Source organism: Pseudophryne corroboree, chromosome 3 (assembly GCF_028390025.1).
Source record: "Pseudophryne corroboree isolate aPseCor3 chromosome 3, aPseCor3.hap2, whole genome shotgun sequence".
Taxonomy (NCBI): Eukaryota; Metazoa; Chordata; class Amphibia; order Anura; family Myobatrachidae; genus Pseudophryne; species Pseudophryne corroboree.
The window spans coordinates 188,077,823-188,149,911 of NC_086446.1; the positions used below are offsets into that span (position 1 = coordinate 188,077,823).

The 72,089-nt window shown below is 46.1% G+C and overlaps 1 long non-coding RNA gene across 1 annotated transcript; it reads left to right on the plus strand.

Annotated features, from left to right (window-relative positions):
• The first annotated feature begins 17,751 nt into the window (after positions 1-17,751).
• Positions 17,752-32,683, plus strand: LOC135057575 (uncharacterized). The gene is made up of 3 exons (XR_010244212.1): positions 17,752-17,989; positions 30,016-30,193; positions 32,296-32,683. It is a non-coding gene; the product is annotated as an uncharacterized LOC135057575 (long non-coding RNA).
• The last annotated feature ends 39,406 nt before the right edge of the window (positions 32,684-72,089 follow it).

Genomic DNA, 72,089 nt, shown 5'->3' on the forward strand with positions numbered 1-72,089 from the left:
CGTTTGTCTCGTCACCGTCGACACTAGACTCAGTATCCGTGTCAGGGTCTGTGTCGACCCACTGAGGTAACGGGCGTTTTAGCGCCCCTGACGGTGTCTGAGACGCCTGGACAGGCACTAATTGATTTGCCGGCTGTCTCATGTCGTCAACAGTTTTTTGCAAATTGCTGACATTATCACTCAATTGTTTAAATACAATCATCCAGTCAGGTGTCGACTCCCTAGGGGGTGACATCACCAACACAGGCAACTGCTCCGCCTCCACATCATTTTCCTCCTCATACATGTCGACACACGTGTACCGACACACAGCACACACACCGGGAATGCTCTGATAGAGGACAGGACCCCACTTAGCCCTTTGGAGAGACAGAGGGAGAGTCTGCCAGCACACACCCAGCGCTATATATATATACAGGGATAACCTTATATAAGTGTTATTCCCTTATAGCTGCTGTTATTATCGTTATTTGCTGCCAAAAATGCCCCCCCCTTCTCTTTTTTACCCTGATTCTGAAGCAGGACTGCAGGGGAGAGTCAGGGAGCCGTCCTTCCAGCGGAGCTGTGAGGGAAAATGGCGCTTGTGTGCTGAGGAGATAGGCTCCGCCCCTTCACGACGTCCTTATCTCCCGCTTTTTGTGTAAAAATGGCAGGGGATTAAAATACATCCATATAGCCCAGGAGCTATATGTGATGTATTCTTTTTGCCACCTAAGGTATATACTTGTTATATTGCGTCTCAGGGCGCTCCCCCCCAGCGCCCTGCACCCTCAGTGACTGGAGTGTGAAGTGTGCTGAGAGCAATGGCGCACAGCTGCGGTGCTGTGCGCTACCTTAGACTGAAGACAGGATGTCTTCTGCCGCCGATTTCACCGGACCTCTTCGTCTCTTCTGGCTCTGTAAGGGGGACGGCGGCGCGGCTCCGGTGACCCATCCAGGCTGAACCTGTGATCGTCCCTCTGGAGCTAATGTCCAGTAGCCTAAGAAACCCGATCCACTCTGCACTCAGGTGAGTCCGTTTCTTCTCCCCTTAGTCCCACGATGCAGTGAGCCTGTTGCCAGCAGGACTCACTGAAAATAAAAAAAAAACCTAAACTAAACTTTTATTCTAAGCAGCTCAGGAGAGCCACCTAGATTGCACCCTTCTCGGCCGGGCACAAAAATCTAACTGAGGCTTGGAGGAGGGTCATAGGGGGAGGAGCCAGTGCACACCACCTGATCCTTAAGCTTTTATTTTGTGCCCTGTCTCCTGCGGAGCCGCTATTCCCCATGGTCCTTACGGAGTCCCAGCATCCACTAGGACGTCAGAGAAAAACAGTTTTAAAAGACACTAGCGTATTGTTCTTACCTCCGGTTCCGGATTCCTTCAGCACCCTTTACTAAGCGAAGCAGACGCTTATCCGGTCAGCACGACGAGGATTATGACCTCCCGCCCTTTGCTGATGGATAATGTCTGCTGAAATTACCTAGTGCAGATATGTGAAGGACGGACGAGCCGCCAATTGATAAAGCCTAATATTTATCTTACTTAAAACCCTCTAAAAGGTGGAAGAACACAGTACGCTATTGGCGTATGGTATACCGTAAGGGTACGCACGTTGCGTAACAATCGCTTAGCCGTAGTCGAGACGCTCGAGCGTCACGTTCGCTCACGGCCAAGAGATCACAGGCAGGCACGCTATAGGCTGCCGACTAACGTAATGATATGCTACTAGCTTAGCGGACGCTTGGGACCACGAGGAGATCACAAGCGGCGCTGATGCTCACAATGTTAAACCTTTATAACTATACCATAAACAATGTATTTATGCAATAAATCTTGGTGCAGTGATAGGGTGTAAATGTAACACAGTGTAACCTTATTAACTTGGAAACTGTACGAGCGTCTCCGACGCTCTGAGAATACTTATAAATATAATAAATACACAGATACCGGTATTAGGTTCTAACACCTTATATGAACGTTCTATTTGCAAAAGAATAATACAATACAAGTCATACACTACCAAAATAACATTGACCACCTAACCAGAAAACTACACATAAAATACAATAGTAGTAAAATAATACTTAAGAGAAAGAGAGAGAGAGAGGAGAAGAGAGAGAGAGAGATATATGGCTCACAATAACAATAAAGGCAATATGGTTGCGGAGAAACTTACGCTCAAGGGAAACAATCGCATGCGCCTCTGGATATCCAGCTCCCGATTATCAGCAATGAGAACCGTTGAAGAGAATAGAGAGCTGGCTCAGAGTGGCTTGTCCTTTTATACCCTACACATAATACAGTACAATGGTCCCTATATTCTTATTGTTCATTGGACACAGGAATTCGTCTTCGCATTATAACAAAAGGTCATAGGTTGATTCATACAGGTGGGCTGTGACTATTTCCAACTGCTCAGGTGGGTGGGAAACTAGGTTTCCCGCCGCATGGATAATAAAGTGCAAATAATAGCAAATGTCCATAAACTTCTGTCCATAACTATTCGCACGAGCGATTAATCTGCTTCAAACCAACACCGGAATATTGCTAATTAAATACTCTTCCGATGGATACTAAACACCACTGTATAACCCCTGTCTGACCCTTCGTATCAAACAAAGAGGGATCTCTTTGTCTATGAACATGCTACATTAACTAAACTTTCAGATTCTATCAAAGGGACCATAATCTACAAAATACATTATATAGTTAAAATATGTTACGAACGAGTCGCCCGCTAGACGCACATAAACTTTACCGTAAATGCGCACACCGTGCGCCTGCGGGTGCACGCAACAGCGAGTATGCGCACGCACGGGAGAGCCCATGCACTCGCAGCGGGGACACGCATGAGGTGCAAATATGGCAATGTGTAGCGTGATATTTTTCTGACTTTGACACTGTACATCAAGATAATTGACATGTTGGGTACTTGTACAGTAGGTGAATCTGATCGTGTTGTCCATTGAATTAACCCTTGTCATCAGGTCAGTAAACTCGGATTCTGTTCCTAGCCAACTCAGGAACAGGTCGTCGATGTAGCGGACAAAGAACAGTATTTTGTCTGCAACCTCTGTGTCGTCAAAGAAAGCCTGTTGCTCCACTTCAAACATATAACTGTTTGCGAATGCCGGGGCCACACAGGACCCCATCGCACAACCTTGTTGCTGGACATACCAGTGTGAGTCAAAAAGAAAATAATTTCTTTTCAGGGTGAGTTCCAGTAGTTTGATGAAAAATGACAGTTCTGGTCCGGTATATAGTGGACTGGATGACAGCAGTGTTGCAACAGCTGATAAACCCCCTGAGTGCGGTATGTTTGTATATAAACTCACTATATCTAAAGTACAGAGAAGCGCGTTAGGAGGAAGAGCAGGTAGACTCTGTAACCGTATTATCAGTGAGGTAGTATCCTTCAAATAGGTTTTTTGAGATTGGACCACGGGTTGGAGGAAGAAATCTAAATATTGAGAAATTTTATAATATATAGATTCCCTGGCTGCTATGATCGGGCGGCCCGGAGGGGCAGTTGGATGTTTGTGAATTTTTGGCAACGTATACAGCACAGGTGCCACTGGGTGCTGCTGAATCAAGGTCTTCATTGTTGCCCCTGTAATGATGCCATTGACTGTAGCCTCCTCCAGTACTGATTTTAGTTCGGTTTCAAACCTAGAGGTAGGGTCGGTCGGTAATTCCAGATAGACTTGTGGGTCTTCTAATTGTCGGTAAATCTCTTGCTTGTATTGAGATAGGTCCTGTATGACAATACCGCCCCCCTTATCAGCGGGGCGTATGACAATACTCCTATCCTGACTGAGGGTTTTTAAAGTGTCCCATTCTGATTTGGACATATTGGGACTACTCGACTTCAAGGACTGAATTGAACCCCTAACCTGTTTATCCAGTGACCGATTAAAACATCTTAGGGAAGTGTTCATACTAACTGGTTCAAAGCTCGATGTCCCTTTGATCTTTTTTAATGGGTTGACAGTGTCAGAGTCAGATGATTCAGATTCCCCAAAATGTTCACGCAATCTCAATTTTCTGTTAAACCTATATGCATCAAGCTTCCACTGGAAGTTATTAAACTGACAGGACGGTACAAAGGAAAGTCCTTTATTCAATAGTTTTCTCTCCTCAAGAGATAGAATTCTGCTGGAGAGATTAAAAACTATTTCTTCTTTGCAGCCTTGTTCTTGCGCTTTGAGGATCCTTTGCCACTGTCCTCCTCTTCGGGTAAAAGGTCTCCTCTTGTTTCTCGCTGAGCGCGAGTACTGACCCCTAAAGGGGGTTTACCAATGGTGGATCTGCTATTTGTCTCAGTTTCACTTTGAGAAGACTGGCCGCCACTGGATGTTTCAGTGTCTCCCGCAAATCTCCTAAACTTCCTTTGTCGTGGATTGTACGCCCTTTTGTAGCTAGGGTTTAATGCCCAGGGGTAGACTCTCCCTTCAGCGTAATCCTTCTGTACCAGACTCAGCTTGTTACGTTTGAACTTCACCAGGTCTCTGTGGTAATTCTCCACTTTTGTAGCTAGTTTACCCAGCCAATCCGTACTCTGATCTAATTGAATGGTAGGAAGATGTTTGGTCTCAAATTCTTCCTTTTTCTTCTTAATTTCTTTGAGTTCTCTTGCTGACTCTGCTATTACTAATAAGATCAGGTCTAAACTGCATTTATTTAAAATTGCAGCCCACTTACGGCAGAACTCCGCATTATATTTCCCTATAGTGGGGGAATTTCTTACTCGAAATCCCCTGGGAATCTGACCACTACGGTGATAGTCCGAGAGTGTTACCCCATGTAAGAAAAAATCGACCTCCTTTTTCGACAACCTCAGTAATTGCACGTAGAGTTGTTCCGCAGATTCACCCCCTTCTGATTGCTCAAAATGCTCCTTAAAGCGAATGGTGTCTGCATCCACATCTGAAAAGCTCCAGGTTTTCCCCACGGGCAAAGCAATATTCCTGATGCCTGAGTTCTCTTGCATGCTCCAAACATAAAAGTTAAAAACAAAACAGGAATCAGGTCCTCAGGTAAAAGTGTTTCCATTCATGCTGTCACTGTTATTGTTGTTTGGTTCCCTAGCAACCGCCAGACGCGGCCGGGCACACAGGAAGTGCGCAGCGCCGGAGGGTGTTGTCATAGGACCCGGCGCCGACGGCGATGGCAGGGACACACGAGGTGGGGTAAGTGGCTATAAATTGTTTGTCTTTTGTTATGTTTGTATCCTGATGACGTTATTAAATTAACGAAACGTTGACTTTTGATTCTTGACCGCTGTGTCATTTATTATTGGAACAAGTCCTGTGAGTGCCATCATTTCCCACTCTCTCTCTCTCTCTATATATATATATATATATATATATATATTGTGTGACCAAAAGTGATACAGCGCCACTTGTGGGGTGGGTTCTCAGTAAAGAAAGTGAATTAAAAATTAGTAAAATACTAAAAAACACACGTAACATAGTTAAAGGTGTCTGCCAACCCTTAAGAGTGCAATGCTGGTACAGTACTGCTAAAAAGAGTATAGAATGGGGGGATAAGGGTACCGGCGACTAGTGTTGTTTAGAATAAAGTCACTATACCTTAAAATTTACGAGCCAAAAAATATATAATAATACAAACAAGTTTTTAATAACACATAAAAGTGGAATAAAACATAAAAAGTTTTTTAAAACATTCTTTGTAAAAGGTGAGGAGTTCTGACTTATCTTGAAATAGGCAGGGGGGTCAGTGCAGGGAACCCAACGCGTTTCGTCACATCAGACTTCTGCAAGGGGTCCCCTTGAAGAAATCTGATGTGACGAAACGCGTTGGGTTCCCTGCACTGACCCCCCTGCCTATTTCAAGCTAAGTCAGAACTCCTCACCTTTTACAAAGAATGTCTTTTTTAAAAAATTATGTTTTATTCCACTTTTATGTGTTATTAAAAACTAGTTTGTATTATATATTTTTGGCTCGTAAATTTTAAGGTATAGTGACTTTATTCTAAACAACACTAGTCGCCAGTACCCTTATCCCCCCATTCTATATATATATATATATATATATATATACACACAGTTTCTCAGAAATGCAATATAAACAGTGATAACCAGTATATATGCACAATAATATATGATTTCCTTCTTTCAAATCAAGGGGTAACGTCGGCGTATCTAAATATATTTTGGGGTACAAGGTAAAAAAGTTCCCTGAACCCTGCACTAGATAGTCAAGATTGACTTGTCTGCACAGTCTATCTAGCCTTACGATACTGACCCCACGGGAGTGCGCATCAAGATCGAATTGGTATCGCAAGCTGCCTAACACCTTGAGAGCTGCACTACCTTTCCTTAAGATTCTGACTATATAGTCAAAATCTTACAGATTTATCTCACCGTGTTTTAGAAGCTTTTTTATTAAGCCCTTATTTTACTCAACATTATGTGGAAATAGTAGTATTATTGGAGCTGCTATCCCAGCAAGACCTCTTTGATAAAAAGGCACAAAAAGTATTATTACAGGTTGAGTATTCCATATACAAATATTCCGAAATACGGAATATTCCGAAATACAGACTTTTTTGAGTGAGAGTGATATAGTGAAATCTTTGTTTTCTCTGGCTCAATGTACTCAAACTTAATACACAAAGTTATTAAAAATATTGTATTAAATGACCTTCAGGCTGTGTGTATAAGGTGGATATGAAACATAAATGAATTGTGTGAATGTACACACACTTTGTTTAATGCACAAAGTTATTAAAATATTGGCTAAAATTACCTTCAGGCTGTGTGTATAAGGTGTATATGAAACATAAATGCATCCTGTGCTTAGACTTGGGTCCCATCGCCATGATATCTCATTATGGTATGCAATTATTCCAAAATACGGAAAAATACGATATCCAAAATACTTCTGATCCCAAGCATTTTGGATAAGGGATACTCAACCTGTAGTATTATTATTATTATTATTATTATTATTATTATTATTATTTAGAGATGAGCGGGTTCGGTTCCTCGAGATCCGAACCCCCCCGAACTTCACCCATTTTACACGGTTCCGAGGCAGCCTCGGATCTTCCCGCCTTGCTCGGTTAACACAAACGCGCCCGAACGTCATCATCCCGCTGTCGTATTCTCACGAGATTCGTATTGCATATAAAGAGCCACGCGTCGCCGCCATTTTCACTCGTGCATTGGAGATGATAGCGAGAGGACGTGGCTGCGTTCTCTCAGTTTCTGTGTTCAGTGTGCTGCAAATATCTGTGCTCAGTGTGCTGCAAATATCTGTGCTCAGTTGCTCAGTGTGCTGCAAACATCTGTGCTCAGTGTGCTGCAAATATCTACGTTCTCTGCCTGAAAACGCTCCATATCTGTGCTGCATTGTAGTATATAGTAGGAGGACAGTGCAGAATTTTGCTGACCACCAGTATATATATAGCAGTACGGTACAGTAGTCCATTGCTCTACCTCTGTGTTGTCAAGTATACTATCCATCCATATCTGTGCTGCATTGTAGTTGTGCGCAGTATATAGTAGGAGGACAGTGCAGAATTTTGCTGACCACCAGTATATATATAGCAGTACGGTACTGTAGTCCATTGCTCTACGTCTGTGTCGTCAAGTATACTATCCATCCATATCTGTGCTGCATTGTAGTTGTGCGCAGTATATAGTAGGAGGACAGTGCAGAATTTTGCTGACCACCAGTATATATATATAGCAGTACGGTACAGTAGTCCATTGCTCTACCTCTGTGTCGTCAAGTATACTATACATCCATATCCGTGCTGCATTGTAGTTGTGCGGATTATATAGTAGGAGGATAGTGCAGAATTTTGCTGACCACCAGTATATATATAGCAGTACGGTACAGTAGTCCATTGCTCTACCTCTGTGTCGTCAAGTATACTATCCATCCATATCTGTGCTGCATTGTAGTTGTGCGCAGTATATAGAAGGAGGACATTGCAGAATTTTGCTGACCACCAGTATATATATATATATATATAGCAGTACGGTACAGTAGGCCATTGCTATTGATATATTACTGGCATATAATTCCACACATTAAAAAATGGAGAACAAAAATGTGGAGGGTAAAATAGGGAAAGATCAATATCCACTTCCCACTCGTGCTGAAGCTGCTGCCACTAGTCATGGCTGAGACGATGAAATGACATCAACGTCGTCTGCCAAGGCCGATGCCCAATGTCATAGTAGAGAGCATTTAAAATCCAAAAAACAAAAGTTCAGTAAAATGACCCAAAAATCAAAATTAAAAGCGTCTGATGAGAAGCGTAAACTTGGCAATATGCCATTTACGACACGGAGTGGCAAGGAACGGCTGAGGCCCTGTCCTATGTTCATGGCTAGTGGTTCAGCTTCACATGAGGATGGAAGCACTCATCCTCCCGCTAGAAAAATGAAAAGACTTAAGCTGACAAAAGCACAGCAAAGAACTGTACGTTCTTCTAAATCACAAATCCCCAAGGAGAGTCCAATTGTGTCGGTTGCGATGCCTGACCTTCCCAACACTGGACGGGAAGAGATGGAGCCTTCCATCATTTGCACGCTCCCTGCAAGTGCTGGAAGGAGCACCCGCAGTCCAGTTCCTGATAGTCAAATTGAAGATGTCACTGTTGAAATACACCAGGATGAGGATATGGGTGTTGCTGGCGCTGAGGAGGAAATTAACAAGGAGGATTCTGATGGTGAGGTGGTTTGTTTAAGTCAGGCACCCGGGGAGACACCTGTTGTCCGTGGGACGAATATGGCCATTGACATGCCTGGTCATATTACAAAAAAAAAATCACCTCTTCGGTGTGGAATTATTTTAACAGAAATGCGGACAACAGGTGTCAAGCCGTGTGTTGCCTTTGTCAAGCTGTAATAAGTAGGGGTAAGGACGTTAACCACCTAGGAACATCCTCCCTTATACGTCACCTGGAGCGCATTCATCAGAAGTCATTGACAAGTTCAAAAAGTTTGGGTGACAGCGAAAGCAGTCCACTGACAACTAAATCCCTTCCTCTTGTAACCAAGCTCCTGCAAACCACATCACCAACTCCCTCAGTGTCAATTTCCTCCTTAGACAGGAAAGCCAATAGTCCTGCAGGCCATGTCACTGGCAAGTCTGACGAGTCCTGTCCTGCCTGGGATTCCTCCAATGCATCCTTGAGTGTAACGCCTACTGCTGCTGGCACTGCTGTTGTTGCTGCTGGGAGTCGTACGTCATCCCAGAGGGGAAGTCGGAAGACCACTTGTACTACTTCCAGTAAGCAATTGACTGTCCAACAGTCCTTTGTGAGGTAGATGAAATATCACAGGAGTCATCCTGCTGCAAAGCGGATAAGTCAGTGTGTCCGGTATCCACCGTTAATTCACAGGGAATTAGAGAATTGATTGAGGTACTGTGTCCCCGGTACCAAATACCATCTAGGTTCCATTTCTCTAGGCAGGCAATACTGAGAATGTACACAGACCTCAGAAAAAGAGTCACCAGTGTCCTAAAAAATGCAGTTGTACCCAATGTCCACTTAACCACGGACATGTGGACAAGTGGAGCAGTGCAGACTCAGGACTATATGACTATGACAGCCCACTGGGTAGATGTATTGCCTCCCGCAGCAAGAACAGCAGCGGCGGCACCAGTAGCAGCATCTCGCAAACGCCAACTCGTTCCTAGGCAGGCTACGCTTTGAATCACCGCTTTCCATAAGAGGCACAACCTCTTACGGAAACTGAGGAACATCATCGCAGAATGGCTTACCCCAATTGGACTCTCCTGGGGATTTGTGACATCGGACAACGCCACCAATATTGTGCGTGCATTACATGTGGGCAAATTCCAGCATGTCCCATGTTTTGCACATACATTGACTTTGGTGGTGCAGAATTTTTTAAAAAACGACAGGGGCGTGCAAGAGATGCTGTTGGTGGCCCGAAGAATTGCGGGCCACTTTCAGCATTCAGCCACCGCGTGCCGCAGACTGGATCACCAGCAAACACTCCTGAATCTGCCCCGCCATCATCTGAAGCAAGAGGTGGTAACGAGGTGGAATTCAAGCCTCTATATGCTTCAGAGGATGGAAGAGCAGCAAAAGGCCATTCAAGCCTATACATCTGCCTACGATATAGGCAAAGGAGGGGGAATGCACCTGACTCAAGCGCAGTGGAGAATGATTTCAACGTTGTGCAAGGTTCTGCAACCTTTTGAACTTGCCACACGTGAAGTCAGTTCAGACACTGCCAGCCTGAGTCAGGTCATTCCCCTCATCAGGCTTTTGCAAAAGAAGCTGGAGAGATTGAAGGAGGAGCTAAAACGGAGCGATTCCGCTAGGCATGTGGGACTTGTGGATGGAGCCCTTCATTCGCTTAACCAGGATTCACGGGTGGTCAATCTGTTGAAATCAGAGCACTACATTTTGGCCACCGTGCTCGATCCTAGGTTTAAAGCCTACGTTGTATCTCTCTTTCTGGCAGACACAAGTCTGCAGAGGTGCAAAGACCTGTTGGTGAGACACTTGTCCAGTCAAGCGGAACGTGACCCGTCAACAGCTCCTCCTTCACATTCTCCCGCAACTGGGGCTGCGAGGAAAAGGCTAAGAATTCCGAGCCCACCCGCTGGCGGTGATGCAGGGCAGTCTGGAGCGAGTGCTGACATCTGGTCCGGACTGAAGGACCTGCCAACAATTACTGACATGTCGTCTACTGTTACTGCATATGATTCTGTCACCATTGAACGAATGGTGGAGGATTATATGAGTGACCGCATCCAAGTAGGCACGTCAGACAGTCCGTACGTATACTGACAGGAAAGAGGCAATTTGGAGGCCCTTGCACAAACTGGCTTTATTTTACCTAAGTTGCCCCCCCTCCAGTGTGTACTCCGAAGGAGTGTTTAGTGCAGCCGCTCACCTTGTCAGCAATCGGCGTACGAGGTTACTTCCAGAAAATGTGGAGAAGATGATGTTCATCAAAATGAATTATAATCAATTCCTCCGTGGAGACATTCACCAGCAATTGCCTCCAGAAAGTACACAGGGACCTGAGATGGTGGATTCCAGTGGGGACAAATTAATAATCTGTGAGGAGGGGGATGTACACAGTGAAAGGGGTGAGGAATCGGACGATGAGGAGGAGGTGGACATCTTGCCTCTGTAGAGCCAGTTTGTGCAAGGAGAGATTGATTGCTTCTTTTTTGGTGGGGGCCCAAACCAACCAGTCATTTCAGTCACAGTCGTGTGGCAGACCCTGTCGCTGAAATTATGGGTTTGTTAAAGTGTGCATGTCCTGTTTATACAACATTAAGGCGGGTGGGAGGGCCCAAGGACAATTCCATCTTGCACCTCTTTTTTCTTTAATTTATCTTTGCATCATGTAATGTTTGGTTCCAATTTTTTTTAAGTGCCATCCTGTCTGACACTGCAGTGCCACTCCTAGATGGGTCAGGTGTTTGTGCCGGCCACTTTGGTCGCTTAGCTTAGTCATCCAGCGACCTCTGTGCAAATTGTAGGACTAAAAATAATATTGTGAGGTGTGAGGTGTTCAGAATAGACTGGAAATGAGTGGAAATTATGGTTATTGAGGTTAATGACACTATATATCAAAATGACCCCCACATTCTATGATTTAAGCTGTATTTGAGGGGTTTTTGAAAAAAACACCCGAATCCAAAACACACCCGAATCCAACAAAAAATTTTCAGGGAGGTTTTGCCAAAATGCGTCTGAATCCAAAAGACGGCCGAGGAACCGAATCCAAAACCAAAACACAAAACCCGAAAAATGTCCGGTGCACATCACCAGTGGTTAAAGTGGGCCGGAACGGGGCGGAACTGCGTTCCGTCACCTCTAATTGCAGGCGGAACCAGTTCCGCCTCCGCCCGGCCACAGCATCAGGTCCCTGCTGCTTTGTGAAGTTGGGTGCAGCCGCCAGCCAATCCCGGCTCGCGGACCGGCTGCAGCACCAATCTAAAGAAGAGGCAGCTTTTTCAAAGTCTGGTGTGAGCCAATCACGGCTCGCGGACCGCCAGCCAATGAGAAGCTGCCAAGTGGCAGCTTCTCATTAGCTGGTGGTCCGGGTGCCGTGAATGGCGCACAATCGGCGCCAGATTCAAAGTGCGGCGGCTTCTCGCTTCTGGTCACTGTATCAGCTCTTCCCTGGGTGAGGCATGCTAGGGAGATCAGAGCAGCTCACCCAGGGCCGGCCCGACCATTATGCGGCGTACGCAGCGGCGTAGAGGACTGCACTGTGCAGAGCGCCTCCGCTGCCATTTGTTAGGCATGGATGTCCGGATCCTTTACAGGAGGAGCAGTGGCGTTAAGTCCGTCGCGTCCCTGCTCTCCTGGCTGGGGGCAGCAGCAGCCTCTTTACACGGCAGCAGTTACAAGCGGCTGGGACACCCCTTTACCAGCCCACAGCCAGGAAAACGCCACACGCAGCCCACCCAGCGACAGCTCCCCGCACACACAGCCCAGCAAAGTCACCACCCCCATGTGCCAGCATGTTGAACCTGGGGACCGAGGAGCAGTGCGCCAGCTGCATGAGCCTGGTCTCAAGAAAAGGATCATCCTGGCAACGGCTAAGGTAAGAGTGGCAGTGCCCACACAGCACCCCTCTTCACTCTGACTGGCACACTCCCTTCTCTCTCTGCCTGCCATTCTGTTTCCTATATTCTAGCCTCTTCTTTTTCCTCCACAATTCCAATGTGTGTCTGTGTGTATATTGTATGTGTTCTTCTCTCCCTCCTTTTTCACAGCACACCTCCACTTTTCTCTTCTTTATTGCGTCACATGAACTGGATAGTGAAGCAGGCTTGCAGATTTTGAATGAATTCAAGTAAATGCTAGTAGCTCCAAAAGCAATATTCATAGGGAGGGCAGTATACTGGAACTAGTTAGCTGCCTGTGGGACATCTGTTGCAGCCACTGTGCAGGGTCATAGTAGTAGAGTTAGGCTTGCTTGCTTGTATAATCCTACTGTGTGGTGTAATATTAATTACAAGCAATGTACTCAGGGCCGTTCCGACCATTACGCCAGGTGCACAGCCATGTAGAGCACCACACTGTGAAGGTAACCGCTACTGTCTTCTCCATCCCCAGGCTGCTAGCTGACCATAGTGCCCAGCCCCCAGAAGATTGTGTTACTGTAAGACAGTATTTTGAATTGGGGGTACTTTTGTGTGGCCACGCCCCTTCCTTATGAGACCACACCCCCTTTTGGGGGGCGCGCCTTCGGCGCGCGCTAAGCGGGAGGGGTCATGCGGGAGATGAGTTCCCCCACCTCTCCAGGACCACTTTAAGCCCTGCACATCACTATTATTATTATTATTATTTCTTATGTGACAATAACGTATGATAATTAATAGCACAAGATCGCATTTTTTAATAAATAGTCCCCACATTTTGGTTAAAATTTGTTTGTTTTTTCAAAGTTTATTTCACCAAACTTCTTTCTCTCCTTGTTTACCCTTCTATTTCCTCAGTAAACTTACCCTCTTTTCCTCTTCACTGTAGAAAGTCATCAGCCAAGAGAAGATTATTAATTAATTTTGAAGGTATAACCTGTATCATAGAAAACTATCATCAATAAATGGAGAAATATGGCAGAACTCATGCATTGCTTAGAGTAATAATTTATCCTTATGACATTGATGACAGGACCAGGAGGAAACTCTTCAGAAAGGCTTTCAAGAAGCTGACAGCAACTTAAAAGAAGCTGCAGAATTTCAGGTAGGAATTCCCTGCATCTTCCGTATTCTGCATACCTATGAGGTATCTTAGCAAGAGAGAAGCCTATCTCAGAATAAAAAAAGAACATCCAAGTCAATCACTCTCCGACTACCATCGTCTCTATTATGTGGGAATATGGCCTATTGATGAGATCAATGTTGAACTATTTGGCCTTAATTTTAAAAGATGTATTTGGCGCAAAGATAATACAGCTCATCCCTCAAAGAGCACAAAAGTTTCTACTGTGAAGCATAGTATTGGCAGCATCCTGCTTTGGAGATTCAGGCTTTGAGAAAGTTAGTGGTATAATTAAATGCAACATGACAGTAAGGGGTAAATTTACTAAGGTGAACTGGTGATGTTGCCCATAGCAACCAATCAGATTCAATCTATTATCTTCTAGAAGCAGCTAGATAAATGTTTAGTAGAATCTGATTGGTTGCTATGGGCATCATCACCAGTTCTAAAAAAAACTCCCACCTTAGTAAATTTACCCGTAAGAGTCCAACTACCTGTTCAAAATACTTTTATTGTGCAAGTTATAGGAAAGCGACCACAGGTAATTGTTGTCACATGTAATTGGGGGGCATGGCTAAGTGTGGAAGGCATGCCCACAGCTCCTTCATGAATAAAAAGAAAAAATACTATGCGCTGCACCGCATAGAAAACAACCCAGGCCCCTCCAACAAATCCCTGCAAGGGTCATCAATGCCCAATCCCTCCGTGGCACCTTTGAACTGAGCAGCTCCACATTAGCAGTGCAGTGTGGACATACATACATCTACACAAGTGCTGTTTGACTATATTCACTGGTCAATATTTTGGACTATGCTTGATCTGCTTTTGACGTGATCTAGCCACATTCTTGTGGGTGAAATATTTTTTTATAACAGGCTCTGATACTGTATATTAGGTGGATACATTTCAAGAACTGTGGTATATCTGTATTGGATGTAGCATGTGAGATGCACATGGGCTCATTAGCTTCCACCGACCGCTTCATTTTTCAAGTGATGTCTTCACAAAGATGGCAACATCTCAAGAGATAGCAAAGTCACTGGTACTGGTCCAGAGCCTTTGTCATCTTTTGCGATGTCTTTGGGAAGATGGCGCTGCTGGCAAGAGATATGGAAGAAGGGAGCAGAATACAAATAGGCACAAGTGAAGCTGCTATCTGCAGAGTATAATTCACAGGAAACTCTGGATCGGGTCAAAGCACAGAAAAGCCAGAACACAATGGAGCTGTATATTGCCTGACACAGTAGCAGGATCCAATAAGCCAGCAGCTGTCGCTACCTAGTGGGACTGCAGGCACAGTTTAAGTGACAGCCAAAGCAGGTCAAATATGCAGGCAGCAGTCAATACACAGTGACATTGAAGTAACAGGACACAGTTCAAGGAAAATCCAAAGACAAGTCACATATGCAGGCAGTGGTCAGTACATGGCAAACTGGACAAAAGATATCTGATACAAGACAAATAAAATGAGGCACTGTAGCAGGAGCTTGTAGCAATATTATTATTATTATTATTTTCTCTGACGTCCTAGTGGATGCTGGGAACTCCGAAAGGACCATGGAGAATAGCGGCTCCGCAGGAGACTGGGCACAACTAAAGAAAGCTTTTAGGTCACCTGGTGTGCACTGGCTCCTCCCACTATGACCCTCCTCCAAGCCTCTGTTTGATTTTGTGCCCGGCCGAGGTTGGATGCACACTAGGGGCTCTCCTGAGCTTCTAGAAAGAAAGTATATAATTAGGTTTTTTATTTTACAGTGAGACCTGCTGGCAGTGCCAGATTAAGGTCCACATTGGCCTGGAGCTGAAATCTATGAAGGGCCTATTGTTTCCATGCAGTGATTGTGAATTTTTCCCTGTGTGGGTAGGGGTGTGTGGTGGCATACTACATTACTGCACTTCCTCCCCACACTACATCTCTTCACTATATCACTACTATACTATATCTCCGTAATATGGGGCATATTTATCACAATCCGTATCCCAGATGCGGATGTGATACATTTGACCTAAATCACGTTGCGATAATTGAATACACTACAAGGATGTATCCATTATCGCATACAGAGACAGAGCTTGTGAGAAAGCTCTGCCCCTGTGAATCCAGTTGCCACGATTCTCAGGGTATTTTTTGTGAAAAATACCCTGAGATTATACAGTGCATGCGCTGCCACTGGCAATTAAGACTCTATGTGGATAAAACACGTGTGTCTGTGTAAATGTGAATATAAAAATATGAATATTACAGTATATATTAAATAAAGCCAGAGCGCATGCCTCTCGGCAAACGCAGCCAGCTGCAAAAGTGCAGGGACACAGATACATGCTTATATCTCCTTCAAGTACAAGTGAGACCATACACCGCTGCCAGTATAGTATCCACTTTCCCTACCTCTACCTGCTGACTATGCTGCACAGTCACTCCAGCAGCATAAAACGGTGGCAATACTTCCTTCACTGAAGCCGGCGATCTCCTTAAGCAGCTAATTGATGCTCCATATAACCCTGTGTCAGTTGGTATGGGTGGATGGTTTGGTGGCTTTCCTGCTGATAAAGTTGCACACTCCCTCCTGCATCTTGAGGTGGGAGCACTTCTTTCATTATAACCGGCAATGTCCTTAAGCCGCTACTTCATTTTCTGGATGCTCCGTATAGCGCTGTGTCATTCTTTGTGGGTGGGCAGGTCGGCCTCACGTGCCTAGTGGGAAATCCGCCACTGGGGGGGTGCAGAGACACAGGTGGAAAGGCTGGAAGAAGCACACATGGTGAAGGGGATCAGAGATACAGGTGGGAGGAGGTATAGATACAGATGGGAGAGGGCATATATAAAGGTGGAAAGGCTGGAAGAAGAAAACGTGGTAAAGGGGGCATAGATACAGGTGGGGAGGGAGTAGAGATACAGTTGGGGAGGAGGCAGAGATACAGGAGGAAAGGCTGGCAAAAGCACACATGGTGAAGGGGACAGAGATATAGGTGGGGAGGAGGCACAGATATGGGTGTGGTGGGGGCAGAGACACGGGTGGGAAGGGGGCACAGATATGGGTAGGGAGGAGGCACAGATATTGGTGGGGAGGGGGCAGAGATAGAGGTGGGAAGGGGGCAGAGATACAGGTGAAAAGGCTGGAAGATGCACGCATTTTGAAGGGGGCATAGATACAGGAGGAAAGGCTGACAGAAGTACACATGGTGAAGGGGACAGAGATATAGGTGGGGAGGAGGCACAGATACAGGTGTGGAGGGGTCAGAGACACAGGTGGGGAGGGGGCACAGATATGGGTAGGGAGGAGGCACAGATATGGGTGGGGAGAGGGCACAGATATGGGTAAGCAGGAGGCACAGATATGGGTAGGGAGGAGGCACAGATATGGGTGGGGAGAGGGCACAGATATGGGTAAGCAGGAGGCACAGATATGGGTAGGGAGGAGGCTCAGATATGGGTGGGGAGGGGGCACAGATAGAGGTAGGGAGGGGGCAAAGGCACGGTGGCACCAATGGTAAAAGAAGCAGTGGCACAGGTGTGAAGGGGAAGAAACACAGGTGGGGAGGGGTAAAAGACACAGGTAATAAAAATGTGAAGTAGGACATATTCTAAGAGGCAGTAGCATGAACGATGCAGTCTGACAGAGGCAGCTGCAGCCATATCTGCTGTGCCTGGCCATTTAGGGGAAAACTTAACACATACTGCATAATCCTCACCAACTGGTCCAGTCACAGTGCTTCTATGATTGGTACCCAGACAGGGAGCATCGGGCAGGGAGAAGAGCAGCAGAGAATAGGAGAGGAGCAGAAAAGGAGTCAGGGAGTGCATGGCTAAAGATGTGACCCCCCCCCCCCCCCCCCAGCGGCATCCCAACTGGCCACCAGATCTTAAGCTCCTGCTGCCCATACAGCTCCTAGAGAAACAGTGCACTGTAAAAGTACTAATAGAAAGTGGGCGGAGCTTCAGATGGGTCCAGGAGACGGGGATTCAACTGGAAGGCTGGGCTTCTGACAGCTCTGGGAGGCGGAGCTTCGGACAGCTCTGGAAGGCGGAGCTACGGTTCTGGGAGGCGGAGCTACGGACGGCTCTGGGTGGCGGAGCTGCGGACAGCTCTGGGAGGCTGAGCTACGGTTCTGGGAGGCGGCGCTACGGACGGCTGTGGGCGATGGAGCTTCGGATCGCTCTGGGAGGCTGAGCTATGGACGACTCTGGGAGGCGGAGCTATGGACGGCTCTGGGAGGCGGAGCTTCTGACATCACGGGGATGGAGCGTCTGGAAGGTGATTGAGGTGGTTCTTTGGTCGGGACAAGGGGCGGTGCTTCTGGCATAGAAGGGGCTTCTGTGGGCCGGGACAGTGTTTGTTATTTTGGATGGCCGGGAGGGAGTGAGCTGCTGGTGGTGACAGGAATTTTTTTTCCTGTCAACATTGGCTGGACTGCAAGTGATCTGTGGGCCTATTTTCAATGGGGGGCCTGGAGCTGCAGCTCCATCCGCCCCATTGTTAATCCGGCCCTGCCTGCTGGCAACAGGCTCACTGCAGCGAGGGACTAAGGGGAGAAGAAGCGAACCTACCTGCTTGCAGCTAGCTTGGGCTTCTTAGGCTACTGGACACCATTAGCTCCAGAGGGATCGACCGCATGGAACTGGCCTTGGTGTTCGGTCCCGGAGCCGCGCCGCCGTCCCCCTTACAGAGCCAGAAGCAAGAAGAGGTCCGGAAAATCGGCGGCAGAAGACATCAGTCTTCACCAAGGTAGCGCACAGCACTGCAGCTGTGCGCCATTGCTCCTCATGCACACTTCACACTCCGGTCACTGAGGGTGCAGGGCGCTGGGGGGGGGGGGGCGCCCTGAGCAGCAATAAAAACACCTTGGCTGGCATATATATCACAATATATAGCCCCAGAGGCTATATATGTGATAAATACCCCTGCCAGAATCCATAAAAAAGCGGGAGAAAAGTCAGTGAAAAAGGGGCGGAGCTATCTCTCTCAGCACACTGGCGCCATTTTCTCTTCACAGTGCAACTGGAAGACAGCTCCCCAGGCTCTCCCCTGTAGTTTTCAGGCTCAAAGGGTTAAAAAGAGAGGGGGGGCACTAAATTTAGGCGCAATATTGTATATACAAGCAGCTATTGGGAAAAATTCACTGAATATAGTGTTAATCCCTAAATTATATAGCGCTCTGGTGTGTGCTGGCATACTCTCTGTCTCCCCAAAGGGCTGTGTGGGGTCCTGTCCTCAGTCAGAGCATTCCCTGTGTGTGTGCGGTGTGTCGGTACGGCTGTGTCGACATGTTTGATGAGGAGGCTTATGTGATGGCAGAGCAGATGCCGATAAATGTGATGTCGCCCCCTGTGGGGCCGACACCAGAGTGGATGGATAGGTGGAAGGTAAAAACCGACAGTGTCAACTCCTTACATAAAAGGCTGGATGACGTAACAGCTATGGGACAGCCGGCTTCTCAGCCCGCGCCTGCCCAGGCGTCTCAAAGGCCATCAGGGGCTCAAAAACGCCCACTCCCTCAGATGGCAGACACAGATGTCGACACGGAGTCTGACTCCAGTGTCGACGAGGTTGAGACATATACACAATCCACTAGGAACATCCGTTACATGATCCCGCCAATAAAAAATGTGTTACACATTTCTGACATTAACCCAAGTACCACTAAAAATGGGTTTTATGTTTGGGGAGAAAAAGCAGGCAGTGTTTTGTTCCCCCATCAAATGAGTGAATGAAGTGTGAAAAAGCGTGGGTAATTTCTAAAAAGTTACTGATGGCGTACCCTTTCCCGCAGAGGATAAGTTACGCTGGGAGATATCCCCTAGGGTGGATAAGGCGCTCACACGTTTGTCAAAAAAGGTGGCACTGCCGTCTTAGGATACGGACACTTTGAAGGTACCTGCTGATAAAAAGCAGGAGGCTATCCTGAAGTCTGTATTTACACACTCAGGTACTAGACTGAGACCTGCAGATAGTGCTGCTGCAGCGTGGTCTGTAACCCTGTCAAACAGGGATACTATTTTGCAAACATAAGACGTCATCTTTTCTCTGACGTCCTAGTGGATGCTGGGGACTCCGTCAGGACCATGGGGATTAGCGGCTCCGCAGGAGACAGGGCACAAAAATAAAGCTTTAGGATCAGGTGGTGTGCACTGGCTCCTCCCCCTATGACCCTCCTCCAAGCCTCAGTTAGGTTTTTGTGCCCGTCCGAGCAGGGTGCAATCTAGGTGGCTCTCCTAAAGAGCTGCTTAGAAAAAGTTTTTAGGTTTTTTATTTTACAATGAGTCCTGCTGGCAACAGGCTCACTGCAACGAGGGACTTAGGGGAGAAGAAGTGAACTCACCTGCGTGCAGGATGGATTGGCTTCTTAGGCTACTGGACACCATTAGCTCCAGAGGGATCGAACACAGGCCCAGCCATGGAGTCCGGTCCCGGAGCCGCGCCGCCGACCCCCTTGCAGATGCCGAAAAGTGAAGAGGTCCAGAAACCGGCGGCAGAAGACTTTTCAGTCTTCATGAGGTAGCGCACAGCACTGCAGCTGTGCGCCATTGTTGTCACACACTTCACACCAACGGTCACGGAGGGTGCAGGGCGCTGCAGGGGGCGCCCTGGGCAGCAATGAGAATACCTTGTTCTGGCTAAAAAATACATCACATATAGCCCCTGGGGCTATATGGATGTATTTAACCCCTGCCAGGTCTCACAAACTCCGGAGAAGAGTCCGCCGAAATAGGGGGCGGGGCCTATCTCCTCAGCACACAGCGCCATTTTCCTGCTCAGCTCCGCTGCGAGGAAGGCTCCCAGGACTCTCCCCTGCACTGCACTACAGAAACAGGGTAAAACAGAGAGGGGGGGGCACTTTTGGGGCGTTTTTTGATATATATTAAGCTGCTATAAGGGAGACAACACTTCTATAGGGTTGTTCCTATATATTTATAGCGCTTGGGTGTGTGCTGGCAAACTCTCCCTCTGTCTCCCCAAAGGGCTAGTGGGGTCCTATCTTCGATAAGAGCATTCCCTGTGTGTCTGCTGTGTGTCGGTACGTGTGTGTCGACATGTATGAGGACGATGTTGGTGTGGAGGCGGAGCAATTGCCGGTAATGGTGATGTCACCCCCTAGGGAGTCGACACCGGAATGGATGGCTTTGTTTATGGAATTACGTGATAATGTCAGCACATTACAAAAATCAGTTGACGACATGAGACGGCCGGCAAACCAGTTAGTACCTGTACAGGCGTCTCAGACACCGTCAGGGGCTGTAAAACGCCCTTTACCTCAGTCGGTCGACACAGACCCAGACACGGACACCGAATCTAGTGTCGACGGTGAAGAAACAAACGTATTTTCCAGTAGGGCCACACGTTATATGATCACGGCAATGAAGGAGGCTTTGCATATCTCTGATACTGCATGTACCACAAAAAGGGGTATTATGTGGGGTCTGAAAAAACTACCTGTAGTTTTTCCTGAATCAGACGAATTGAATGAAGTGTGTGATGAAGCGTGGGTTAACCCCGATAGAAAACTGCTAATTTCAAAGAAGTTATTGGCATTATATCCTTTCTTGCCAGAGGTTAGGGCGCGCTGGGAAACACCCCCTAGGGTGGATAAGGCGCTCAAAACAAGTGGCGTTACCGTCTCCTGAAACGGCCGCCCTCAAGGATCCAGCGGATAGGAGGCTGGAAACTACCCTGAAAAGTATATACACTCATACTGGTGTTATACTGCGACCAGCCATCGCCTCTGCATGGATGTGCAGTGCTGGGGTGGTTTGGTCGGATTCCCTGACTGAAAATATTGATACCCTAGATAGGGACAGTATTTTATTGACTTTAGAGCAATTAAAGGATGCTTTTCTTTATATGCGAGATGCTCAGAGGGATATTTGCACTCTGGCATCGAGAGTAAGTGCGATGTCCATATCTGCCAGAAGAAGTTTATGGACGCGACAATGGTCAGGTGATGCGGATTCCAAACGGCATATGGAAGTATTGCCGTATAAGGGGGAGGAATTATTTGGGGTCGGTCTATCGGATTTGGTGGCCACGGCAACAGCCGGGAAATCCACCTTTTTACCTCAGGTCCCCTCCCAACAGAAAAAGACACCGTCTTTTCAGCCGCAGTCCTTTCGTTCCTATAGGAACAAGCGGGCGAAAGGACAGTCATATTTGCCCCGAGGCAAAGGAAAGGGTAAGAGAGTGCACCAAGCAGCTTCTTCCCAGGAGCAGAAGCCCCCCCCCGGCTTCTGCAAAGCCCTCAGCATGACGTTGGGGCTTTACAAGCGGACTCAGGGGCAGTGGGGGGTCGACTCAAGAATTTCAGCGCACAGTGGGCTCACTCACAGGTGGACCCCTGGATCCTGCAGATAGTATCTCAGGGTTACAGGTTGGAATTCGAGAAGTCTCCCCCTCGCCGGTTCCTAAAGTCTGCTCTGCCAACGTCTCCCTCAGACAGGGCGACGGTATTGGAAGCCATTCACAAGCTGTATTCTCAGCAGGTGATAGTCAAGGTACCCCTCCTACAACAGGGAAAGGGGTATTATTCCACACTATTTGTGGTACCGAAGCCGGACGGCTCGGTAAGACCTATTCTAAATCTGAAATCTTTGAACCTGTACATACAAAAATTCAAGTTCAAGATGGAGTCACTCAGAGCAGTGATAGCGAATCTGGAAGAAGGGGACTTTATGGTGTCCCTGGACATCAAGGATGCTTACCTGCATGTCCCAATTTGCCCTTCACATCAAGGGTACCTCAGGTTCGTGGTGCAAAACTGTCATTATCAGTTTCAGACGCTGCCGTTTGGATTGTCCACGGCACCTCGGGTCTTTACCAAGGTAATGGCCGAAATGATGTTTCTTCTGCGAAGAAAAGGCGTATTAATTATCCCTTACTTGGACGATCTCCTGATAAGGGCAAGATCCAGGGAACAGCTGGGGGACGTAGTAGCACTAACCCAAGTAGTGCTGCAACAGCACGGGTGGATTCTGAATTTTCCAAAATCTCAATTGACCCCGACGACACGTCTGCTGTTCCTGGGAATGATTCTGGACACGGTTCAGAAAAAGGTGTTTCTTCCGGAGGAGAAAGCCAGGGAGTTATCCGAACTTGTCAGGAACCTCCTAAAACCAGGGAAAGTGTCTGTGCATCAATGCACAAGAGTCCTGGGAAAGATGGTGGCTTCTTACGAAGCGATTACATTCGGCAGATTCCACGCAAGAACTTTTCAGTGGGATCTGCTGGACAAATGGTCCGGATCGCATCTGCAGATGCATCAGCGGATAACCTTATCGCCACGGACAAGGGTGTCTCTTCTGTGGTGGTTGCAGAGTGCTCATCTGTTAGAGGGCCGCAGATTCGGCATACAGGACTGGGTCCTGGTGACCACGGATGCCAGTCTGAGAGGCTGGGGAGCGGTCACACAGGGAAGAAACTTCCAGGGAGTATGGTCAAGCCTGGAGATGTCTCTTCACATAAATATACTGGAGCTAAGAGCGATTTACAATGCTCTAAGCCTGGCAAAACCCCTGCTTCAGGGTCAGCCGGTGTTGATCCAGTCGGACAACATCACGGCAGTCGCCCACGTAAACAGACAGGGCGGCACAAGAAGCAGGAGAGCAATGGCAGAAGCTGCAAGGATTCTTCGCTGGGCGGAAGATCATGTGATAGCACTGTCAGCAGTGTTCATTCCGGGAGTGGACAACTGGGAAGCAGACTTCCTCAGCAGACACGATCTACACCCGGGAGAGTGGGGACTTCATCCAGAAGTTTTCCACATGATTGTGAACCGTTGGGAAAAACCAAAGGTGGACATGATGGCGTCTCGCCTCAACAAAAAACTGGACAGGTATTGCGCCAGGTCAAGAGACCCTCAGGCAATAGCTGTGGACGCTCTGGTAACACCGTGGGTGTTCCAGTCAGTGTATGTGTTTCCTCCTCTGCCTCTCATACCAAAAGTACTGAGAATTATACGGCAAAGGGGAGTAAGAACGATACTCGTGGCTCCGGATTGGCTAAGAAGAACTTGGTACCCGGAACTTCAGGAGATGCTCACGGAAGATCCGTGGCCTCTACCTCTAAGACGGGACCTGCTTCAGCAGGGACCGTGTCTATTCCAAGACTTACCGCGGCTGCGTTTGACGGCATGGCGGTTGAATGCCGAATTCTAAGGGAAAAAGGCATTCCGGAAGAGGTCATTCCTACACTGGTAAAAGCCAGGAAGGAGGTGACTGCACAACATTATCACCGCATTTGGAGAAAATATGTTGCGTGGTGTGAGGCCAGGAAGGCCCCCACGGAGGAATTTCAATTGGGTCGATTCCTACATTTCCTGCAAACAGGATTGTCTTTGGGCCTCAAATTGGGGTCCATTAAGGTTCAAATTTCGGCCCTGTCGATTTTCTTCCAGAAAGAATTGGCTTCAGTTCCTGAAGTCCAGACTTTTGTAAAAGGAGTACTACATATACAGCCCCCGGTTGTGCCCCCAGTGGCTCCCTGGGACCTTAATGTAGTTTTGGATTTTCTCAAATCCCATTGGTTTGAGCCACTCAAATCGGTGGATTTGAAATATCTTACATGGAAAGTAACCATGCTACTGGCCCTGGCTTCAGCCAGGAGAGTGTCAGAATTGGCGGCTTTATCGTGTAAAAGCCCATATCTGATTTTCCATTCGGACAGGGCAGAACTGCGGACGCGTCCTCATTTTCTGCCTAAGTTGGTGTCAGCGTTTCACCTGAACCAGCCTATTGTGGTGCCTGCGGCTACTAGCGATTTGGAGGATTCCAAGTTGCTGGACGTTGTCAGGGCATTGAAAATATATATTTCAAGGACGGCTGGAGTCAGAAAATCTGACTCGCTGTTTATACTGTATGCACCCAACAAGCTGGGTGCTCCTGCTTCTAAGCAGACGATTGCTCGTTGGATTTGTAGTACAATTCAGCTTGCACATTCTGTGGCAGGCCTGCCACAGCCTAAATCTGTCAAGGCCCATTCCACAAGGAAGGTGGGCTCATCCTGGGCGGCTGCCCGAGGGGTCTCGGCATTACAACTCTGTCGAGCAGCTATGTGGTCGAGGGAGAACACGTTTGTAAAATTCTACAAATTTGATACCCTGGCTAAAGAGGACCTGGAGTTCTCTCATTCGGTGCTGCAGAGTCATCCGCACTCTCCCGCCCGTTTGGGAGCTTTGGTATAATCCCCATGGTCCTGACGGAGTCCCCAGCATCCACTAGGACGTCAGAGAAAATAAGATTTTACTTACCGATAAATCTATTTCTCGTAGTCCGTAGTGGATGCTGGGCGCCCATCCCAAGTGCGGATTGTCTGCAATACTTGTACATAGTTATTGTTACAAAAAAATCGGGTTGTTATTGTTGTGAGCCGTCTGTTCAGAGGCTCCTACGTTTGTCATACTGTTAACTGGGTTCATATATCACAAGTTGTACGGTGTGATTGGTGTGGCTGGTTTGAGTCTTACCCGGGATTCAAAATCCTTCCTTATTGTGTACGCTCGTCCGGGCACAGTATCCTAACTGAGGCTTGGAGGAGGGTCATAGGGGGAGGAGCCAGTGCACACCACCTGATCCTAAAGCTTTATTTTTGTGCCCTGTCTCCTGCGGAGCCGCTAATCCCCATGGTCCTGACGGAGTCCCCAGCATCCACTACGGACTACGAGAAATAGATTTATCGGTAAGTAAAATCTTATTATATATGAGGGATGCACAGAGGGATATTTTGCCGGCTGGCATCCAGAATTAATGCAATGTCCATTTGGTCAGGAGGTTATTAGAGACCCGACACTGGACAGGTGATGCTGACTTTAAAAGGCACATAGAGCATTATAAGGGTGAGGAATTGTTTGGGGATGGTCTCTGGGACCTCGTATCCACAGCAACAGCTGGGAAGAAAAAATTTTTACCTCAGGTTTCCTCACAGCCTCAGAAAGCACTGTATTATCAGGTACAGTCCTTTCGGCTTCAGAAATGCAAGCGTGTAAAACGAGGGAAGAGGAAAAAAGCTGCACCAGTCAGCCAGTTCCCAGAATCAAAATTCTTCCCCCGCTTCCTCTGAGTCCACCGCATGACGGGGGGGCTCCACAGGCGTAGCCAGGTACGGTGGGGGGCCGCCTCAAAAATTTCAGCGATCAGTGGGCTCGCTCACAGGTGGATCCCTAGATCCTTCAAGTAGTATTTCAGGGGTACAAGCTGGAATTCGAGGCGTCTCCCCCCGCCGTTTCCTCAAATCTGCCTTGCCGACAACTCCCTCAGGCAGGGAGACTGTGCTAGAGGCAATTCACAAGCTGTTTTCCCAGCAGGTGATAGTCAAGGTGCCCCTACTTCAACAAGGACGGGGTTACTATTCCACACTGTTTGTGGTACCGAAACCGGACGGTTCGGTGAGACCCATTTTATATTTGAAATCCTTGAACACATACATAAAAAAATTCAAGTTCAAGATGGAATCGATCAGGGCGATTATTGCAAGCCTGGAGGAAGGGGATTACACGGTATCCCTGGACATCAAGGAGGCTTACCTACATGTCCCCATTTACCATCCTCACCAGGAGTACCTCAGATTTGTGGTACAGGATTGCCATTACCAATTCCAAACACTGCCGTTTGGACTGTCCACGGCACCTAGGGTCTTTACCAAGGTAATGGCAGAAATGATTATACTCCTTCGAGAAAGGAAGTTTTAATTATCCCGTACTTGGACGATCTCCTTATAAAGGCGAGGTCCAAGGAGCAGTTGTTGGTCGGAGTAGCACTATCTCGGGAAGTGCTAAAACAGCACGGATGGATTCTATACATTCCAAAGTCACAGCTGGTTCCTACCACACGCCTACTGTTCCTGGGGATGGTTCTGGACACAGAACAGAAAAAAGTGTTTCTCCCGCAGGAGAAAGCCAAGGAGCTGTCATCTCTAGTCAGAGACCTCCTGAAACCAAAACAGGTATCGGTGCATCACTGCACACGAGTCCTGGGAAAAATGGTAGCTTCTTACGAAGCAAAATTCCATTCGGCAGGTTCCATGCAAGAACCTTGCAGTGGGACCTCTTGGACAAGTGGTCGGGATCGCATCTTCAGATGCATCGGCTGATAACCCTGTCTCCAAGGACCAGGGTATCTCTACTGTGATGGCTGCAGAGTGCTCATCTTCAAGAGGGCCGCAGATTCGGCATACAGGACTGGGTCCTGGTAACCACGGATGCCAGCCTTCGAGGCTGGGGGGCAGTCACACAGGGAAGAAATTTCCAAGGACTTTGGTCAAGTCAGGAGTCGTCCCTACACATAAATATTCTGGAACTGAGGGCCATTTACAATGCCCTAAGTCTGGCAAGGCCTCTGCTTCAAAACCAGCCGGTACTGATCCAATCAGACAACATCACGGCAGTCGCCCATGTAAACCGACAGGGCGGCACAAGAAGCAGGATGGCGATGGCAGAAGCCACAAGGATTCTCCGATGGGCGGAAAATCACGTCTTAGCACTGTCAGCAGTGTTCATTCCGGGAGTGGACAACTGGGAAGCAGACTTCCTCAGCGGACACGACCTACACCCGGGAGAGTGGGGACTTCATCCAGAAGTCTTCCAACTGTTGGTAAACCGTTGGGAAAGGCCACAGGTGGACATGATGGCGTCCCGCCTAAACAAAAAACTAGAGATATTGCGCCAGGTCAAGGGACCCTCAGGCGATAGCTGTGGACGCTCTAGTGACACCGTGGGTGTACCAGTCAGTTTATGTGTTCCCTCCTCTGCCTCTCATACCAAGGGTACTGAGAATAATAAGAAAACGAGGAGTAAGAACAATACTCGTGGTTCCGGATTGGTCAAGACGAGCGTGGTACCCGGAACTTCAAGAGATGATCTCAGAGGACCCATGGCCTCTGCCGCTCAGACAGGACCTGCTGCAGCAGGGGCCCTGTCTGTTCCAAGACTTACCGAGGCTGCGTTTGACGGCATGGCGGTTGAACGCCGGATCCTGAAGGAAAAGGGCATTCCGGAGGAAGTCATTCCTACGCTGATTAAAGCCAGGAAAGATGTAACTGCAAAGCATTATCACCGCATATGGCGGATGTATGTTGCTTGGTGTGAGGCCAAAAAGGCCCCAGCAGAGGAATTTCAACTGGGTCGATTTCTGCATTTCCTACAAGCAGGAGTGACTATGGGCCTGAAATTAGGCTCCATTAAGGTACAGATCTCGGCTCTGTCGATTTTCTTCCAGAAAGAACTAGCTTCACTACCTGAAGTTCAGACGTTTGTTAAGGGAGTGCTGCATATTCAGCCCCCTTTTGTGCCTCCAGTGGCACCTTGGGATCTCAATGTGGTGTTGAGTTTCTTAAAATCACATTGGTTTGAGCCACTTAAAACCGTGGATCTAAAATATCTCACGTGGAAAGTGGTCATGTTATTGGCCTTGGCTTCAGCCAGGCGTGTGTCAGAATTGGCGGCTTTGTCATGTAAAAGCCCTTATCTGATTTTCCATATGGATAGGGCAGAATTGAGGACTCGTCCCCAGTTTCTCCCTAAGGTGGTATCAGCTTTTCACTTGAACCAACCTGTTGTGGTGCCTGCGGCTACTAGGGACTTGGAGGATTCCAAGTTGCTGGACGTAGTCAGGGCCTTGAAAATTTATGTTTCCAGGACGGCTAGAGTCAGGAAAACTGACTCGCTATTTATCCTGTATGCACCCAACAAGCTGGGTGCTCCTGCTTCTAAGCAGACTATTGCTCGCTGGATTTGTAGCACAATTCAGCTGGCGCATTCTGCGGCTGGACTGCCGCATCCTAAATCAGTAAAAGCCCATTCCACAAGGAAGGTGGGCTCATCTTGGGCGGCTGCCCGAGGGGTCTCGGCTTTACAACTTTGCCGAGCTGCTACTTGGTCAGGGGCAAACACGTTTGCAAAATTCTACAAATTTGATACCCTGGCTGAGGAGGACCTGGAGTTCTCTCATTCGGTGCTGCAGAGTCATCCGCACTCTCCCGCCCGTTTGGGAGCTTTGGTATAATCCCCATGGTCCTTTCGGAGTTCCCAGCATCCACTAGGACGTCAGAGAAAATAAGATTTTACTCACCGGTAAATCTATTTCTCGTAGTCCGTACTGGATGCTGGGCGCCCGTCCCAAGTGCGGATTGTCTGCAATACTTGTACATAGTTATTGTTAACTAAAGGGTTATTGTTGAGCCATCTGTTGAGAGGCTCAGTTGTTTTCATACTGTTAAACTGGGTATGGTATCACGAGTTATACGGTGTGATTGGTGTGGCTGGTAAGAGTCTTACCCGGGATTCAAAATCCTTCCTTATTATGTCAGCTCGTCCGGGCACAGTGTCCTAACTGAGGCTTGGAGGAGGGTCATAGTGGGAGGAGCCAGTGCACACCAGGTGACCTAAAAGCTTTCTTTAGTTGTGCCCAGTCTCCTGCGGAGCCGCTATTCCCCATGGTCCTTTCGGAGTTCCCAGCATCCACTACGGACTACGAGAAATAGATTTACCGGTGAGTAAAATCTTATTATTATTATTATTATCCTTTATTTATATGGCGCCACAAGGGTTCCGCAGCGCCCAATTACAGAGTACATAAACAAATAATCAAACAGGAAAACAGCAACTTACAGTTGATGACAGTATAGGACAAGTACAGGGTAAATAAACATAGTTACATCAGCAGATGACACTGGAATAAGAATCAGGTGGCAGAAGACTGATGGATTTGGTGCAGTTGAAGATTATTAAAGTAAGAAAGGATAAGCACATGAGGGAAGAGGGCCCTGCTCGTGAGAGCTTACATTCTAAAGCAAGCAATGTGTCCTAGGGCTAAGTACTCTAAGCAGGGAGCTGGCAGGTGACATCATCAGTGGAGGTAGCTGGAGGCCGGTGCAACGCTAACATGTTACACTGCGGGACAAAGATACCCCAGGGCACACACCGGATGCCATAGTACTACCGCGACCCATACCTGCGGGCCACACATCAATAACATGCAAACCTCAGCCACCAAGAGACCGCCATCACCTGGACAGCAGCCTTTGTCATCTTTATCCTCTTATTCACGTACACCAACCTGCGATGCTCCAGTGGCAGTCTATAGATAATTATATTGTTGCATACGAGGCATCAGCAGTGGTGTTGAGGTGAACATTGTTTCTATATTAATGTTTGTTTAATAGTAAACTTATTTTTTATATTGATACATATCTAAGGTTAGTTTGTGTTTTACATTAATCATATATTGACAGAATTTATATTGGTTGTTTTATCTAATTACATGGCCCAGTACAATCTCTCATTAATTATGTTAATGTAGCGCAAGTCTCATATGCTGTCTGTATGAACACTGAATGGAGGCATTTCTAACCAGCAATCAGCCAACTACAATGCAGCAAGAGACCATGGGCCGAGTTTGGCGGCCGTGCGGCTGCTGAACTCCGTCGTCATTACATCCGGTACCTAGGCAAAATAAAAAGCCATAAAGAAAGCTGTTGGTAAGTAGCCTGATACTGGGCATTACTGTTACTGCTATTACTATTTATAGTAACATAACTATATGCCATTAATTATCATTGCAAAACATTACTGTACTGCATGAATATTGTTAAAGGATGTACCAATGTAAGTGGTTATCACATTACCACATGAGAGCAACCATATGTACATTGAGTCTAGTTCAGACCCTACTAGACTTTTACACATCTGTGCATGCGCGTACGCCGGTATGCCCACGTGCAAGGTCCTAAACTGCCTTCTCTTCAGAACATAGTTTAAGACCTCGAGGTGGGAGGGAATGGGTGTCAACGTCTGCATTTTGTGGGCATCTACGCTCCGTATAAGGGGCACGGTCCGGACAATGGAGGCGTGTCCGGACCTTTGCTGGGGCCGGTAACGGAGACTGCGTGATGTCACACGTAGCCACTGCGACCCTTAACATGGCGGGTAGCCATCTGCCTTCGCAGATAGAAGGCCACTCGAAACATGTGGAAGCATTGTCGCCGTGCAATGCTCTCGCATGTCTGCAGGGGAGCTGGATCTGGCATGCTTAGCGTACTTTCCCTCTGCTGGGCCCCCCCCCCCCCCCCCCCCGCATGTCAAATAATTTGATCGTAGCCATCTGACATGCGCTGGCGCACTGCGGCGCCGGTACATGCGCAGTTCTGACCCGATCGCAGCGCTGCGATAAACTGCAGCATGCGATCAGGTCAGAATGACCCCCATGATGCCTCCGTTAGTGTAATTGTGGTGGACATTCACTCTGACGTTTTTTAAAGGGGCAATCATTTACAAGGCCGAGGGAGAGATTTACTAAGCAGTGATAAGAGCAGAGAAGTGAGCTAGTGGAGAAGCTGTCCATGGCAACCAATCAGCACTGAAGTAACATCTATAATTTGCATACTATAAAATGATGCAGAGCTGCTGATTGGTTGATGGGGCCACTTCTCCACTGGCTCATTTCTCCGCTCTTATCAGTGCTTAGTAAATGTCCCCCTAAATCATGCCTTGTAAATTATTGCTTGTTAAAAAAAAAAGTCTGAGGTCGGCTGGCATCCTACATGGCTGCAGGTCTCTGACTTCATTACATCCCAGCCAGTATGTCTGGTGGTTCAAGTGATGTTCCCGATGTACTGTAGATCTGATGCTGCATCTTTAGACGTGGGCGGTAGATCCGAGAAGCCAGCAGTGTGGGCTTTTTTTATAAAACGCGGCTCCTGCAGCATTAGCATTTGTTCTCAGATCCCCTGCAACTGAACATATAGCAACGACCCCTCCTGGGTCCATCTCTGAATCAGGCTGTGTGTTCTAAGCAAGTCAGAGAATGTGGGTACACTCGGGTACGATGTACCCTTAAGAATTTTGCAGCCAAACTTTCCTGCACATATTTGTTTACTGTACCCACAAACTTTGCACCTTTCATTAAGCTCTGAGAGATGGGATTGGTCACACTATAAGAAGTAATTCTGTGATACAGCTTCAGCATGTTAAGCAGTGGACTTTAGAGGCATACTTATCACAATTTCACCCCAATCTGCAATGTGATAATTACGTCATCGTAGCCCCATTCTCCCCACTGCAGTGCCTGTTACAACAGGGGGGGTGGCAGATATAACATGTGCAGAAAGAATTAGATTTGGGTGGGTTATTTTATTTCTGTGCTGGGTAAATACTGGCTGCTATATTTTTACACTGCAAATTAGATTGCAGATTGAACACACCCCACCCAAATCTAACTCTCTCTGCACATGTTATATCTGCCTCCCCTGCAGTGCACATGGTTTTGCCCAATTGCTAACAGAATTCCTGCTGCGTTCAACTTGGAATTACCCCCCATAAACTTTCATATGAGCTAGTGCTTGGAAACAAGTTATCAGGTATTGCACTGTGCTCAGCCAATGTTTGTACAGCGTATATCCTGTTCCCTGTACTGCAAGGTGACAGCAGCAAGGCAGAAGTGACCTTTGGACAATCCCGGCTATTTTCCCATTGTAAATAAAGTGTATCTTGTTCGTGACGTCATATGTAGGATACAGCTCTCTTTTATCTTATTGGATGCAATTAACATTTTCCATTCTGATAACATTTGGTGTTTTGTTAGGCTGTCTCTGAACTATTGGCAATAATCTGAATACGGATCAATAAGAGAAGCAGTAGACCGGTTAACGCAATACGGCAACCCACATCTGCCCTAGAGATAATGGATAGCTGATTGTGTCATCCTTGATGGTTTTAAAGCTATTTTCATTTAGGATGTAGGGGATCAAGATTTACAGAAGCAAATGACTACTAAAGACAAGAGGTGCCTTCCATAGTGTGTTACAATAATAAAAATTAAATGGATTCATACCATTGGTGGCTGTGTCTACCAGATCACAGAAATAAATGTTCTATGTTCTTTCTGTGTTACGTGTGATGCTGTTATCACTCAGAGGACTCCTCTCAGCCATTGGGCAAGATACAACCTCCAAATAAAAAGAATAAAATAAGATGGCTTTGCTTGGTTAACTCATATGAAACCATAAGCAACAGGTGATTTGTGTAATGTTGTCTCATGTGATCCACAGCAAAGGACCATTTAATGATGTGCATTTCAGTTCCATTTACCTCAAATTTAAATCGAACTTCTGATAGTATAATAATGATTTTAGAAGTATTTATTATAAAATGGTAAAAAAATGCCCATACAAGGAATAAATAATTAAAGTGCTTATCAGAAGACACATCCACAAGTCATATTTCCTTTGCAAAACATACTCCACAATGGAAAATTCTCCTTTGAATAGTATCCAGTGGTAGGTTCTAGCAAGGAATGCATTTAATTTGATTCAGCAGCCTCACAGAGCATAACATTCACAACTTTTATTAAAAGACATTTGAAATATTTTGCTGTATTTCAAATAAATGGATTTTGGATGGCTCCTATTTGCTTCCAGAGCTTCTTTAGACAATGGGGGTAATTCAGAGTTGATCACAGCAGCAAATTTGTTAGCAGTTGGGCAAAACCATGTGCACTGCAGGGGGGGCAGATAAAACATTTGCAGAGAGAGTTAAGGCCAGTACTGACGAGGGAGATGTGTGCTGAGCGACCTTAACACAGACCGCTCAGCACACATCTCTTCCCCCGTCCAGCACAGCGCAATGTGCTGAGCAAGGGGGGGCAATGCCGGGGGGCCGCTCACTTCACACAGCGCTGAAGTGAGCGACCCGCTAGATTGTGCCTGCATGCAGCCTCAATCTAGCACCGGCGATAGCGATGTGCTTAGATTTTAAACACGGATCTCTCCGTGTGTACCCCCTTCAGATTTCGGTGGGTTATTTTGTTTCTGTACAGGGTAAATACTGTCTGCTTTATTTTTACACTGCAATTTAAATTTCAGTTTTAACACACACCACCCAAATCTAACTCTCTCTACACGCTATATCTGCCCCCCCCCCCTCTCTCCCCCACAGTGCACATGGTTTTGCCCAACTGCTAACAAATTTACTGTATATTTTTAAAGACTTTGTTTTGTTTTTACTTTTTTATTTAAGCAAAAACCACCAGTGACAAATTTAAAAAACATAGGCATATAAGTGAATCATAATTATCATCACACACACTAATAAGCAATATATAATAATAATAATAATAATAATGATGATAAAATTAAAAATTATTTTATTTATTTAGCACTTTTTCTCCAACAGGACTCAAGGCCTATACTAGTGCACTTCCATAGGTGCCCGTTACATAAATAAGGCATCATATTTTTTTTTTTAAGTGTACATAAACAGAAGGTACAATTCAAAGGGTAAGCCCAGAAGATTTCACTGTAGAAACTGAAAAGTATAGCCAGTTGCCCAAACGATCAACCCAGGACCCACCAAACATTTGTTATAAACCTAAAATAACACAATATAGGGTGTAAAATACAATACTAATGAATACCACAAAAAAATGAAAGTAAAAAACTGGAGGGGAAGGGGGGGTGGTATAATAAAAGGGGGAGACTTTGAAAGTTAGCAGAGACCAAGGAGAGGTGGCGACTGAAAAATATACCACGGTGACGATCTTCTGATAAGTGGCCATGGAGTTGTTTTGCAAGCATGTAATATATTCCACTGAGGTCACAAAATGAACCTGGGCCTGTGGGGCCACTAATGACGCTGCTGTTGGAGACGTCTTAGCTATCAAAGATTTGGTAGCATTACAAATATGGAACACTAGTTTGGACAGATATTTATCAATATGTGGGATACCTGTGAATTCATATTCCAAACTTCATACCAAAATGAGCTACTGGTAGGACAAATCACCAAGTGTGGAGAAATGTACCCACCTCTCCACATTGTCTTCGGGAGAAATTTGATGTTGCAGGGTACATCTTGTGCAGTTTAGACCTTGTAGCATGTTTTCTAAATAGCTACGCTGATGGAGGCCATAGCATTCCTGGACCTAATAGTTGTCCATCCCTCGTCATTATTGGGGGTTCATATGTCCAAATCCCATGCCATTTCATGAGGTTTACAATCGGGGAAAGGTGGACCTAGAATAGAGTGATATATAATGGATATATTGCCTTTGACACCTATAGAATAGACACAAAGGAGTTCGAATGAGGTTACATAGTTGCTGAATGGAACGGGAAGGAGAGTGTGATTGTACAAAACCAACAATTTGGAAATATTGAAAATGATAGGAGGAAGGATCAAAGTGGCAAGTTTGAAGGACTATAAATGAGGATGGTGTGAATTTACACTGCATGTGGCAGAATTTATCGGTTGGAATCCCCTGCCAAAGAGAGGCCATAGTGACATCAGACTATACATGTTTTACAACTAGGCACTCCTGTTCAAACTGCTATTCTATTTCTGTTTGAACATTTCAACTAAGGTCTTAAAGGCAAGGTTAAATCACATAATGGGGGGTTTACACTGGCTCAGTTAGGTCTATTCCCAACGGACAATGACAACCAGTGCTATTTTTCAGCAGGAACCAGCAGGAACTCAGTTCCTGAACCTTTCATTAAATATGACCTAAACAGGAACTGGGTTCCTGAACCTCTCCTGGGACAAAATGTATTTTCCATAAGATACATTTTATTGTAATGTCCATTTTGAGTCCCTTCTCTCTCTAAAAGCTATCATCTAGCTATAATTTTATTTACTAGCTCCACCCCCAGACATATCGTTACTGAACCTGTTTTCACAGAAAAATAGTACTGCTTACAACACACTTAAAGCCCAAGTTCTAATACCCTCTTTAATGTGCTTTATTTATCAATATCCAAAATGCTTTGGATCCCTCCACCACTGCCCAGCTCCTTCTGTCAGAGGTTGTGCATGCATGAAGCCACAGTCACGCATGCACAGTAGCACGGCTGAGTCATGCTCGGCTGTGCTAAGTTTCACTGCTACTAAATAAGTGATGAAAATGTATGATTTATGGGGACAGCTAATTATCAGATCAGCTGTTTGTGCACGACGGCACCATCCTGCAAATTAAAAACTTTATTATTGGGGGGCACCCAGACCCCAATAATTAGCATAATGAATAGGTCCCTAAAACTAAACTTGTTTCTACTCTTTGCAGGACTTCACAGGACTTCCATCTCTGTACAGTTGTTTGACTAATCAAATGCAGCTGTCATTGCTGATTTCATCTCTATTTTAGGTGCAGATGTACAGTACTAAGCCTTGAATAAAGATAAAGGGGCAGATGTATTAAACCTGGTGAATTGATAAAGAAGTGATACGTGGAAGGTGATGACGCACCAGCCAATCATTACAGGTTTGAAAAATGATAGTTAGGAGCTGATTCCACTTATCACTTCTTTAGCACTGCTTTATCACTTCTCCAGGCTTAAAACATCTGCCCCAAAGTTCCAGCCAATCAGCTCCTAACTGCCATGTTACAGTGTGTATTTGAACAATGACAGAAGCTGATAAGCTGGTACTTTTCTCTTTCCACTTTATCACTCTCCAGGGCTTAGCACATCTGTCCCATAGTGCTTAACCCACACAGTTCAACTGTTACTATACCAGACAGTTGTTCAAACTTAGGGAATTTGCTTACGCCATTAACCCAACAAGGAGGTGTGAGGAAAGTCTTCACCTGCACCACTGCTGTGCACTACCAAGGTCAACTGCTGGTTCCCACTCTTTCAATACTTACTTTAACTCATCCACATTCGCCTACATATCTCATCATTCTTCCAGTCACCTATTCATTTTACTTGCACTATTTCTTTTACTCACTTTAACCATACATCAAGAAGTTTAAGTGGGTCGGAACAGGCGGGACTGGGTTCTGTCACTTCTAACCGAAGACCATCCAGCCACTACAGAGCATCGTGTCCTGGGGCTGTGCATTTTAAAGCTGGCAGCGGCTGTCAGCCAAGCCCAGCTCACGGGCGGACTGGCTGCCAATTACAAAAAGGGGATGTTTTGGGGTTTTTAAACTGATGTGAGCCAATCACAGCTCGCAGACCACCAGCCAATGAGAAGCTGCCATTGGCTGGAGGTCCACGTTTGGTGACTGGCACCCAATCGGTGCCAGATTCAAAGAGCGGCCTCTTCTTTTAATTGTCAGCCGGTCCACAGGAATGGCTGGCGGCCACTGACAACTTTAAACTGCACTGCAGCCAGGAACCAGTCGATGCTTCCTGCTTCTCCTCCACCCCAATCCCAGTACAGACAGAGGTGTGTCTCAGGGGAATGACAGGAGCAGGGATTGAGATGTGGGAGTGAGGAGCAGGGTGTGAGATGGGGGAATGACACAAGTAGGGAATGAGATAGGGGAATGAGTGGTGCAGAGGTTGTGATGGGGGAGTGAGAGGAGCATGGGATGAGATGTGGGGTGAGACGCGCAGGGGGTGAGATAAGGTAGTTAGTGTCGCAGGTGTTGAGATGAGGGGTTGAGATGGGGGAGTGAGAGGAGCAGGGGTGAGATGGGGGAGTGAGAGAGACAAGGGGTGAGATGGGGAGGAAGACGAGCAGGGGGTGAGGCGGCGGAGTGAGAGAAGCAGGGGGTGAGATGTGGGAGTGAGAGAAGCAGGGTGTGAGATGGGGGAATGACACAAGCAGGGAATGAGATGGGGAATGAGGGGTGCAGGGGTTGTGATGAGGGAGTGAGAGGAGCAGGGGTTGAGATGAGGAGGTGAGATGGGGGAGTGAGAGGAGCAGAAGGTGAGATGGGGGAGTGAGAGGCTCAGGGGGTGAGATGGGGGGAGTGAGAGGTACAGGGGGTGAGATGTGGGAGTGAGGAGCAGGGTGTGAGATGGGGGGATGGCATGAGCAGGCAATGAGAGGTGCAGGGGTTGTGATGAGGAGTGAGAGGAGCATGGGGTGAGATGGGGGGTGAGACGCGCAGGGGGTGAGATGGGGTAGTTAGAGTCACGGGGGTTGAGATGAGGGGGTGAGATGGGGGAGTGAGAGGAGCAGGGGTGAGATGGGGGAGTGAGAGACACAGGGGGTGAGATGGGGGAAGGGAGAGGAGCAGGGGGTGAGACGGCGGAGTGAGAGGAGCAGGGGGTGAGACGGCGGAGTGAGAGGAGCAGGGGGTGAGATGTGGGAGTGAGAGAAGCAGGGTGTGAGATGGGGGAATGACACGAGCAAGGAATGAGATAGGGGAATAAGAGGCGCAGGGGTTGTGATGGAGGAGTGAGAGGAGATGGGGTTGAGATGAGGGGGTGAGATGTGGGAGTGAGAGGAGCAGAAGGTGAGATGGGGGTGTAAGAGGCACAGGGGGTGAGATGGGGGAGTGAGAGGCACAGGGGGTGAGATGGGGGAGTGAGAGGAGCAGGGGGTGAGATGTGGGAGTGAGAGGAGCAGAAGGTGAGATGGGGGTGTAAGAGGCACAGGGGGTAAGATGGGGGGAGTGAGAGGCACAGGGGGTGAGATGGGGGAGTGAGAGGAGCAGGTGGTGAGATGGCGGAATGAGAGGAGCAGGGGGTGAGACGGCGGTGTGAGAAGAGCAGGGGGTGAAACGGCGGAGTGAGAGGAGCAGGGGGTGAGATGGCGGAGTGAGAGGAGCAGGGGGTGAGACGGCTGTGTAAGAAGAGCAGGGGGTGAGAAGGCGGAGTGAGAGGAGCAGGGGGTGAGAAGGCGGAGTGAGAGGAGCAAGGGGTGAGAAGGCGGAGTAAGAGGAGCAGGTGGTGAGATGGGAGAGTGAGAGGAGCAGGTGGTGAGATGGGAGAGTGAGATGAGCAGGGGGTGAGATGGGGGAGTGAGAGGAGCAGGGGGTGAGATGGGAGAGTGAGATGAGCAGGGGGTGAGATGGGGGAGTGAGAGGAGCAGGGGGTGAGACGGGGGGTGAGACAGGGGAGTGAGAGGAGCAGGGGTGAGATGGGGGAGTGAGAGGAGCAGCGGGAGAGACAGGGGAGTGGGAGGAGCAGCGGGTGAGATGGCGAAGTGAGAGGAGCAGGGGGTGAGACGGGGGAGTGAGAGGCGCAGGGGGTGAGACAGGGGAGTGAGAGGAGCAGGGGGTGAGATGGGGGAGTGAGAGGAGCAGCGGGAGAGACGGGAGTGAGAGGAGCAGCGGGTGAGATGGCGGAGTGAGAGGAGCAGGGGGTGAGATGATGGAGTGAGAGGAGCAGGGGGTGATATGGCGTACTGAGAGGAGCAGAAGGTGAGATGGGGGTGTGAGAAGCACAGGGGGTGAGATGGGGGAGTGAGAGGCACAGGGGGTGAGATGTGGGAGTGAGAGGAGCAGGGTGTGAGATGGGGGAATGTCACGAGCAGGGAATGAGATATGGGAATGAGAGGTGCAGGGGTTGTGATGTGGGAGTGAGAGTAGCATGGGATGAGATGGGGGGTGAGACGCGCAGGGGGTGAGATGGGGTAGTTAGAGTCACGGGGGTTGAAATGAGGGGTGAGATGGGGGAGTGAGAGGAGCAAGGGTGAGATGTGGGAGTGAGAGAAGCAGGGTGTGAGATGGGGGAATGACACGAGAAGGGAATGAGATAGGGGAATAAGAGGTGCAGGGGTTGTGATGGAGGAGTGAGAGGAGCAGGGGTTGAGATGAGGGGGTGAGATGTGGGAGTGAGAGGAGCAGGGGGTGAGATGGGGGAGTGAGAGGAGCAGAAGGTGAGATGGGGGTATGAGAGAGGCACAGGGGGTGAGATCGGGGGAGTGAGAGGTACAGGGGGTGAGATGTGGGAGTGAGAGAAGCAGGGTGTGAGATGGGGGAATGACACGAGCAGGGAATGAGATATGGGAATGAGAGGTGCAGGGGTTGTGATGGGGGAGTGAGAGGAGCATGGGGTGAGATGGGGGGGTGAGATGGGGTAGTTAGAGTCATGGGGGTTGAGATGAGGGGGTGAGATGGGGGAGTGAGAGGAGCAGGGGTGAGATGGGGGAGTGAGAGACACAGCGATGCCTTTGCACTTCAAGAGTAGCTCCCGACCAGCGCAGCTTTAGCGTGCTGGCCAGGAGCTACTCCTCGCTCCCCGGCCCGCAGCGGCTGCGTGTGACGTCACGCAGCCGCTGCGGCCCACCCCCCCCCGATCGGTCCGGCCACACCTGCGTTGGCCGGACCGCGCCTAAGAAACAGCGGCCAAACGCCACCATTCCGCCCCCTCCCACCCAGCGACCGCCTCTGCCTGTCAATCAGGCAGAGGCGATCGCAGCCCTGCATCGGCCTTCGGCCGTCTGGCATGCGCCGGTGCACTACGGCGCCGGCGCATGCGCAGTAGAGACCCGTTCGCTCGGCTGCGAAAAACAGCAGCGAGCGAACGGGTCAGAATGACCCCCCAATGTGAATAAGATTGTGCTACTGTGAGGTGTTATTTTGAATTGGCGGTACTATTGTGTAGCCACACCCCTCATAGTGAGGCCACACATACTTTTTGTGATGCATGGCTTTGATGCATGGGTGGCGGGGCAGGTGAGTTCCCCCACCTCTCCAGGACCACTTTAAGCCCTGCATACATCTTTAATAACTCTTCTTGGGTTGGGCATATTAGTTAGACATTAAAAATATAGACACCATAATGTTGACAGACACATAATGCAGATATGGACATTATGAAGACAATACATAGGTTGGCTGAATTCTTGACAGTCAAAATGTTAACAACCGTAATAAAAATATCGACAGCCATAAGCTCGACAACCAAAATGCAGACAGGGTCAAAATTTCGACAGTCATAATAATATCACACAGATGCTGATAAAAGCCAGCTGCAGATCAGACACTGATAAAAGCCTTCTTGGGTTCCAAGGTGGTAGTTTATTGTCTACACTTTTGCTTCCGTTTGAAACCAGTCTAAACCCTGGCCTCTACTTTAACTCTACCTGATCTCTTACATTATGCTTTTGACCTTGGCCTTCTTTCTTTTCTATCCACTTGCATTTCAGCCTGTTCATTGGATATCCCTTCCCTGTTACTACAATCTAACAGGTATCATCTGGTCATCTGGTGTTAACCTCCTGTAAATCAGAAATTGGTCACTATTGTGCACTCAAGTTTGTGGTTTACCTTGCACACAAGTGCAACACTGTATATACTGTATCAGCTTGCTGTTTATCTTGAATCATTCTTTATACCAGTGACTCCATACTTGTACAAACAAACCAGTTTACTCTTAACAAGTATTGAAATAAATGGGAGCAGGGTGTGCGGTCTGCACACACTTCACCCATTATACTGTAGATATGCCACTGCATTGCCGTCTGTGCTGATGGCAGGAGTATTAAAAAAGCATCTAACATTTAATTCTTAATATCAAAGTCACTCAATTTTCCAGAGGTCTAGGCAGCAGGCCTCCCTATCCATTCACTTCTAATTTTCTTCCCATTCTCCAATCACATTTATGGGTCACTTCAATTAGCCATGAGTTGACCGAATATTGCTTAATGCAGCTAAAGAGCCCACACCGTGACCTTTGCGATTCAGTAAGAGACCTGAGAATTGGGTCTCAATGAGATTACATAAATTTAGTTTGTAGCCCCAAGTACTGTATGTGAAAAGCACTGTACAGTAGGTAAAAAAAAATTAGGGACAAATTTTCGGAACTCAGTGCGCCCCTCCCAAAGAATAATTATGCACTTGAAGGCATTTAAATTAGTATAATTTGGCCAATAATTACATCATTTTGCAGGTGATTTTCTGTAAAAAGCTCAAAAATGGGTGATATTATATAGGAATGTATTTTGGGGTGTTGTATAGATGGAAAATGGAAATTAATCTGTAGTCACATTTTTTCCCAATATGATTGAATCTTGCTCAAAAAAACTATTAAAAAAATAACTTTACAGACAAGTTTCTGTACCCAGGGCCGTCTTAACAGCAGTGTGGGCCCCTGGGCACAGCAATGCACTGGGGCCCCTACCCATCCTCTATGGGAGGGGGTGCTGTCAGCGGCAGCTTTGATGTCCCGCGGGCGGTATGGAATGTTCTATCTTCCGCTCAGCATGTAGGACCTGGAGCAGTAATTTCTGCTAATTACTCCTTTACTGCACAGATGGGGTGGGAGGGAGAACACTAAACTGTAGAAGGTGGCATTGGGCTGAATGAAGGGGCCCCGGTACATGACTTCCAGGGTGGTATGGGGTGTTTAATACGTAAGGGAGGGGTCGACAGTGGAGTGGGCTTAATATTTATCATTTTCTAGTCAGACAGCAGCTTGCTTGACTGCAGATATCTCAAGTTCCTGGAAAAAAAATTCTTAGCTTTGAATAGGATAAAAAAATTAGAGTGTCTCACTTGTCAGGAGGTACTGGGGACTTGGAGATCAGGGTTCAGGAGCCAGAGCAATCCACCAACAAATATATAAAACTGCATATTAGGCGTGTGGAGCTTGAGCAGGGACCAGCTGCTTGAAGGCTGATATCTCTGGCTCTTGGCACAGTAGAGACAGGCTGCTAGTGTCCACTGAAAGTGGAGAATCTCAGCTTTTGAAATGTACCCTCAGCAAAACTCTAAGTCATACAGAGCCTGAGATATCTGGCTGGGAAGAGCAATTACCAGGCTTGGATGGGGACCACTGCTTTGAAGTCAGATATCTCTGGTTCCCTAGGGCCGATTTTCAAAAATCTGGTACCCCTGGAAAGAGGAGACCATCAGCTATCAGCCTAGGGCCCTTATACTCCTGGGGCCCTTGGGCAAGAGCCCATTGAGCCCATACGAAAAGACGGCCCTGTCTGTACCCAAACTTATCCAGAGGCTTTAATTCATTGAAAAACACTTGCTTACTATAATTTTTCCAGTGTTAATAAAAAAAAAAAAAGCTAAAGCTTTACTAATAGCCTTCTCTAAAATAATAATAATACTGTTACCCTGTGTTATATCGGCCACCTTTCTGGGGCTCAGGGTGTTTTCCCCATGTTTTCATGCAGCTCCCCCAGGTCCCACACTGTAGAATGGGTTCACTACGATCTGCCGGCGGCCGGCCTCCCGGCGACCAGCATACCGGCGCCGGGAGGCCGGCCGCCGGCTTACCGACAGTGTGGCAAGCGCAAATGAGCCCCTTGCGGTCTCGCTGTGCTCGCCACGCTACGGGCACGGTGGCTCGCTACACGCGCCACACTAATTTATTCTCCCTCCAGGGGGGTCGTGGACCCCCACAAGGGAGAATAAGTGTCAGTATGCCGGCTGTCGGGCTCCCGGCGCCGGTATGTTGGTCGCCGGGAGCCCGACCGCCGGCATACTGAAGACCACCCCTGTAGAATTACAGCCACATTAAGCATTTTCTATTTGAGCAGGAAGGGAATAGATTGCGATATGCGCTTTATGTCAACCAGCTATGAAATCTATGTGTAAGTCAGTGTAACTGTAGGAATGAGTCAGGTGAGGGTGAACAGCAACAGTCCCAGATGACAGTTTGGGGCAGATGTACTGTATTAATCTGGAGAAGGGTTAAAGAAGTGATAAAGCAGTAATAAGTGCAAGGTGATAACGCACCAGCCAATCATTACTGATATGAAAAATTACAGTTAGGAGCCAATTGGCTGGTGCGTTATCACCTTGCTCTTATCACTGCTTTATCACTTCTTTATCCCTTCTCAAGGCTTAGTACATCTGCCCCTTTGTTTGGGAGGGAGAGGTTGGAGGATCCTGATGGAATTTTAACTGAGCAAGAGGTGGCGGAGACTATGGATTTGGAGGATATAATCATAGATGTAATTAAAGCTAGTAAAGGGATTTTTTTATTTAGAGGTGGCAGCCAGTCGTTCACTTTGCCAAGGATACCCAGAGTTCTAGTTACAACACAGGATCAATACAGATGCGCACCGAATGGCCCATTTTTACTGCAGCAACCATTCTACCACTGTAACAATAAGGCCCAATGCTGTCATGCGATCACTTTGTTCTTCATGCCTAGAGGCACATGTCTGGGAGCACATAATGTCTAAACGCATATGATAGGTGACTGGGAGTTTCCCAATGATATTTCAATTGAACATATCAAAAGTCTTTTAACTCTGGAACATCCTATTGAATAACATACACATGAGCACTTAAAGTTATTAACCCCAGTTTTATGCGTCCAGCAAACCTAGGAGCGGTTTGACCTTACTGTCCACTATATGAAACTGCAGCGGCAAATTTGTAGGGATTGCAGTTTGGCAAGGCCGTAGCTACCATAGTTGCAGGAAGTGCAGCTGCTATGGGGCGCACATACCCTATCAAAGTTACATGTGATATATACATTTTTTTTCGCCATTGGGTGGGACTTAGGGGTCCTTTCAAACTTTTTCCTTGGGGCCTGCAATATATCTAGGTATGTCCCTGGACCTGCTCATTGTAGTGTGGTATAAAATGAACTGGAGGGCATTTTAATGTTATATAATATGAACTGGGGCATTGTAATGAGGCACAATATGAACGGCGAGCACTATATACTGTATCATAATGTGAATTGGGGGTACTGTGCGGCATAATGTGTACTGGCAGCTCTGAAATGTGACATAAGGTGAACTTAAGCACTACTGCGATTCATAAAAGAAACTACAGCACTATCATGGGGCATAACATTAAATAAGGCTCTACTATGGTTCAGAAAATTAACTAGGGTACTATTATAGGGCATCAAATTAACAACTGCGGCAGAGAAGTGTCTCTCTAGAAGCATTGGGGCAGGGGCCCCTTCAAAATGTTGCCATGGGGCAGAGGCGTATCTAGTGTAGGGTGAGTGGGGCACGTGCCCTGGGCGCCTTGGCAGGCCCAGGAGAGGGGGGCGCCGCCGGCGTCCAGGGCATCATGCCCCACTCGCCCCCGTTAACCCTAAATGTGAGGGGAGGAGAGCGCAGCGTCTCTCCCTCACCGCCGCTGCCAGCACTAGCAGCGCTGCTGTGTCCGGTCTCCGGCATTAGCCAATCAGAGCTTGCGGACCGGCTCCTGATTGGCTGCCGGTCCGCGAGCTCTGATTGGCTAGCGAACCGGCGCCAGACAGCCGCCGGAGACCTGGAGCGGTGAGGGGAAGGAGAGGCGCTGCGCTGCGCTCTCCTCCCCTCACATAGCAACAACTTACAAGCGGCCGGAAAGTGATGGGGGGGGGGGCCGGCGGCACAGTGGGGCATGTATCTGGCACCAAATGGGGCATGTAACTGGCACTGAGTGGGGCCTGGCACTGTGGGGCATGTATCTGGCACTGTAAGGCATGTAACTGGCACTGTGGGGCAATGTATCTGGCACTGTGGGGCAATGTAACTGGCACTGTGGGGCAATGTATCTGGCACTGTGGGGCATGTAACTGGCACTGTGGGGCATGTATCTGGCACTGTGGGGCATGTAACTGGCACTGTGGGGCAATGTATCTGGCACTGTGGGGCATGTAACTGGCACTGTGGGGCATGTAACTGGCACTGTGGGGCAATGTATCTGGCACTGTGGGGAAATGTATCTGGCACTGTGGGGCAATGTATCTGGCACTGTGGGGCATGTAACTGGCACTGTGGGGCATGTAACTGGCACTGTGGGGCAATGTATCTGGCACTGTGGGGCAATGTAACTGGCACTGTGGGGCAATGTATCCGGCACTGTGGGGCATGTATCCGGCACTGTGGGGCTTTGTATCCGGCACTGTGGGGCAATGTAACTGGCACTGAGTGGGGCATGTATCTGGCACTGAGTGGGGCATGTATCTGGCACTGAGTGGGGCATGTATCTGGCACTGTGGGGCATTGTATCCGGCACTGTGGGGCAATGTAACTGGCACTGTGGGGCAATGTAACTGGCACTGTGGGGCATGTATCTGGCACTGAGTGGGGCATGTATCTGGCACTGAGTGGGGCATGTATCTGGCACTGTGGGGCATTGTATCCGGCACTGTGGGGCATTGTATCCGGCACTGTGGGGCAATGTATCCGGCACTGTGGGGCAATGTATCTGGCACTGTGGGGCAATGTATCTGGCACTGTGGGGCATGTATCTGGCACTGTGGGGCAATGTATCTGGCACTGTGGGGTAATGTAACTGGCACTGTGGGGCAATGTAACTGGCACTGTGGGGCAATGTATCCGGCACTGTGGGGCATGTATCTGGCACTGTGGGGCATTGTATCCGGCACTGTGGGGCAATGTAACTGGCACTGAGTGGGGCATGTATCTGGCACTGAGTGGGGCATGTATCTGGCACTGAGTGGGGCATGTATCTGGCACTGAGTGGGGCAATGTATCTGGCACTGTGGGGCATGTATCCGGCACTGTTAGGCATTGTATCCAGCACTGTGGGGCAATGTAACTGGCACTGTGGGGCATGTATCTGGCACTGAGTGGGGCATGTATCTGGCACTGAGTGGGGCATGTATCTGCCGCCACCGTCACCACTTCAGTCTGCGAAGGAGCGACTCAGCCTCTGATCACGGTAACCGGTTCCTATGCCTATCCCAGTGGAGTCAATCTGTATCTTCGGTACCCTCATCATATTGTTCTACTTCATCTTTAAAGTCTATGTCTTGAATAATACACTTCATGAGAAGGAACTTTATTCAGCCAGCCTGGAGAGATCGCCTCCCAGTCTGAACTTAGCTCAAAAGTACCAGTACCAGCCGACACCTCGGTGCTAACACAGAACCTCGTCCAACTAGGGCACTTCCATCCCGGAGAGTTCGCCTCCAATCCTGAACCCAGTTAGGAATCACCAGTCCCGGCTTGCACAGTATGTCCCTGACAGGTATCCAGTGCTGATTCCTATTGTTAAACTGTTGTGTCATCACTAGACTTGCAGAAGTCCTAACCATAAAGGAGGACAATGTGAATACCCCCACACTAACTGTCACCCACCACTTATTTTATTAAAAGGACCCAATCCCTACCCTGTGTTTTATTTTGAACATTTATGCCAAGGGGGTGTCACAGCTGGACACGGATTTAAAGGACAGCGTTGTGTATAGACTGGTGTTGAAGTTGCAGCTTCTATAAGTAGTTTCAGAAAAAAGTGGAAGTTTTTCAATTGACTATGATATTACTTATTGGAACGGCTAGTTTGGAAAAAGAATCAAGTAAATCTGATCCTGCACATCTCAGAGGTATACATTTATACTAGAAGTCAGGAGTCAAGACAGGTGTTGGTGCCCCCTCTACTTGCATTCACTGCCAACACCCTAATCCTAGCAGCATTCAGACACACACTCCCCTTACCCCACATTCACTACCAGCACCCTAGCACCACCTAGACACACCAAAATTGATGCTAGGATATCTATCCCCATGGCAAAGATTCAGTTCAGTAAACCCCCTTCCACAGTAGATTGTACTATATATATAGCATCGCAGTGAGCACCAGCGACCACCATATAATGCCGAGAACATTAAGGTTAACACCATATAGTGCTAATTCATGGAATTCACTACATTTGTACCTTATGGTGTCACACACATGTTGTTTGTTTTCTTAAACTAGGGTAGGGTGCAAGGGATTATTATTATTATATATATTTACCAGTAGTTTAAGAGAAGCAATGAAAATATAGCTAACAACATACTGCAGCTAGTTGATGGTGGTCTCTCTGGCCAGTGAGAGTCACTTGATACTCAGGAGTCTATTTACTAAGCCTTGGATGGAGATAAAGTTAACAGATATAAAGTACCAGCCAATCACCTCCTAACTTACATTTCACAGGCTGGGTTTGAAAAATGACAGTTAGGAGCTGGTTGGCTGGTGCTTTATCTTCGTCGACTTTATCTCTGCCCAAGGCTTAGTAAATATATCCCTCAGTCTCATACTGGCACCGGTCTCAGTTAGGGTCCTTATTAAAAGAATCTGCCTGGATAAACACACATCAGTCATGACCTGGTCTCCTGCCACCCTTCATACTGTGCACCAGGGACGTGCGGTGAGCTAAATAGCTCAGAAGGCACTGGCTAGCACCAGAGCCAGATTTACATGCAATATATGAGCCAAAGCGTACATCTGGGCATTATCAGGGACATCCCCATTGCTTCTGAGTATGCCACCCACATTCTCCTACCCACCCGCACTAAGATCTGATCAAAATAATGTTATCCCAATTTTACTTCTGCCACTAGTTACCTGCTATTGTGTGGGGGTTTTTTTTCCCCATTGCTCGCTTCACCCCACCATGTGTTTTTCCTGTAATGTTTACCTCCACTGATTGCACACCTTTCCATTGTGCCCTACATGCAGGGTACATTATACTACTACATAAGCATCAGTTTTCCCATATATGACCTTGGCCCTTGTATGGCTCACCTCCCACAGTGTAACCTTCAAAGTGCACCCAACATGGCTACCCCATATGGTACACTTGTGGATGGGATGAAAAATACATGGACCTTGTGGTTTTGTTGGAACCCTACTCTAAACTGTAGGACTCTGAAATCACCCCCATTTTGTGTCATCTTTTCTAGGGGTGGACTATTCCACCTTGGGTAATCCTACGCTGAGCGCCCAAGATGGCTGCCGCACTTGGTACCTTGTGAGGGTGGAATACACAACCCTTGGAAGTTATTACCCAAAATGCCTACACCAATCCTGCATTATACTTTCTGTGTGCTTAAGGTTTTCTTTTATGTCTGTGTGGCTTATCTATTGCTATATTACTTAAATCTTCTGTATTATGTGTATTGTTTTTGATGTCTGTAAAGCGCCTTGAGTCCTGTTGGAGAAAGAGCGCTATATAAATAAAATTATTATTATTATTATTATTATTTATTATTATACACTGGTGCAGCAGTATAAACCCCTGGAAATTTGGTGAGTTTTGATCAGAGATGAGCGGAAAAGTTAGCCAGGTGAGGCCTGCCATAGACTTTTTACTCCAGAGTTTTGGCTATAAAAATGATTAGAATAATGCAAGGAAGATATTTCAAACATATTCTTTGTATTTTCATATACTTTATACAGTCAAACCTCTGAAACAAACATTAGTATGACAGGAAAGGCTCTGCCTCACCTGCCTCACCCCACCGCACATCACTGCTGTGCACCATGGCAAGTGTGTCAGCAAAGACACTGAACGTGCGACTGCTCTGTAGTGAAGGCAGGAGGCAATCATGTACTCTTCATTATAACTTACCTTGCCACTGCAGCTCCATGCTGGGGGAAACTGGAGAAATGGAGGGAATCAAGTTGCCACCTTCAGGGCTAAACCTCCATTGCCTTCAGTATCTCCTCTCCTGTAGTAGTTCTGCTACTAGTCAGGTAAATAAGGTTCTTGGTCATATTGGCCTGGACTAAATTCTGATTATTCTTGGTTATTCTTATCTGCTGCCTGCCACGACCCTTGCATGTTATTTTTATGATGCACCTGCCATGACCACTAATCTGTTGCTATTTTGATTAAGGGCTTCCTGCAATTTTCTCAAATTTTGTATAGTCATAGTATCCTATACTGTTTATTATTGTTACTAGTGTTTTGAGGCAATTTAGTTTTAGTTCGTTTTTGCCTTCTTGGTTTTCTTTTTATTCTTGGGTTCCATGTGTTCACAATTATATTTGTCATATTTGCTTAGGCATTTTATGGTTATCCTTGTCGTCATCAGTTTTTCCTAAATCTATACTACTACGTGCACAAAAGGAAGACACACTTTTGTAAAAACTCCGGATGACTTGAACCAGCGAAAGTGTAAATCAAGCAGGGCCAGCACATAACTGCATACAGGACATAAGAACCCAGAAGCAAAAACTAAACTAGCTAACGGGCAACTCACTAATCAAAATAGCTCAGGGCATGTAGATGATGAAATGCATTAGTTGTTTGAAAGAAAAAATGACAAGGAATTATTTTTCAAAAACCAACAGTCGTGGGCTGAAGAGCCGTTGGGCTTCAAGCATATAGATACGTGTGCGAACTAATGAGCATGAGACCCTGGGAAGCAAGCAGTATTTTCTCACGTTCATTGACAATCTGTCTAAATATACAATAGTCTATCCCCTTGACAGGAAATAAGAAGAGAATTTGAAATGTTTGTTGCTCAAGCAAGCAACAGATTTGGCAGGATGGCAAAATTACAGGGACCGAATTACAGTCAGGAGTAATTCCAGCTTGTATTGTAGCATGATTTAGGCCTTGCCAAAGACAATGAAATGTGGATAGTAGAGTCATAAAGCTTGCGATCAGAGCTGTCCTTCACGACGCGCTGTGGCTACTGGACTTCTGGGTCTATAATCCGGGATTCAATCTGCACATGCACAAAGCAGCGGCGGCTGTGGGGGATGCTGGGAGGGTTCCGTCACCGAAAGCTCACAGCATCGCGGAAGAAGTCCCATAAGCTTCTACAGTGTAAAGTCAGCAAAAGTTGGCATTACCCTGCACAACAGAGACCCGGCGGAGGGAGGTAAGCACATCCGAAAATGTGGTAAAAAACCCAAAAACAAGGTTTTTACCGCATTTTCTCTGTAGTACATCCCGCCTATGGCAACTCGCGCCCTAGCCATAGATCCAGAAGTGGCTACATGCAGGTGTTTTCCCAGGGGATTTCCCAATCTTATAATAAGACACCGGCGCATATATATAAATCATTATTTTTAAATAGAGATGGGGGAACATTACTACAGTGACCCTGTGATTGGCTGACCCTCACACATATGCGTGCACTTTTTGTGTTGTTATCATCTTTGCCGTGAGAGAAGTGGAGTATCCCCATGAAATACAGAGCAGAGGACTAGCAAATCAAAATAGATATTTATTTGTTTTATCAGTATTTGTTAGCATCAAAAGAAACCAAATAAAATACATAAAATATAATACAAATAAATAAAAAAAATACAATATAACATTTTTGGGGGGACAGAGTAAAAAAAATGAACCACCTACACCAAAATTGGTTGGGAGAAACAAGTGAACAAGTTAAGATTAACAGCTGAAAATGTGTGAATTAATAAAACTTTAAACATTTAGATTTCTGTATCTTATAAACAACTTATTTATACAAAAGAAACTTGTAATCAAGTGGAGTCAATCTACTGTTATAGCTATTAATCTCTTGTTTTGTTGGGGATAAATCATATAATTTTAGTGCATTAAGTAGTCGCACTTTTTACTTAATGTCAAATTGTATCTATATTTCAAGACAATAAAAAGTGCATTACAATATATTTTTTCATATCGAAGCATAATAAATCAGTCAATTTATTATGACATTAAAGATATAAGAAATTATATGCAATTTGCAAATGTGTTCTATTAACTTTTCCATAAACATAAAGACGTTGTGATATTATTACAATAAGAGATTCAGCACATAGCAACAAATAAAGGTACTATAGAGAGGTGTTATAAAGTAGATGGTTCCTGAGCTGCATGCAGCATGTTAATACATGAACTGCAGGCTGGGTGTTGCATCACGTTCCACATTGCTGGATTTGTACTGTTTCTAAGAGCTGCTGGTCCTTTTTATCAGCCTGGAACAGTGCTATGTGTCCATGTCCAACAGAAACTACTTTGCTGGTATAAGGAAAGCTCCTGGACTATGCTTTAATTAAGACCCAAATAGTCTATTCAAATGTGCCTGCTCTGTCAGAGCATGCTAACATGCTGCAATTTATAGTACACAAAGGGGACCCTGAAAATACCCTTTGCATACTGGGGGTCATTCCGAGTTGTTCGCTCGGTAAAAATCTTCGCATCGCAGCCGATTTTCCGCTTAATGCGCATGCGCAATGTCCGCACTGCGACTGCGCCAAGTAAATTTGCTATGCAGTTAGGATTTTTACTCACGGCTTTTTCATCGTTCTGGCGATCGTAATGTGATTGACAGGAAATGGGTGTTACTGGGCGGAAACAGGCCGTTTTATGGGCGTGTGGGAAAAAACGCTACCGTTTCCGGAAAAAACGCAGGAGTGGCCGGAGAAACGGGGGAGTGTCTGGGCGAACGCTGGGTGTGTTTGTGACGTCAAACCAGGAACGACAAGCACTGAACTGATCGCAGATGCCGAGTAAGTCTGAAGCTACTCAGAAACTGCTACGAGGTGTGTAATCGCAATATTGCGAATACATCGTTCGCAATTTTAAGATGCTAAGATTCACTCCCAGTAGGCGGCGGCTTAGCATGAGCAAATCTGCTAAAATCCGCTTGCGAGCGAACAACTCGGAATGACCCCCATTATTGCAACAGATGCTAGGATGCAGTAGTGTCCACCCCAGAATCAGGCCCAGAAAACAGACTCTGCTCTTTATTCTTATTATTCCCACTCTGACTCTATGCTGTTCGGACTGACATTTTGCTTGTTAACCTGTTATGATCCATTCCATGTTTCCAGTGTATCCCAAGGAAGATACTGGTAAGATAGATGAATGAGGTCCTAAGTATCCCCAAAACTATATGGTTTGGTCATTTATACCCAATTTCCATTCTAATGGACAAAGATTTGCTAGCTACACCAAAACATTGGGATTCATTCTTATTCGATATTTTGGTACCCTAGCAACTCCAATTACTGTTCACATACCGATTTTGCCAAAATTTGATTGATAAAGTACATCATTTTACTGTAAAGTGCAATACTCACCTCATGGCGACCTTTCTGGGTGAAGCCAAGCCAGTGTTACCAGTGTCAAAACTTTAAGTTTAAGCCATGGGAACAGGCAAGTACCGGTAAACCCATAGCTCTCTATGGAACTGGGGGTTGCTCATGTTGCGCAGAAATTTTGTAACGCTCAGGTGATAGGATTAAGACATTTCTAGACACCATTTATGTATTATAGTGTTATTCCACATGAACTAGATTATTAATCAGGGCCTCAGTTTATCGATTCAGAATCACTTGGCAGGGTGCCCTTTGACACCGTTAATCTTAATCAGAAAAGTTTAGCAGCAAAAATGTTTTAAAATTAGGGAATTTTGGGCATAAACTTTGAGCAAGCTGGACATAAAATCACTCTTTATGCAGCTGATACATTTCTGACAATCACAGACCCTAAAAGTAACTTAATATTAAAAAACAAAAAGAAAAGAATTATAAGGCCTTCATTCAGGAAATAGGATCAGTACCATTAAAAAATTACATTTACCTCTCAGATGCTAGAGTCTCCCTAGAATAAAATGTTTTATTTAGCAGGCAATAATGAACAACTCAGTGTAAGGATAACCAAACAATATATTAATCACCAACTCTGAGGACAATTTTCCATATGCTCCCAGATTAAGTTCATCATTAATTTTCAAATTACATGTATACAACATAGCAGCACTCAATGTAGTTGGGCAAAGAAGCAGCCAAAGGTTGGAAGAAAGGTTTCTCAACATTCAGTTGAAACCTAGATTCTGGACATCCTGAATTAAAAAAATGGCTACCTTACAGCCCAACATGCTCAATGCAGTCTATGGAGTAGCTCTAAAGCTGCTTAAATCTGGACACTGATAAAAGAGGAAACTAAATAAATAAATAAAATGAGTACCATTGCCTACATCTAATGTATCATTACCCTAAAGCAGTCTCCAAGCACCCTCATACACCTTTCCTTTTTGCTCCATGTATGCACAACTACACCACGGGTAGTAACTCCTATATATTTATATTTTTTCCTTAGTCACAGTATAGGCACACAGATTTATTCTAGTATCCTAGTTACTTAAGAATATTTTGTTGACATAAGGAATTGGTATAAAGTTGCAAATTATGCATAATGATGCCTGGCATGTGAAAATAATGGAAGAAGCCCTGTGGAGGGGATGGGGTCTGTCGAGGGGGGGCAGGATCTATCCTCATAGGGACCAAATTTGAGATGGATGCAGCTGTGGCCCTCCTTGCGTTTTTGGATGCAGATGTCTCTGTGACTTTATGCTGTCTCTGCGACTTTTTAATGCTAATGCCACTACAATGCACTTCCCTGGTGTACATTCGCACACTTTCAGTGTCTACAGAACATGCTCTGTGCCTTTTTAGGTGCCATGATCAGTCACATCATTGAAGCTTTCACCAGCCCTATGCTAGGTACAGATTATCTGTCTGAGTATGGCCTCTAATGTGAGCAATTCAGTGTCTCTATACAGCAACATACATACACATTTCTAATACACCCAACACATTTCTTATACACTTCTTGCGTGCGTCTGAATCTGTACTGCAACTCTGTACGAACACCATTAGGAACGCATTACTTAGATGAGAAACATAGCACAAGAAATAATGTAACAAGGTTATAGGCTGAGTTTCAGTGTAAAAATAAAACAAGAAATGTCTCTGCTGATGTAACATCCCATTTCCTTATATCACACAGGGGTGTTGCTGGGGGAATGTATGAGGTGTGGGTGCTCTCTCGCTCTCTTGCTAATATGCAGAATGTAATGAAGAAGATGGTGAGAAGATAATGGAAAATGCCCACTCACATCTACATTCTAATCCAGTGGTTCCAAAACACGGTCCTCAAGGCATTCTAACAGTCCAGGTTTTAAGAATATCCATGACTAAGCACAGATGACTTAATTAGTACCTCAGTCAGTTTGAATACATGATCTGTGCACATTAATCTGGCCTTGTAAGATCTACTTGGGCAGGGACTAATGTAAATGACTGAAATGTTCCCTTTAAAGCAGTGTGTAATATGTGTGCTCTATGGTGGTCATTCCGAGTTGTTTGCTCGCTAGCAGTTTATAGCAGCCGTGCAAACGCTATGCCGCCTCCCACTGGGAGTGTATTTTAGCAGAAGTGCGAACGAAAGGATCGCAGAGCAGTTACAAAGTTTTTTTGTGCAGTTTTAGAGTAGCTCAAAATCTACTCAGCGCTTGCGATCACTTCAGACTGTTCAGTTCCTGTTTTGATGTCACAAACACGCCCTGCGTTCGCCCAGCCATGCCTGCGTTTTTCCTGGCACGCCTGCATTTTTTCGAACACTCCCTGAAAACGGTCAGTTGATACCCAGAAACGCCCTCTTCCTGTCAATCACTGCGGCATCCAGTGCAATTGAAAAGCATCGCTAGACCTTGTGTGAAACTACATCGTTCGTTGTAATAGTACGTCGTGCGTGCGTATTGCGCTGCATACGTATGCACAGAAGTGCCTTTTTTTGCCTCATCGCTGCACAGCAAACGAATGCAGCTAGCGATCAACTCAGAATGACCACCTATAACTGTTAACAAATATTATATAAATGTATATTTTTTAATACGTGACAAACATAACTCAGTATGTACCTTAATATAGCTATATTTTAATCTGCACAATCTGCATTGATAAAATTGCTTCCCACCTCGTAATTTAGGAAACCCCTGTTTAATCCAGTGTTAATTTCACACATGCCTCCCAATTAATGTCACATGCACACAGACACGCCCAGCATACACCATGTATGTAGCACAGGCATATGGGCAGATAACTGCTACTGACTGCCGCATGCCACATTTTGAAAGATGCAACCGTTGCCAGGGCAACCAGCTTGTTTACTCTGGAGGCAGAGAGACAGTTGGAAGCAGCCATGAAGAAGGCCATACTGAAGAGGAGGATCGTTTCCAGCTGTGCTGAGGTGCAAAAAGCGATGTTATCCATGAAGAAGGAGAAGAAAAGAAGGAGACAGGTATCTTCCAGCTCAGAAGAGGAGAAGCTCACCATGGAGAAGGAGAGGAAATAAGGAGGGAACTATCATCTCATGCAGAAGAGAAGAACTAGGCCGGTCATATCAGGAAGGTGATTATCATTTCTGACTCCTCTGGGGAGGAAGAGCCAAAGATATGCATCCAGAAGGAAGAAGAGATATATGACGTTCTAATCCAGCTCAGAGGAGAAGACCGGATATAAGAGGATAAAGAAAAAAAGAACATCATGCAGATGAAGAGACAAGGGGAACCAGCAGTCCTGCATCATCCTGCCCCAGTGACGCCATCCAGAGATTGACATTTTTCCATCAGTTAGGCAGGTCTTGCTGGCAGTAGATTTGCCTACCTGTCAGATGGTGGTTGTAAAAGCCATAATGAAGAGACAGCTGCTAGCCAGGGGCAAAGAAGAACTGGCATTTGTGGAAAGGAGAGTGTTAGAACTGGCACAAGGCAGTGCCTTTCTCATCCATGGCCACTTAGCTCTGCAGACCAAGGAGAATCTGCTACTAATAATGTACTATGCAAGTGGAGGAGATTTCCATCAGCTCCTGAAGAGGGAAGGCCACCTTACCATCCCTAGTGCCAGGTTCTACTCGGCAGAGCTTGTATGTGGAGTACAGTTCCTCTATTCCAAAGGTATAATCCATTGTGACCTCAAGACAGAGAACATACTGGTAACTGGAACAGGCCATATTAAGATCGCCAACTTCGGTCTCGCACTCAAAAACAGCCTTGAAAACCTGAGGGTGACTGGCTTTGCTGGAACACGTGGTTACATTGCTCCTGAGGTGCATGCTGGCAAGGAGTACAGTGCCAGTGCTGACTGGTTTTCATTTGGTGTCAAAGTACCCAAATGATCACAGGAAGGCTTGATTACCATCCTACAAGACTTCATGCACTTGGCGCTGCTGTGAAAGACATAATTAAAGACCTCCCCCAGAAAGATCCAGCCAGACAACTCAGAGTCAATGGTAATATACAACACCATCTGTTCTTCTATATGGTAGACAGAGCCGGTTCTGGGGCTCTGTGCGCTCCGGGCGGCATTAGGGGACATGGCTTCGTACAGGGGGCGTGGTCATTTACGCCCTCTGTACAGACTGAAATGATGTGCGGTGCGCGATGACGTCATCGCGCACCGCACAGCAAAGGTCCTCTCCACGAAGGGAAACTAGACGCGTAGCGTCTAGTTCCCTTCGTGGAGAGGACCTTTGCTGTGCGGTGCGCAATGACGTCATCGCGCACCGCACAGTAAAGGACCTCTCCACGAAGGGAAACTAGACGCGTACGCGTCTAGTTTCCCTTCACAGCGGCAGCGGGCAGCGGGGGGCACAGCAGCAGCGGATCTTGCCCTGGTGCGGCGCCCTCCGGATGGCGCCCTGCTCCCTCCGGAAGGCGGCGCCCCGGGCAAAAGTCCTGCTTGCCCGTGGCAAGATCCGCTACTGATGGTAGACTGGGTTGCAGTGGAAGCCCTTGAAACTATGCCCCCATACAACCCTGGAGGACCATCCTTACCACACTCTGAGTTAATTCTAAGTCACCTAGAAAGAATGGAGGCAGCAGAGGCCCGTAAGCATCCAATAACAGCTGAGGAGCAAGGACAATTAAGAGGATTCTCATTAATTAGATCTACCTGGAGAACCCTCCCAAAGGTACTGAGCCTATAAGAATGTCAGCTGAGGCCACAGCACTGCTGGTTATCAGAATGGAAGACCTTCATCAAATGGTAGAGAATGAATATGATGAGCCCAGCAGAAAGAAGCAAGACAAGCTCAGAAGGCTAAGCTTTGAGTTTGCGGTTACTTTGAATATTTTTGTTTTGTTAAATTGGGATTAGTTTAGATAATCATACAGTGTGGGTTGGGGTTAGGAGAGTTTAAGAATCTTTATATATTTTTCTTGATTTTTATATTTGAAAAACAGAGATAAGTGTTTTTTTAATGTTTTACCTATAGATTTTAGATTTTAATATTTTAAAAAAGTTTGAACTCATAGTAGTAGGTAGGTAGTTAGTACTCCTAAAAGTAGTTTATATAATAGACTAACACAGCAGAAAAGGTGTGAGAATAGCCATCTGGAAGGGGAGATTGGAGGATAGATTTAGGGTTACTTAATTTCTTTACAATTTTTCACTTGCAATTTTTTAGTATTTATAGTAAGTTAATACATTTTTAATATTCACAATAAAATAACTAACACCATAGAAAAGGATGTGTGACTGGCCGGCTGGAAGGAGAGGTTGGAGGCCGGATAGATTTAGGGTTATTTAGATTTTTACCATGTTTCACATGTATTAGTATTAATAGTAGAGATGTGCGGGTTCGGTTTTACTCGGATTTACCCGAATATTCTTATTGGCTATTTTATAAATTTTTAATACTCATAATAGAATAACACCATAGAAAAAGGTGTGTGACTGGCCAGCATGAACGGGTGGTTGGAGGCCAGATAGATTTAGGGTTATTTAGTATTTGTATCCTTTTTCATGTGTATTTTGTCACATTTATAGCACGTTAATACATTTTTAATATTCATAATAGAATAACACCATAGAAAAAGGTGTGAGACTGGCCAGATAGAAGGGGAGGTTGAAGGCCGGATAGATTTAGGGTTATTTAGATTTTTTACAGTTTTTCACATGTATTTTTTATATTTATAGTAAGTTAATACATTTTTAATATTCATAATAAAATAACACCATAGAAAAAGGCGTAAGACTGGCCAGCTGGAAGGGGATGTTGGATTCCAGACAGATGTACGGTTCTTTATATTATTTACCATTTTGCAGTGCCGTAACTAGGCATTTTAGCGCTGTATGCAAGAAACGGCATAGGCGCCCCCCCCCATGCAAGATAGGTGCAGTGCGCGCTGTCAAAGTCGAAAAATATTGTTATACATATCCTTTGTTCTAACCCCTCATGCACATGCACGCTGCTCGTGCACCTGGTCCCCCGTGCGTACACATATCCGCAAGTTGCGTAAGAGACGCTCCGGCGACTCGTGCGCATGATATGTGTATTTACGGCGGAGTTTGTGAGCATGTAGCGTGCTATTAGAATATAGCATATTTAACCCAATTAGTGCATTTTGTAGATGTAGTTCCCCTAGACCATGACAGCGAGTAATGTTAGTTTAAACAGTTCCTGGACGGAGAGATTCGTCTTTGCATGATAGGAAGGGTCAGATAAAGGTTGGTAGGTGATGTCTAGTATCCAGCTGTAGGGTATTTTAAGGGTAACATTCTGGTGTTAGTTAGGAAAGAACCGCATGTTCCTGCGTATAGTTATGTGCAGAAGTAGAATATAGATATAAATTGTATTTAAAATATATTACGAATGGGGAGGGGACGAGAATGGAACCCAGTCACACATAAATTTCCCACAGACTGAGATACAATGGCCTTGTTTACACTAAGCTTTGAGATTCTATGAAGAGGGCATACACCTTTGTTTATGAAGAGGGCCAGGTTTCTCTCCAGAATAATGAGTGCTGAGTTGTCATTGTCTCAACTGAAAGAAAGGGACAAACAAGGGTGAACAATGCCCAGGAGCAGAGTATGTTTGGAAGATCAGAAACAATAGCTAACCACAACAAAACCAGACAGGAATTTAGGATACTAACATTCCTAGTCCAAAATCCATGGAGATAGAGGTATTCATTTATATATATATATATATATATATATATAAGTGAATAAATATATAATTCCTAACAAATTGTAATAGCAGGAGTGTGTGTGTGTGTGTGTATATATATATATATATATATATATATATATATATATGAATATGTGGATATATGAATATCTTGAAGATTGAGATAGATAGTAATATCATGTGTGGGTTCATATTGTTCAGAGTCACATGAACATTAATCTGGTGGGAATAAGAACATTGTTAAAATTTACCTCATTAAGATATTAATAATACCGGATTTATGTTTAATGTGATGGGTTTAAACTGATTATGGGGTGGGAACTCCACATCCCAAGTCCTAGCTATCGCCCACTTCTTGAACTAACCAATGGTCCCCGGTGCAGGACATGTCCCACCCCCTAACCAATGGAAGAAGAGCACACAGTGTCTATTGTATTATGTCTTGAGCTACTGAATAAAGAGCTAGCAGCAGGCCAGGTCACTATCAAAGACTCTGAAGGCTTTCTACCTGATAGCTGAGGACTGGTCCAGGACGCGCTTGCGAACGATTCCCCACGTATGTATATTCTCTGTAGCCATTATTCTCTATTATTCTGTTTAGATTTCCTTGTTAGCCTGTAGTGTATAACTTGTATCTGTTTACCCCTTTTCTCTGAATAATCCACTGCGGTGTTAGAGCCCAGTGGTTTACCACAAACCGGTGCTGTGTTTTCACTTTCCCGCAAAGGGCTTTAAAAGCGTCTTAATCGGTATAAGGTGTAAGCACTGCGGGTACTTCATACCGCCAGCGCTACTTAAGGTTTTAAGGTATTTCATCATTGCAGTACTTGGCTGCTAAGGTTTAAAGTATAAGCATATCCTTACATTGTTTCATTACTTAAGGTTTACTGTATATCACTGTGTGCGTCCGCACCGCGTGTATGTTGTACCCACGGCACGGCGTCTAATACGCTAAGTGCGTATCAATACGTTACTCAGTACGCAAATAGCGTGCTTAGTACGTAGCGTGAATCTGTGTGCGTACGTGCCGCGTGTGCGTCGTGCCCCACGGCACAGCGTCTGATACGCTAAGTGCGTATCCATATGGTACTCAGTACGCAAATAGCGTACTTATTCCGTAGTGTGTGTAATAAGTCTAGCGGCCATAGCGGCTCCACGGTAATAGTGTATAGTTTTATGTTTTAAGATAATATTTGACATTATCAATTGGGGGCATCGTCCGGTCCTCCTCATTTCCGCAGCCTAGCAGGACAAGGCAGACTTTATCTATCAGCAAAGGGCGGGAAGGTATAAAGGTATCCCCTGTTAGCCTTCTTATGGTCAGGTGGATACACTGGTGCTGATTAGATAAGCGTCTGCTCCGCATGGTTTGTAGAAATGCTGGTGGGATCCGAAAGGTAAGAATTTAAAGCTATTGTTTTTTTAAATCTGTGAAATTTCTGTTTGGTGCCAACTGCGCACGCAACACACGCAACACATGCACACACCTGTATTTCTCTAACGTCCTAGTGGATGCTGGGGACTCCGTAAGGACCATGGGGAATAGACGGGCTCTGCAGGAGACTGGGCACTCTAAGAAAGATTTAGTACTACTGGTGTGCACTGGCTCCTCCCTCTATGCCCCTCCTCCAGACCTCAGTTAGAATCTGTGCCCGGCCAGAGCTGGGTGCTTTTAGTGGCCTCTCCTGAGCTTGCTAATAAGAAAGTATTTTAGTTAGGTTTTTTATTTTCAGAGAGCTTCTGCTGGCAACAGACTCTCTGCTACGAGGGACTTAGGGGAGAGAAGCAAACCTACTAACTGCGGCTAGGTTGCGCTTCTTAGGCTACTGGACACCATTAGCTCCAGAGGGTTCGAACACAGGATCTTAACCTTGGTCGTCCGTTCCCGGAGCCGCGCCGCCGTCCCCCTCGCAGAGCCAGAAGACAGAAGCCGGCAGAAGCAAGAAGACATCGAAATCGGTGGCAGAAGACTCCTGTCTTCACATGAGGTAGCGCACAGCACTGCAGCTGTGCGCCATTGCTCCCACACTAACCCACACACTCCGGTCACTGTAGGGTGCAGGGTGCAGGGGGGGGGCGCCCTGGGCAGCAATTAAGTACCTCCTGGCAAAAGCAGCATATGTACAGTTGGACACTGTTATATGCATGAGCCCCCGCCATTAATTTTACACAAAATCGCGGGAGAAGCCCGCCGCTGAGGGGGCGGGGCCTTCTTCCTCAGCACTCACCAGCGCCATTTTCTCTCCACAGCTCCGCTGAGAGGAAGCTTCCCAGGCTCTCCCCTGCACGATAGAGAGGGTGTAAAAGAGAGGGGGGGCACATAAATTTGGCGTAAAAACAATATATACAGCAGCTACTGGGTTAACACTAAGTTACTGTGTGATTCCTGGGTCATATAGCACTGGGGTGTGTGCTGGCATACTCTCTCTCTGTCTCTCCAAAGGGCCTTGTGGGGGAACTGTCTTCAAATAGAGCATCCCCTGTGTGTGTGGTGTGTCGGTACGTGTGTGTCGACATGTCTGAGGTAAAAGGCTCCCCTAAGGAGGAGATAGAGCAAATATGTGTGCGAGAGGGTGTCTCCGTCGACAACGTCGACACCTGTTTGGATATGTGTAAGTGCTGAGGTGAATTTATTGCACAAAAGATTAGAGAACAGACAGGAAATCTACCCATGTCTGTCCCTGTGTCACAGAGACCTTCAGAGTCTCACATTGCTCACTATCCAAAATAATAAACACTGATATCGACACAGAGTTTGACTCCAGTGTCGACTACGATAATGCAAAGTTACAGCCAAGATGGCTGAAAGGTATTCAATATATGATTATTGTAATAAAAGATGATTTGCATATCACTGATGACTCATTTGTCCCTGACACAAGGGTACACATGTTAAGGGGAAGAAAGCTGAGGTAAATTTCCCTCCTCTCATAAGGAAAAAGAGCGGGAATCTCCAGACAAGAGACTGCAGCTTCCCACAAAAAATTCTCAGGCAGTATCCTTTCCCCACTAGGGCCAGGATGTGTTGGGAATCTTCCCCTAGGGTGTCCTGTTTGCACAGAAGGTAGCACTAGCTATTATCAGGGATCCTGCAGATAGCGTGCACATTCTAGTATACTACTCAGACCGGCGATTGTGTCGGCATGGGTTTATAGCGCTGTGGCAGCGTGGACAGGTACCTTATCAGCAGAGATTGAGACCCTAGTATGCATATAGATATATATATATATATATGTATATATAGAGATATATATATATATTAAAGATGCTGTCTTAAGTGATAGATATATATATATATATATATATATATAAAACATGCCCAAAGAGACATGAGTTTACTGGGTCCTAGAGTCAAAGCTATGTCGATTTCTGCTTGACGTGTCCTGTAGAATATGCAATGGACAGATGATGCCGACTTAAGAGGCATGTGGAAGGCTGAGGATTGTGTGGAGAAGGGTTCTCGGACCTGGTCTACACAGCTATAGCTGGTAATTCTGATATTTTGCCTTATATTCATGCACAGCCTAGGAAAGCACGACATTATCAAATGCAGCCTTTCGAATAAAGAAACAAGAAAGTCCGAGGTGCGTCCTTTCTTGCCAGAGGCGGGGGCACAGGAAAGAAGCTGCACAACACAGCTAGTTCCCAGGAACAGAAGTCCTCCCCGGCCTCTACAGAAATCTACCGCAAGGCGGAGCTAGGCCCGGTGGGGGCACGCCTTCGTCAGTTCAGCCACAAGTGGGTTCACTCCCTGTTAGATCCCTGGGCAATAGATATTGTGTCTCAGGGATACAAGCTGGACTTTGAGAAGATGCCCCCTCACTAACGGCCCTGCCGGCTTCCCCCCACGAGAGGGAAACAGTGTTAACTGCAATTCATAAATTGTATCTTCAACAGGTGGTGGTCAAGGTTCCCCTCCTTCAACAAGGAGGGGGTTATTATTTGACCATGTTGTAGTCCCGAAACCAGACGGTTCGGTCGGACCCATATTGAATTTAAAATCCCTGAACATATACCTGAAAGGGTTCAAGTTCAAGATGGAATCGCTAAGAGCGGTTATTGCAAGCCTGAAAGGGGGAGATTTTATGGTGACTCGGGACATAAAGGATGCATACCTTCATGTCCCCATTTATCCACCTCATCAGGCGTACCTCAGAATTGCGGTACGGGATGGTCATTACCAATTTCAGACGTTGCCGTTTGGTCTCTCCACGGCCTTGAGAATATTCACCAAGGTAATGGCGGAAATGATGGTGCTCCTGCGGAAGCAAGGTATCACTATTATCATGTACTTGGACGATCTCCTCATAAAAGCGAGATCAAGAGAGCAGTTGCTGAACAGCGTATCACTTTCTCTGGAAGTGAAACGCCAACACGGCGGGATTCTATATATTCCAAAGTCGCAGTTGGTTCTTACAGCTCATCTGCCTCTCCTAGGCATGATCCTAGACACAGACCAGAAAAGGGTTTATCTCCCGATAGAGAGAGCTCAGAAGCTCGTGACACTGGTCAGGAATCTATTAAAACCAAAACAGGTGTCAGTGCATCACTGCACTCGAGTCCTGGGAAGGAGGGTGGCATCATTCGAGGCCATTCCCTTCGGCAGGTTCCATAGGAGGACCTTCCAATGGGACTTACTGGACAAGTGGTCCGGATCACATCTTCGGATGCATCGGTTAATCACCCTATCCCCCAGGGCCAGGGTGTCTCTCCTGTGGTGACTGCAGAGTGCTCACCTTCTCGAAGGTCGCAGATTCGACATTCAGGACTGGGTCCTGGTGACCACGGATGCAAGCCTCCGAGGGTGGGGGGCAGTCACACAGGGAAGAAATTTCCAAGGGCTGTGGTCAAGGCAGGAGACTTGCCTTCACATCAATATCCTGGAACTAGGGGCCATATACAATGCCCTAAGTTAAGCGGAGACCCTGCTTCGCGACCAACCGGTTCTGATTCAGTCAGTGGCTCATGTAAACCGCCAAGGCGGCACAAGGAGCAGGGTGGCGATGGTAGAAGCCACCAGAATTCTTCGCTGGGCGGAGAATCACGTAAGCACACTGTCAGCAGTGCTCATTCCGGGAGTGGACAACTGGGAAGCAGACTTCCTCAGCAGGCACGACCTCCACCCGGGAGAGTGGGGACTTCATCAGGAAGTCTTCATGCAGATTGCAAATCGATGGGAATTGCCACAGGTGGACATGATGGCGTCCCGCCTCAACAAAAAGCTAAGAAGGTATTGCGCCAAGTCAAGGGACCCTCAGACGATAGCTGTGGACGCACTAGTAACACCGTGGGTGTTCCAGTCAGTCTATGTGTTTTCTCCTCTTCCTCTCATACCAAAGGTGCTGAGAATTGTAAGAAAAAGAGGAGTGAGAACAATACTCATTGTTCCGGATTGGCCAAGAAGGACTTGGTACTCGGAACTGCAAGAAATGCTCACAGAGGACCCATGGCCTCTGCCTCTCAGACAGGACCTGTTGCAACAAGGGCCCTGTCTGTTTCAAGACTTACCGCGGCTGCGTTTGACGGCATGGCGGTTGAACGCCGGATCCTAGCGGAAAAATGCATTCCGGATTAAGTTATTCCTACGCTGATAAAGGCTAGGAAGGACGTGACAGCAAAGCATTATCACCGTATATGGCGAAAATATGTTGCTTGGTTTGAGGCCAGGAAGGCCCCTACAGAGGAATTCCACCTGGGTCGATTCCTGCACTTCCTACAGTCAGGTGTGACTATGGGCCTAAAATTAGGGTCCATAAAGGTCCAGATTTCGGCCCTATCCATTTTCTTTCAAAAAGAACTGGCTTCACTGCCTCAGGTTCAGACGTTTGTTAAGGGAGTGCTGCATATTCAGCCCCCTTTTGTGCCACCGGTGGCACCTTGGGATCTTAACGTGGTGTTGGGTTTCCTGAAATCCCAATGGTTTGAGCCACTTAAGACTGTGGAGCTAAAGTATCTCACGTGGAAAGTGGTCATGCTGTTGGCCTTAGCTTCGGCTAGGCGTGTGTCAGAATTGGTGGCTTTGTCATGTAAAAGCCCCTATCTGGTTTTCCATATGGACAGGGCAGAATTGCGGACTCGTCCGCAATTTCTGCCAAAGGTGGTGTCATCTTTTCATTTGAACTAACCTATTGTGGTGCCTGCGGCTACTTGTGACTTGGAGGATTCCAAGCTGTTTGACGTAGTCCGAGCTTTGAAGATTTAGGTAACCAGAACGGCTGGAGTCAGGAAGACTGACTCGCTGTTTATCCTGTATGCATCCAACAAGCTGGGTGCTCCCGCTTCAAAGCAAACTATTGCTCGCTGGATCTGTAACACGATTCAGCAGGCTCATTCTGCGGCTGGATTGCCGCATCCAAAATCAGTGAAAGCCCATTCCACAAGGAAGGTGGGCTCTTCTTCGGCGGCTGCCCGAGGGGTCTCGGCATTACAGCTTTGCCGAGCTGCTACTTGGTCGGGTTCAAACACCTTTGCGAAATTCTACAAGTTTGATACCCTGGCTGAGGAGGACCTTGTGTTTGCCCATTCGGTGCTGCAGAGTCATCCGCACTCTCCCGCCCATTTGGGAGCTTTGGTATAATCCCCATGGTCCTTACGGAGTCCCCAGCATCCACTAGGACGTTAGAGAAAATAAGATTTTACTCACCGGTAAATCTATTTCTCGTAGTCCGTAGTGGATGCTGGGCACCCGTCCCAAGTGCGGACTTTCTGCAATACGTGTATATAGTTATTGCTTAATAAAGGGTTATGTTATGTTGGCATCCATTGGTTGATGCTCTGTTGTTTGTTCATACTGTTAACTGGGTAAGTTTATCACAAGTTATACGGTGTGATTGGTGTGGCTGGTATGAGTCTTACCCTGGGTTCCAAAATCCTTTCCTTGTAATCTCAGCTCTTCCGGGCACAGTTTCCTTAACTGAGGTCTGGAGGAGGGGCATAGAGGGAGGAGCCAGTGCACACCAGTAGTACTAAATCTTTCTTAGAGTGCCCAGTCTCCTGCGGAGCCCGTCTATTCCCCATGGTCCTTACGGAGTCCCCAGCATCCACTACGGACTACGAGAAATAGATTTACCGGTGAGTAAAATCTTATTTTTATTTGTGTATTCTGCATATCTACTCGCTTGTTGCCATTTGCATTGATTATTAGATGCATTTTGACCCGTGCTGAGAAATTTGTTGCTATTTAGTTAAAAATATAGAGTAATATTTAAGGGAGTACGTGTAAAACACACACGCAGCCTGGCCTAGTTATAAAGGTTTATACAGGAGATACTGTGTGGTGTTTGGTAAGCGATTATAGTTAAATATCGTTTACATTTATAGAAGTGTGGTATTTGTATTACTGCGAACGTATACGGCCATTGTACACGTGTTTCGGAAAAACGTTTGAGACTAAGTACGCAACGTAAAGGCCTACACACGTGGCGTATTTTACGCAACGTGCGTACAGATACGCCCACTGAATACAAATCACACAATAGCATTGTTTCAGTTTAGGCGAGACGGTAGCCACGCGATAATAGCACAAATTGATCAGTGTCCAATATTTAGTTTAAAAACCTTTTTTTCTGTATTACCTCTGGGGAAAGCTATCAGTTAACAGGAAAGGATTTTTCTGATCAGAAAACTATAGAATGTTAGTGTGGGCTGAATAGGGTGTGAATATATTGAACCCCGCTTGGTGGTCTTGGTGATCTTGGTGAAGCACGGTCTAGGTGAAAACGTGGTGAGCACGGTCCAGGTGTACACGTGCGACGGAGTGTGATAGAGTTTTCGTGGTATTACGCGCCGGCTGTTTTGGAGCACAGTAGGGAGACTCCAGTGATCCTATCACTTATAGGAGGTGTATAGCAAGTGTCTATAAGCGGTACGATTGGACCGCACGGTTGTATGGGCAACACGTGACGCAACGTGATACGAGGTTTTGCATATTTGTGCGTAAATCTTGTCGTCATACGCGTTGTAGGAAGCACATGCAAGCGTGATTTGTGTAAAGTAAAGATTTAGGGAATTTTCGCTGGTCTCTCAGGAAAATCTCTAGAGATAGGGCCTGCAACGGCTACACATGTCTACTAAAGAAGGCGGATCCGTGGTACTTGGAGCAGAAGAAGTTCAGTGGAAGAGCTTTAAGGATTTCCACCGTAGACTACTGTGTTTGGTGCATTTTAGGAAGTTTTCCCGTGTTAAAAAGGTCCACAATGGAAGCCAAGTGCACAACACAGGGACGTTCAGCAGTCAGGGTTCAGACTGCAGATTTCAGTCCCAGGGGGTCAGCTCGGTTAGTAATGTGGGGGAAGTATGGTCCCCACACTGAGACCTTTTGTGATGAATGGACACGAATGACTGTGGGGGATAAAGCACCATTTCCTGGGATAGGTAGTTTTGACTCAGAGGTATTGCATAATCTAAGGCTTAGGATCTGTCTGATAAAATCCCAAAAACAGAGGATCAGACACACAAACTGTTTACATTTATGGCAACAAGAGAGTGATATGCAGAGGGAACTAGCTTACACAGCTGGTTCTAACCCTAGCAGGAAACTGATAGCAACCGCACCACCGCCGTACATTACAGGAGAGATAATGGCTACAGAGAATGGCATACTGATATATGATAAGAGTGCACTTAATAAATGTATTAATGATGATAAGAGTAAACTTAATAAATGTATTAATGACGATAAGAGTAAAACTGATAAATGTATAAATTCTAACCCGTGCAAGTTGCACCCCATTTTAAACTTCCCTCAGGATTACAAGCAAGAAGGTGAACCCAGCACGATGTCGGCACTTTCTCTAGCAGCCACCATACAGGACACCCAGGTGGGCACGGCCCAATCGGTAAGAGCAGTAGTAATGCCCCCTAGCGGAGGGTCAGGTGAGGTCGTGTCCACAGGTAAGTACGGTATTGTACATTATGCACAGACAATTGCACCTCACATTGTAGAGTCAACACAAGATGGTGTAATTGAACTAAATCCTGTCAGGGTGATCGCAGTCCCCAATGGAAGGACTGACGCTCAGGGAGTCACTCCCGTCAAGGACATTGCTATGCATTGTCCCTGGTCCCGGGCAGAATTGAGAACAATTATGTCTGAATTTCCCGATCCCAAGAAAGATCTAGTTGCATGCCAGAGGTTTATTAAATAATTAGGTAATGCCACCGAACCCACAAACAAAGATTGGCGAACAGTGCTACGAGTATGTCTACCCTCCAATATTGACCCTGCAAAATTAATTACTGATTGTAAATTAGACGCAGAAGTACCTCTCACTGAGGAATACACTCAGGAGAATGTACGACAAATCAATCTGCAATTAGGAGTATATTTCCCAACTGTTGTCAAGTGGAATAAAATCTTCTCCATTAGACAAAGAGAAGGTGAAACGGCAGCTGAATATTTCCACGAGCACTGCAGGAGATGGCTAGATATACTGGGATCGAAGACATAAAGGAAAATGTATATCATAGAGAGGTAGCGGTGTCCGTATTAATGGAAGGTTTAAAAGAAACGTTGAGAACCAGGGTACAAACCACTCAACCTAACTGGAGAGGTATCTCGGTGGCTGCATTAAGAGAGTCCGCTATCGAGCATGACCGTAATATCCAAAGAACCAGGGAAGCACAGGGAGAGCGGTTGATGGTGATGAGCATCCAAGCACTGGAAGAGGCATCAACTCGACCAAAACCCCAGGCCCCTGGAACATGGAGGAAGCCAAGAGTTTGTTATCTGTGTAAAAGGGAAGGCCATTATGCCAGCAACTGTAACAGCACACATAAAGTCAGACCCCCTAGACAAGAACACGAGCAAAGTTATAACACACGTAATTGGGATCAGGGATCATATAGAAAAAAATTTGGGCTGCACCCGTAATCTGCAGCCAGTGAAGTGATTGTTAGTCTAGGTAGGAAAAAAACCTGAGGTTACAGTGAATATAGTTGGTAGATCATATCTTGTAGATACAGGGGCGGCCAGGTAAACTCTGTAATTTATCTTTAAAAATGTTTCCTCTTCATCTCTGACGTTCACCGACAGAACTACAGCTCAAACGTCACATGTCTACTCGGTCTTTTCAGAGGTCTGCCCAACTCCAGTATATCTCACCAGCATCATTGTGCCTGGCCATGCACAGAGGGTAGAGAGTGGAAATACTGGTGGGGGAAGACTGTGCAGAGATACCGATAGACATGTTGGTGTGACAGCCTGATGGTGAATGGAAATCTGACAATTTTTCTTTTCATTATTCTCTCTCTTTTTGTTTTTTCATGTTCTATGGATGGTATTTCACACAACAGTTAAACACATGGTAAGGCAAGATTTATGCTCCCTACAGAAAAGTTGCTGACTTGGAAAGAATACCGTATCACTGGAGTGTCCGTTCCGGGAAGACTGAGAGGCAGCACTGTTGAGATGGCATCTGAGCAAGGAGAACAACAAGACTAGAGGCGGTTATCGTACCAGTTTTCTTTCCCTTCTATTATTTTCTTTACCTCCCATTACCACTCTTTCTTTCTCCTCCTGCAAGATGGACTTACCCCAAGAGACTGCGTTCCGGGTTTTCCTGTTGACCCTGTTGTTGACCAGAGCAATCTATTTCGGTGAGAGTACCAGAGAGGTCGAGAAAGGATCTGGAATGGGTTCTGATGACAAGGACGGATTAGTAGAATTCCAAGAGCAACACATTCACCGAGCAAAGGCGAGTATCAGAAAACGATCTGGTAGTCATGACACTAGGAGACATTGTGAAGGGTTATTGGCTGAAGAAAATTGTATCTGTAGAAATTGTGAAAACATAGTTGAGGACGGGTGCATCCAGAGATGTCAGTCCAGCCTTAATATCAACATGGACCGTCATCCATTGAGTGACTATCACTCATTAGTGGGTAAGGTTTTAAACCAAACAGAATGCTGGGTGTGCTCACAAGTACCTCAAGGTCAGAGCAAGTCAGGATTAGTACCGTACCCTTTAACACTAGATGAGGTACTTGAATTAAGGGGTGGGAGACCGGTGGACAAGAAATTTTATATTTCTAGGCCACCTAGTTTGAAGCTCCACCAATATCATGTGAATAGGTCCTTAATATAAAAAAAGACAATGGGAAGCGCAAATTTAATCTGTTTGTAGATTTTATTATATGATTATTATATATTAAAACACAAATTCATACCGGCCAGTATGCATAAATTACATATATTTAGGAATCTCTATAAAAATAACCTTAAAAAAACCACAATATATATTCCCATCAAATCTATATTAAATGGACTTCAGGTGATACTTTGTATTACCTCTACTAGTAACACACTTGCTGTCTAGTGAACATATACCATGGAATCAATTAGAAGTGCACTTCAGCGACCCTTTCCTATATATTTGGTATTTATCTGTGATTTATATACTGCAGTTGAATGTCTTGTTATCAAACAATTCAAATGTCACATGCAATAGTTACATGTATTCCTGCATGGCCATGCAATATGTTTGTGGATAATTCCGAGCTCTTATGCACAAATCCAAGTCACAGCGTGATGGTACTTAATGAGCAATCCGGTCACGACTCCCAGCAGGGTCAGATATTCGTCCTCCCGGCTATTGGTCTCACTTTCAGCCTTGTCTGGAGTTCATGGAACAACTCACTTCGGATGTTGTCCCTCCCGTCTGTTTGTGTAGCCTCAGCCTTATCCGGAGTATACGTACACTTCTCCTCCTCTGATCACTGTTAGCAATGGATCAATTGTCAGCCGGCCGGCTAGTAGGTATGCAGCACTCGATCCCGTCAGTGGGAGAAAAACACAGACGCGTTTCCCCGCCTTCCAACCTCGGCGGCTTCCTCAGTGTGAATGGCTCTCCCTGACCGCACGGCTTTTTAAACACAGATATTTTACACAGCCCGTGCTGGCACTAGCGTAATGCCGCTCACGCCTCATTTCGACAGCTGTCACCTGTACTTGTATATAATTACTTCACTCCTTAGTTAGATCACAATGCCCCATCTAATCTCATCCTTATAGCCGCATCAATTGCCCTTATTCCTGGTTATAATCACTTAAACCTCCAGGTACTATGTATGACTATTCATATCACACTAAAAAACAATATAAATGAATACATACAGGTGATTTAGCTTATTTATTCTGCATCACTGGTTGCTATCCCCTCTATTCAATTTAAATGGAATGTATATTACCCTTCAAAGTACAAGACTTATCTCTATTGTCTACTCTAAAACATATTTACATATATCTAGAGAGTTATGTCCATAACATACGTATATAAAGATAAATATCATTTGTCATTATTCATTTTTCATTATTCGTTTTTATAATTAATTCATACTTGCTACGTATGCAACAATAAAATAATAGAATATCCTGACACATGAAATCTTAATTATATAGCCCCCCATTTACTTTCTGTATTGCATTTATTTTATACTTCAATTGCACAAGGGTTCCTCTAAAATGGATGGTATATAATAATTAACTCAGATCTTTATAATTATACCATAATATGTAGATATATACCGATGAAGTATGAGATATTAATATCCTTTTAATTCCAGGTTTGATCTTTATATCGATTTTTATTACTTCCTATTATAATTGTCTAGATCTATTTACAATACATATGATTAAATTATATCTGCATTTTTATACTCCATTAAGTTCTATCATGTCATTAAGACCTGAAGGGACCATTGTATCCATTCTAAATGTCCAATATGCTTCTCTTCTTCAGAGTCGGTCAAATCGATCACCACCCCTATTTGTTGCCTTAATATGTTCTATACCAATCATTTTAATATTTTCTACCTTGGAATTCTGACAATTCACAACATGATCTGACAATGGATGTTTTGCTCCTTTAACAATATTTCTCCTATGCTCCATATATCTGACATGAAGGGTCCTAGTGGTTCGGCCTATATATTGTTTACCACATTGGCATGAGATAAGATATATAATGGGAAGTAATAAAAATCGATATAAAGATCAAACCTGGAATTAAAAGGATATTAATATCTCATACTTCATCGGTATATATCTACATATTATGGTATAATTATAAAGATCTGAGTTAATTATTATATACCATCCATTTTAGAGGAACCCTTGTGCAATTGAAGTATAAAATAAATGCAATACAGAAAGTAAATGGGGGGCTATATAATTAAGATTTCACGTGTCAGGATATACTATTATTTTATTGTTGCATACGTAGCAAGTATGAATTAATTATAAAAACGAATAATGAAAAATGAATAATGACAAATGATATTTATCTTTATATACGTATGTTATGGACATAACTCTCTAGAT